Source organism: Oncorhynchus masou, chromosome 28, assembly GCF_036934945.1.
Source record: "Oncorhynchus masou masou isolate Uvic2021 chromosome 28, UVic_Omas_1.1, whole genome shotgun sequence".
In the NCBI taxonomy this organism is placed as follows: domain Eukaryota; kingdom Metazoa; phylum Chordata; class Actinopteri; order Salmoniformes; family Salmonidae; genus Oncorhynchus; species Oncorhynchus masou.
The window spans coordinates 51,027,483-51,099,571 of NC_088239.1; the positions used below are offsets into that span (position 1 = coordinate 51,027,483).

Sequence of the window (72,089 nt, forward strand, 5' to 3'; positions counted from 1 at the left end):
TCTGGCTCAGGTTCAAGGAGCCATGTCATTCCACTGAATCTCCCCGGAAACGGTTCCTTAGCCACTGAAGATCCTCTTCTGTGGGCTATCGGGTCAGAGGGTTGTAGTCTTCGACCGGGTACGGGTCCTCCACTGACTGCACCTGGTCGGGCACAGCTGGCTTCCTCCACTCGCATTACACATCTGTACAGCCAATATCATGAATCACAAATACAGCTGCATAGCTACGCTTATGAGCTGCACGGGGTCATCTGCATGTGGTAGAGACCTACCAAGAGGAAGGATGCCTCAATGCCATGTCTTTCAATACATGAGTTTGAACACCTTGAAATGCACTTGTTGTGAGAAATGTGCATTATCAATCAAGTTTGATTTGATTGATGCCATTACAGATGTAGGATATTTAATAAACTGTCATTTTAACATGAAGACAATTGCATTTTTTTCCATAAACTTTATCACTTGACACATCAATCATACAGTGGAAAGGATCCCATAAATCAAGACTGTGTGAATGCATGTACCACTCAGAATAAATATACTGAACAAAGATACAAACACAACATGCCACAATGTCAAAGATTTGAGGGAGTTACAGTTCATATAAGGAAATCAGTCAATTGATATAAATGAATTGTGCCCTAATCTATGGATTTCACAAAATAGGGACATGGATCATTAAACCAGTGAGTATCTGGTGTGACCACCTTTTGTCTCATGCTGCCTTGACTAATCTTCTTCGCATAGAGTCGATCAGGCTGTTGATTGTGACCTGTGTAATGTTGTCCCACTCCTCTTCAATGCCTGTGCGAAGTTGCTGGATATTGGCGGGAACTGGAACACGCTGTCGTACACGTCGATCGAGAGCATCCCAAACATGGTCAATGAGTAACATATATGGTGAGTATGCAGGCCATGGAAGAACTGGGACATTTTCAGCTTCCAGGAATTGTGTACAGACCCTTGTGACATTGGGCCTGCATGGCGTGATGGCGGCAGATGAATGGCACGACAATGGGCCTCAGGATCTCGTCATGCCATCTATGTGCATTCATATTGCCATTGATAAAATGCAATTGTGCTCGTTGTCTGTAGCTTATGCCTGTACATACCATAACCCCACCACCACTATGGGGTGCTCTTTTCACAACGTTAACATCAGCTAACTGCTCGCCCACACGTGGTCTGCGGTTGTGAAGCCAGTTGGACGTACTGCCAAATTGTCTAAAACGATGTTGGAGTCAGCTTATGGTAAGGAAATGAACATTCAATTCTCTGGCAACAGCTCTGGTGGGCATTTCTGCAGTCAACACACCAATTGCACGCTCCCTCAAAACTTGAGACATCTGTGGGATTGTGTTGTGTGACAAAACAGCACATTTTAGAGTGTCCCTGTATTGACCCCAGCACAAGGTGCAGCTGTTTAATGATCACGCTGTTTAATCAACTTCTTGATATGTCACACCTGTCAGTTGGATGAATTATCTTGGCAAAGGAGAAATGCTCACTAACAGGGATGTTAAAAAATATGTGCGCAAAATTACGAAGCTATATGGAATTGTTTTTTGAAAAATACCAAGGATCATTTTGCTATTTGATTAAACATTTTAAGACCCCTTGAAGTATCAAAAATATGTTTAAAACAATTATTTGATGACATTTTTTATTTGGCCTTAATGCTATTAGCATTAAGAAACAACAGATAGTACCACAAAACAATCTAAAGGAAATTTGTTTTGAGGTGTCTGTCCTATGTCTGAGAGATATAGGAAGTATCAGGTGAACACACTCTTTGTGAGAGTCTCATCTTTCCATAGAGGGGTCATAATAGCTTGGACGCTACAGGTGATTTTGTGAGAAGACCGATTTTCGAGATGTGATCATGGTCTGACAAACACCGCTGTAACGGTTCTCGTCTGGTGAAGGAGAAGCGGACCAAAATGCAGAGTGGTATTTTTGAGACATGTTTAATGACGATGAAAAACACGAACAATACAAAAACAACAAACGGAACGTGAAAACCTATACAGCCTATCTGGTGACAACAAACACAGAGACAGGAACAATCACCCACGAAATACTCAAAGAATATGGCTGCCTAAATATGGTTCCCAATCAGAGACAAAGATAAACACCTGCCTCTGATTGAGAACCACTCCAGACAGCCATAGACTATGCTAGATACCCCCACTAAACCACACACCCAATACCTAACAAAACCCCAAGACAAAACACACCACAATAAACCCATGTCACACCCTGGCCTGACCAAATAAATAAAGACAAACACAATATATTTCGACTAGGGCGTGACAACAGCTCAAGCTCTGTCACCTTTCACCACACATGTGGGAGTGGGACATTGGTGGATGCGGTCGATTGAGAGGCATCCAATGCAAAACAGATATCTCTAGCTTAAACTGACGTTTTTTTATGGGTATCTTTGTATTATGCTAATTTAGTTACATAGTAGTATGGGCAACTTAATGTGAATGTGCAATTACGTATTCCTTGTTCCAATAACTGATAGCACTAGACCCTTATTATTATGTAATTACATAGTAACATCTATGTAACTACTAAAGGAAAGGAAAAGGGGGATACCTAGTCAGTTGTACATCTGAATGCATCAACTGAAATGTGTCTTCTGCATTCAACCCAACCCCTCTGCATCAGAGAGTTGGGGGGGGGGGCTGCCTTAAACGACGTCCAAGCCATAGGCGCCAGGGGAACAGTAGTATCACTGCCTTGCTCAGGGGCAGGACAATTGATTTTTACCTTGTCAGCTCAGGGATTCGCTCCTACCCGCCAGGCTACCTGCCGTACCTGCCGCTACAATCACTACTGTGGAGTTACATAGTAATAAGGGCAACATAATGTAACGCATTAACGAAAATGTAATGCATTGCATTATACAGAAAGTGTATTTTTGACATGATTTCCAATGACAAAATATGTTGGTGCTTCTAGGGTTAAAACAGACATTTTCTTCTATCTAAAGCACTCGGACTAGGCTGTAGATATACAGTACATTACCAGCTCCCACAGACTTCAAAACAACCTCTACACAATGTTCTCAGCTTAGGGAAGCCTGAGGAGGACAATTCACAGTTTTTGTGAAAATTGATCATTTGTCTCAATCAAGACTATGCTCCTGGCACAAAGATATACTGTACAAATCAAGTAAATATTGAATGAGTCATGTCAATGGATTAAACAAGGATCTGTGAAATATCAGATAGAGCATACCACAGAAGACCAGTTAGTCTTAAGACTAAGGGGCTGATGCTAATTACCCACATGTTTCTTTCTCTCTCTCTCTTGTGGCCTTGTTAAGAAGGCCAAGGTGTTTCTTATTCAGTCCCACCTGGGGACCTTCTATGTTCCAGCTGTGCTAGCGGAATGTCACACTGCCCAAAAGAAGAGAGCTAGAGAGAGCAGTATCACACAGTCCTCCTCCACATGAACCTGGCCATGAAAACAACTACAAGGAAGGAAGCATTGAAGATCTGAACACAACGACACAGCCAGCCTTCACGGGAAATAAAATGACACTTATTCTATGAAAGACGTACAGTTGAAGTCAGAAGTTTACATACAGTTAGGTTGGAGTCATTAAACTTGTTTTCAACCACTCCACAAATGTCTTGTTAACAAACTTTAGTTTTGGCAAGTAGTTTAAAACATCTACTTTGTCCATGACACAAGTAATTTTTCCAACAACTGTTTACAGACAGAATATTTGACTTATAATTCACTGTATCACAGTTGCAGTGGGTCAGAAGTTTACATGCACTAAGTTGACTGTGCCTTTAAATAGCTTGAAAAATTCCAGAAAATGATGCCATGGCTTTAGAAGCTTCTGATTGGCTAATTGACATCATTTGAGTCAATTGAAGGAGTACCTGTGGATGTATTTCAAGGCCTACCTTCAAACTCAGTGCCTCGTTGCTTGACATCATGGGAAAGTCAAAAGAAATCAGCCAAAATTGTAGACCTCCACAAGTCTGGTTCATCCTTGGGAGCAATTTTCAAACACCTGATGGTACCGCGTTCATCTGTATAAACAATAGTGTGCAAGTATAAACCCCATGGGACCACTCAGCCGTCATACCACTCAGGAAGGAGACGTGTTCTGTCTCCTAGAGATGAACGTACTTTGGTGCGAAAAGTGCAAATCAATCCCAGAACAACAGCAAAGGACCTTGTGAAGATGCTGGAGGAAACAGGTACAAAAGTATCTATATCCACAGTAAAACGAGTCCTATATCGACATAAACCTGTAAGGCCGTTCATCAAGGAAGAAGCCACTTCTCCAAAATAAAAAAGTCAGACTACGGTTTGCCAATGCACATGGGGACAAAGATCGTACTTTTTATGCAAATGTCCTCCGGTCTGATGAAACAAAAAATTGAACTGTTTGGCCATATTGACCATTGTTATTTTTGGAGGAAAAAGTAGAAGGCTTGCAAGCCGAAGAACACCATCCCAATCATGAATCACGGGGGTGGCAGCATCATGTTGTGGGGGTGCTTTGCTGCATGAGGGACTGGTGGACTTCACAAAGTAGATGGCGTCATGAGGATGGAAAATTATGTTGATATATTGAAGCAACATCTCAAGACATCAGTAAGGAAGTTAAAGCTTGGTCGCAAATGGGTCTTCCAAATGGACAATGACCCCAAGCATACTTCCAAAGTTGTGGCAAAATGGCTTAAGGACAAAGTCAAGGTATTGGAATGGCCTTCACAAAGCCTTGACCTCAATCCTATAGAAAATGTGTGGGCAGAACTGAAAAAGCGTGTGCGAGCAAGGGGACCTACAAACCTGACTCAGTTACACCAGCTCTGTCAGGAGGGATCTGCCAAAATTCACCCAACTTATTGTGGGAAGCTTGTAGAAGGCTACCCAAAACGTTTGACCCGAGTTAAACAATGTAAAGGCAATGCTACCAAATACTAATTGAGTGTATGAAAACTTCTGACCTACTGGGAATGTGATGAAAGAAATAAAAGCTGAAATAAATCATTCTCTCTGCTATTATTCTGACATTTCACATTCTTAAAATAAAGTGGTGATCCTAACTGGCCTAAGACAGGGAATTTATACTCTGATTAAATGTCAGGAATTTGCAAAAAAAAATGTTTAGATGTATTTGGCTAAGGTGTATGTAAACTTCCGATTTGTATGTGTTATGTAACATTAGTAAGACATTACAGGTTTGCATAGGAAAACACGTGTGATTTATTTAAAAGGTGTGGAGGCCCATAGGCAGTTTGCATGATATTTCCTCTTTTCAACTTTGCAAAATTAGTGGAGCAATTTTGGCAGATAGACCCCTTCCCTCCCAACTATGACACATAGCATAAGGCCCACCCAAGGCAGGACCTCCTTACCCCTGCACTAAGCTTTGACCTGAAATAGATCCTATTCACATTGCAAGATTCCAACATGGATTTCACAAGTATTGTATTTTCCTCGAATCTCGCAGATAGTGTTTCAGACAAAACTCGCCTCGAGCCCTGGCAAGTGCAGCAAGATACAATGCCATAAGTAATTCCTTACCTTTGAGTTTGGGCACCAGATAGAGGTCCCCTTCTGTCCCCTTCAGCGAGAATACATTAAAAAGGAATTGCTTCAACGCTTGTGGTCTGGAAGCCTATAACGGCGCTCCTAGCGTGAAAAATGCCACAGCATGACATTTTGAATGCTTTTATTTCTTGAAGAGAAGGCTGCTGGAAGCCCCATGAGTGGAATCCAGTAAGGCTCTTCCTCTCCTGCTCCTACTCCTGCCCTTGAGATGAGTCACAGTGGCTCTGGTACTGAGAGGGTTGGAGAATTCAATGATGATTGAGGATGCTGCAATTAAATGTCCATAAATATAGAATTAAAAGCCCTTTCCTTTCTGAGTGGTAAAACTTCAGGGTATATTTTTGTTAGGATTAAATAAACGTTGTTCTTCCTCTAACAAATGTTGCTGTAATAGCTTACATTCGATAATGGTCTGAAAAATGACTTGGTAACAAGAATGCTTACCAAGACTGGAAGATTCTGTGAGGAGGATTAATCGGAAGTTGTATAAAACGTGTACATGTATTCTCATTCTCTAACAATTGGTTTGTTGGTTTTCATACTATAGTATGTTGGACCATCTAACATGGTTCCTCTCGCACCTGGATTTTGCTGTGAAGTTCCACTGGAAACTACTGTAGTAAGTTTCTGAATGCAATTACCGCTGTTACATAATTGAAGCTGTTCTCTCTCTCTCCCCCCAGCAGAATGGTTCTGAGCGCTGTTTGAACTCTCTGATTAAAATGAATTTCATAATCAAAGGCTTCACTTCTTAAGTGAGTAATGTGTCATTTGTGTTCCTCAGTTTCATTCTCATATTGACCATTAACTTTAACCATTATTTGTTATCTTCAGACCATGTTCGAGAAGCAATGAAGTTAAGAGTAATTTCACAAGGAAACTTTACCTAATACAGTAAAGTTTCAAAGTCTTCCAAATATGTTGACCATATGTCTCTGTTGTCTAATGTTAATGTTTATAATTCTAAAATATGATATGAACTGAACGTTTTGTCAATTTAAGCATATATGAGACACATTTAAGCAACATCTGTTGTGCCAGTAACACAACTATGGCAAAATGCTTGTCAAAGCTAAGTGTGAACTTCACAACTAATTATTCACAGAGATTAATGGACTGGGGCAGAAGTCAGGTTTCAAAATAGATCCTCTACGGAGCAAGACTAACCGCGTTACTTTATTCCATTAAAAGTCAGAAAGTTGGAAAAACAAAGGAGAGAAAAGTCCCTCAGCTTGAAAAGTTGGCATGTTGGTATTAAGGTTACCTGCAAGGTTTCATGTTGTTCTGAATATTGAATGGGTGAGAGATTGTGGCAAGCCGGTCATGTTAAAAATCTGCACGCATTATGTCAACAAAAACCAGTCAGATGCATTATTCAAAGAAGTCTCGCAGCAGGTAATTAGAGGGGGAAAAACACATTATGATATAAGCAATGCATGGTTGTGTAAAAGCTCCTGTGTGAACAGACCACCTGAAGACAAGGCCATCAGGCCCTAACAAAGATCCTTATCCTGTACGTACTCACTGCGGTTTTAGAGCGGTTTTTACCCTGTACATACTCACTACTGGTTTACAAAGGTTCTTATCCTCTACATGGCTGGTGGGTCCAGATATGCATCCTCTCTTATCGTCACTCAATGCCTAGGTTTACCTCCACTGTACCCGCACCCTACCATACCTCTGTCTGTACATTATGCCCCGAATCCATCCTACCACACCCAGAAATCTGCTCCTTTTATACTCTGTCCCCAACACACTAGACGACCAGTTTTGCTGGCCTTTAGCCATACCCTCATCCTACTCCTCCTCTGTGCCTCGGGTGATATGGAGGTTAACCCAGGCCCTGCTTGTCCCCAGGCACTCTCATTTGTTGACTTCTGTAACCGTAAAAGCCTTGGTTTCATGCATGTTAACATCAGAAGCCTCCTCCCTAAGTTTTTTTTCCACTGCTTTAGCACACTCCGCTAATCCTGATGTCCTAGCCGTGTCTGAATCCTGGCTTAGGAAGGCCACCAAAAATTATGAGATTTTCATCCCCAACTACAACATTTTCCATCAAGATAGAACTACCAAAGGCAGAGTTGCAATCTACTGCGGAGATAGCTTGCAAAGTTCTGTCATACTTTCCAGATCTATGCACAAACAGTTTGATTTTCTAAATAAAAAAATGAATCTCTCCAGAAATAAGTCTCTTACTGTTGCCGCCTGTTAAAGACACCCCTCAGCTCCCGAACCATAGTTTGTTCTGTTAGGTGACCTAAACTGGGATGTGCTTAACACCCCAGCAAAACTACAATCTAACCTAGATACCCTCAATCTCACACAAATTATCAAGGAACCTACCAGGTACAACCCTAAATTCATAAACATGGGCACCCTCATAGATATTATCCTGACCAACTTGCCCTCCAAATATACCTCTGCTGTTTTCAATCAGGATCTCAGCAATCACAGCCTCATTGCCCAAATCCACTATGGGTCCGTGGTCAAATGACCACCCCTTATCACTGTCAAACACACTCTAAAGCACTTCAGAGAGCAGGCCTTTCTAATCGACCTTGCCTGTGTATCCTGGAAGGATATTGACCTCATCCCGTCAGTACAGGATGCCTGGTTGTTCTTTTAAAAGTAATTTCCTCACCATCTTAAATAAGCATGCCCCTTTCAAAAAATGTAGAACTAACTAACAGATGTAGCCCTTGGTTCACTCCAGACCTTTCTGCCCTCGACCAGAACAAAAATATCCTGTGGCGGACTGCAATAGCATCGAATAGTCCCCGTGATATGGAACGTTTCAGGAAAGTCAGGAACCAATACATGCAGTCAGTTAGGAAAGCAAAGGCTAGCTTTTTCAAACAGAAATTTGCATCCTGTAGATCTAACTCCCCCAAAAATTGGGACACTGTAAAGTCCATGGAGAATAATAGCACCTCCTCCCAGCTGTGCACTGCACTGAGGCTAGGAAATACCAATAAATCCACGATAATCAAGAATTTCAAAAAGCATTTCTCTACGGCTGGCCAGGCTACCCCAACCCCGGCCAACAGCTCCGCACCCCCCGCAGCTACTTGCCCAAGCCTCCCCCGCTTCTCCTTCACTAAAATCCAGATAGCAGATGTTCTGAAAAAGCTGAAAAACCCGTACCTGTACAAATCAGCTGGGCTAGACAATCTGGACCCTCTCTTTCTAAAATTATCCACCTGGCCAAGGCTTTCGACTCCGTCAATCACCGTATTCTTATCAGCAGACTCAACAGACTTGGTTTCTCAAATGACTGCCTCGCCTGGTTCACCAACTACTTCTCAGATAGAGTTCAGTGTGTCAAATCGGAGGGCCTGTTGTCCGGACCTCTGGCAGTCTCTATGGGGGTGCCACAGGATTCAATTCTTAGACCGACTCTCTTCTCCGTATACATCAATGAGGTCGCTCTTGCTGCTGGTGAGTCTCTGATCCACCTCAACGCAGACAACACCATTCTGTATACTTCTGGTCCTTCTTTGGACACTGTGTTAACTAACCTCCAGATGAGCTTCAATGCCATACATGTCATGTCTTGTTATGTCTGTTCCTGTCCTTTCTCTTCACTCTGTCTCTCTCTGCTGGTCTTTTTAGGTTACCTTCTCTGTCTCTCATTCTTCAGCTGTTCTACCTCTCCCCTAACTAGCTCTTTCACTCTTTCCCACCTGTTCTCTCTTCCCCCTCTGATTAGGTCTCTATTTCTCTCTCTGTTCCTGCTACTTTCAGTGTCTGATTCTTGTTTGTGTTTTTGATGCCAGAAGCAAGCTGTCGTCTCGTTTGCTTCCACCTTGTCCTATCCTGTCGGAGTCTGCCTGGCAGGTGCATCCTGCATTATACTAACGTTCTTTTTGTTCCATTGACTACGTTGGAAGAGGGTTTATGCCATTCCTGTTTTTTCATTAAAGAACTCTGTTTTCTGTTAAAACCGCTTTTGGGTCTTCACTCAAGTACATAACAGAAGAATCAGACCAAGAATGGACCCAGCGGCTCCGGACCCTTTTCACTCCGCCGTCAAGATCCAGGGAGCGATGCTAGGCAGACACGAGGAGGAATTGTCTGCTGCTCGACATGCCGTTGAGACCCTGGCCGTCCAAGTCTCCGACCTCACAAGACAGGTTCACCAACTCCACCTCGATCCACCGCCCACTTCCAGGGTTTCCGAGTCTCCGGAGCCCAGGATCAACAACCCGCCGTGTTACTCTGGGGAGCCCACTGAGTGCCGCTCATTCCTCACTCAGTGTGATGTGGTGTTCTCTCTCCAGCCCAACACTTACTCCAGGAGCGCAGCCCGCATCGCCTACGTCATTTCTCTCCTTACCGGACGGGCGCGTGAGTGGGGCACGGCAATCTGGGAGGCGAGGGCTGAGTGTATTAACCAGTATCAGGACTTTAAGGAGGAGATGATACGGGTTTTTGACCGTTCTGTTTTTGGGGAGGAGGCTTCCAGGGCCCTGTCTTCCCTATGTCAGGGGAATCGGTCCATAACGGATTATTCTATTGAGTTTCGCACTCTCGCTGCCTCTAGTGACTGGAACGAGCCGGCTTTGCTCGCTCGTTTTCTGGAGGGTCTCCTCGTCGAGGTTAAGGATGAGATCCTCTCCCGGGAGGTTCCTTCCAGTCTGGACTCCTTAATAGCTCTCGCTATTCGCATAGAGCGACGGTTTGATCTTCGTCGCCGAGCTCGTGGAAAGGAGCTCGCGTTCTCCGTTGCTCCCCTCTCCACATCACTGCCACCTGCCGCATCACTGCCACCCTCCTCCGCCGGCTCGGATGCTGAGCCTATGCAGCTGGGGGGTATCCGCATCTCGGCCAAGGAGAAGGAACGGAGAATCACCAATCGCCTCTGTCTCTACTGCGGCTCCGCTGGTCATTTTGTCATCTCATGTCCAGTAAAAGCCAGAGCTCATCAGTAAGAGGAGGGCTACTGGTGAGCGCAACTACTCAGGCCTCTCCTTCTGGATCACGCACTACCTTTCCGGTCCATCTCCGCTGGCCCGGTTCATCTGCTTCCTGCAGTGCCTTGATAGACTCTGGGGCGGAGGGCTGTTTTATGGACGAGACCTGGGCTCGGGAACATGACATTCCTCTCAGACAGTTAGGGGAGCCCACGGCCTTGTTCGCTTTAGATGGTAGTTCTCTCCCCAAGATTCAGCGTGTGACGCTGCCTTTAACCCTCACTGTCTCTGGTAATCATAGCGAAACCATTTCTTTTTTAATTTTTCGTTCACCTTTTACACCTGTTGTTTTGGGTCATCCCTGGCTAGTGCGCCATAACCCTTCTATTAATTGGTCTAGTAATACTATCCTATCCTGGAATGTTTCTTGTCATGTGACCTGTTTAATGTCTGCTATCCCTCCTGTTTCCTCTGTCTCTTCTTCACAGGAGGAGCCTGGCGATTTGACAGGGGTGCCGGAGGAGTATCACGATCTGCGCACGGTGTTCAGTCGTTCCAAGGCCACTTCTCTCCTCCACACCGGTCGTATGACTGTAGTATTGATCTCCTTCCGGGAACTACTCCCCCGGGGTAGATTATACTCTCTGTCGGCTCCCGAACGTAAGGCTCTCGAGGATTATTTGTCGGTTTTGCTCGACGCCGGTACCATAGTCTCCTCCTCCTCTCCCGCCGGAGCGGGGTTTTTTTTTGTTCAGAAGAAGGACGGGTCCCTGCGCCCATGCGTGGATTATCGAGGGCTGAATGACATAACAGTTAAGAATCGTTATCCGCTTCCTCTTATGTCTTCAGCCTTCGAGATCCTGCAGGGAGCCAGGTTTTTCACCAAATTGGACCTTCGTAACGCCTACCATCTCGTGCGCATCAGGGAGGGGGACGAGTGGAAGACGGCGTTTAACACTCCGTTAGGGCACTTTGAATACCGGGTTCTTCCTTTCGGCCTCGTTAACGCTCCAGCTGTCTTTCAGGCACTAGTTAACGACGTCCTGAGAGACATGCTGAACATTTTTGTTTTCGTTTACATGGACGATATCCTGATTTTTCTCCGTCTCTCTCGATTCATGTTCAGCACGTGCGACGCGTCCTCCAGCGCCTTTTGGAGAACTGTCTTTATGTGAAGGCTGAGAAGTGCATTTTTCATGCCGCCTCTGTCCCTTTTCTCGGTTCCGTTATTTCCGCTGAGGGCATTAAGATGGATCCCGCTAAGGTCCAGGCTGTCATTGATTGGCCCGTTCCTAAGTCACGCGTCGAGCTGCAGCGCTTTCTGGGCTTCGCTAATTTCTATCGTCGTTTCATCCGTAATTTCGGTCAGGTGGCAGCTCCCCTCACAGCCCTTACTTCTGTTAAGACGTGCTTTAAGTGGTCCGTTTCCGCCCAGGGAGCTTTTGATCTTCTTAAGAATCGTTTTACATCCGCACCTATTCTTGTTACACCTGACATCTCTAGTCAGTTTGTTGTTGAGGTTGACGCGTCAGAGGTGGGCGTGGGAGCCATTCTTTCTCAGCGCTCTCTCTCTGACGGCAAGGTCCATCCTTGCGCGTTTTTCTCTCATCGCTTATCGCCGTCAGAACGTAACTATGATGTTGGTAATCGCGAACTGCTCGCCATCCGCTTAGCCCTAGGCGAATGGCGACAGTGGTTGGAGGGGGCGACCGTTCCTTTTGTCGTTTGGACTGACCATAGGAACCTTGAGTACATCCGTTCAGCCAAACGACTTAATGCGCGTCAGGCTCGTTGGGCTCTGTTTTTCGCTCGTTTCGAGTTTGTTATTTCTTATCGTCCGGGCTCAAAAAACACCAAGCCTGATGCTTTCTCTTCAGTTCTTCTGAGGTCTCCACCGACCCCGAGGGGATTCTCCCTGACGGGCGTGTTGTCGGGTTGACTGTCTGGGGAATTGAGAGGCAGGTAAAGCAAGCACTCGCTCACACTCCGTCGCCGCGAGCTTGTCCTAGGAACCTTCTGTTCGTTCCCGTTCCTACTCGTCCGGCCGTTCTTCAGTGGGCCCACTCTGCCAAGTTAGCCGGCCACCCCGGCGTTCGGGGTACGCTCGCTTCCATTCGCCAGCGTTTCTGGTGGCCCACTCGGGAACGTGACGCGCGTCGATTTGTCGCCGCTTGTTCGGTCTGCGCGCAGACTAAATCTGGGAACTCTCCTCCTGCCGGCCGTCTCAGACCGCTTCCCATTCCCTCTCGACCGTGGTCTCACATCGCTTTAGATTTTATCACCGGACTGCCTTCATCAGCGGGGAAGACAGTTATTCTTACGGTTGTCGATAGATTCTCTAAGGCGGCTCATTTCATTCCTCTCGCTAAGCTCCCTTCTGCTAAGGAGACGGCTCAGATCATTATCGAGAATGTTTTCCGAATTCATGGCCTTCCGTCTGCCGTCGTTTCCGACAGAGGCCCGCAGTTCACGTCTCAATTTTGGAGGGAGTTTTGCCGTTTGATTGGGGCTTCCGTCAGTCTCTCGTCCGGCTTTCATCCCCAGTCTAACGGTCAAGCCGAACGGGCCAATCAGACTGTTGGTCGCATTTTACGCAGTCTTTCTTTTCGTAACCCTGCGTCTTGGTCAGAACAGCTCCCCTGGACAGAGTACGCCCACAACTCGCTTCCCTCGTCTGCTACCGGTCTATCTCCTTTTCAGAGTAGCCTCGGGTACCAGCCTCCGCTGTTCTCATCTCAGCTCGCCGAGTCCTGCGTCCCCTCCGCTCAGGCTTTTGTCCAGCGTTGCGAGCGCACCTGGAAGGGGGTCAGGTCGGCACTTTGCCGTAATAGGGCGCAGACTGTGAGGGCCGCTAATAAGCGTAGGACCAAGAGTCCTAGATATTGTTGCGGTCAGAGAGTATGGCTCTCCACTCAGAACCTTCCCCTTAAGACAGCTTCTCGCAAGTTGGCCCCGCGGTTCATTGGTCCGTTCCGTATTTCTCAGGTCATTAATCCTGTCGCAGTGCGACTTCTTCTCCCGCGCTATCTTCGTCGCGTTCACCCGGTCTTCCATGTCTCCTGTGTTAAGCCCGTTCTTCGCGCCCCCGCTCGTCCCTCCCCCCCCGTCCTTGTCGAGGGCGCACCCATCTACAGGGTTCGTAAGATTTTGGACATGCGCCCTCGGGGCCGTGGTCATCAGTACCTAGTGGATTGGGAGGGGTACGGTCCTGAGGAGAGGAGTTGGGTTCCCTCTCGGGACGTGCTGGACCGTTCGCTGATCGATGATTTCCTCCGTTGCCGCCAGGTTTCCTCCTCGAGTGCGCCAGGAGGCGCTCGGTGAGTGGGGGGGGTACTGTCATGTCTTGTTATGTCTGTTCCTGTCCTTTCTCTTCACTCTGTCTCTCTCTGCTGGTCTTTTTAGGTTACCTTCTCTGTCTCTCATTCTTCAGCTGTTCTACATCTCCCCTAACTAGCTCTTTCACTCTTTCCCACCTGTTCTCTCTTCCCCCTCTGATTAGGTCTCTATTTCTCTCTCTGTTCCTGCTACTTTCAGTGTCTGATTCTTGTTTGTGTTTTTGATGCCAGAAGCAAGCTGTCGTCTCGTTTGCTTCCACCTTGTCCTATCCTGTCGGAGTCTGCCTGGCAGGTGCATCCTGCATTATACTAACGTTCTTTTTGTTCCATTGACTACGTTGGAAGAGGGTTTATGCCATTCCTGTTTTTTCATTAAAGAACTCTGTTTTCTGTTAAAACCGCTTTTGGGTCTTCACTCAAGTACATAACAATACAACTCTCCTTCTGTGGCCTCCAATTGCTCTTAAATACAAGTAAAACTAAATGCATGCTCTTCAACCGATCGCTACCCGCACCTGCCCGCCTGTCCAACATCACTACTCTGGACGGCTCTGACTTAGAATACGTGGACAACTACAAATACTTAGGTGTCTGGTTAGACTGTAAACTCTCCTTCCAGACCCATATCAAACATCTCCAATCCAAAGTTAAATCTAGAATTGGCTTCCTATTTCGCAACAAAGCATCCTTCACTCATGCTGCCAAACATACCCTTGTAAAACTGACCATCCTACCAATCCTCGACTTTGGCGATGTCATTTACAAAATAGCCTCCAATACCCTACTCAACAAATTGGATGCAGTCTATCACAGTGCAATCCGTTTTGTCACCAAAGCCCCATATACTACCCACCATTGCGACCTGTACGCTCTCGTTGGCTGGCCCTCGCTTCATACTCGTCGCCAAACCCACTGGCTCCATGTCATCTACATGACCCTGCTAGGTAAAGTCCCCCCTTATCTCAGCTCGCTGGTCACCATAGCATCTCCCACCTGTAGCACACGCTCCAGCAGGTATATCTCTCTAGTCACCCCCAAAACCAATTATTTCTTTGGCCGCCTCTCCTTCCAGTTCTCTGCTGCCAATGACTGGAACGAACTACAAAAATCTCTGAAACTGGAAACACTTATCTCCCTCACTAGCTTTAAGCACCAACTGTCAGAGCAGCTCACAGATTACTGCACCTGTACATAGCCCACCTATATTTTAGCCCAAACAACTACCTCTTTCCCTACTGTAGTTAATTTAAATTATTTATTTTGCTCCTTTGCACCCCATTATCTTTATTTCTACTTTGCACATTCTTCCATTGCAAATCTACCATTCCAGTGTTTTACTTGCTATATTGTATTTACTTTGCCACCATGGCCTTTTTTTGCCTTTACCTCCCTTAACTCACCTCATTTGCTCACATCATATATAGACTTGTTGATACTGTATTGACTGTATGTTTGTTTTACTCCATGTGTAACTCTGTGTCGTTGTATGTGTCGAACTGCTTTGCTTTATCTTGGCCAGGTCGCAATTGTAAATGAGAACTTGTTCTCAACTTGCATACCTGGTTAAATAAAGGTGAAATAAAATAAAATAAAAATGTGGCCTCCTTTCCTTCCAGTTCTCTGCTGCCAATGACTGGAACGAATTGCAAAAATCGCTGAAGTTGGAGACATATCTCTCTCACTAACTTTAAGCATCAGCTATCTGAGCAGCTTACCGATCGCTGCATCTTGTACACAGCCCATCTGTAAATAGCCCATTCAGTCTACCTACCCCATCCCGATATTGTTTTTATTTACTTTTCTGCTCTTTTGCCCACCTGTATTTCTACTTGCACATAATCATCTACACATATATCACTCCAGTGTTAATTTGTTCAATTGTAATTACTTCACTACCATGGCCTATGTATTGCCTTACCTCCTCACGCCATTTGCACACACTGTATATAGACTTTTTCAATCGTGTTATTGACTGTACATTTGTTTATTCCATGTGTAACTCTGTGTTGATGTTTGTGTCGCAATGCTTTGCTTTATCTTGGCCAGGTCTCAGTAGTAAATGAGAACTTGTTCTCAACTAGCCTTCCTGGTTAAATAAAGGTGACGTTTTTGTAAAGGTTCTTATCCTCTACGTACTCACTGCAGTTTCTTTCGGCGACGTAAATTAGACTCCAGAGGAGAAAAATGCTTTATTTTCATGGATTGACAAATGATAGCCTCTAACTCATTATTGGAATAATTATTTGGTGTACACTAATGTGTTTTTAACAACCCCAATGGACAATATGATCACTAGTTTGTGTGGCCTATCATCATTTCAGGCCAAGTGACCTAACAGTGAATGAATTGATATGGATGAAGAATGTGTTGCCCTTGGTGATACATATCATGCTACTGTTAATTGAAATGTATAACACTATTACTGCAGTGCTAGGCCTCTTTGTTTCAAGAACACTGGGACCTAACATTCGGTTCCCAGCATATTCCTGTCCCCAAACAGGAAGTGAATGATTATACCCATGAACATGAGTATTATCTAATGTTCATGTTTGACTAATGGCAGTGATTGGGAGGCTAGATCATCCAGCTAGATCACCAATGCTCGACAGTGAGGACCTTATCAATGAAGGGGTCAGACGTCTGGTCATAGTCATAGTCTTTTTCAATGTCATTTCACACCTTGAGAACATTGAAAATGTACTGACAGCAATAACAGCAGATGATTGATTGTAAGTGTTCAGATGATTTACAGTGTACCTCATGGGGGTTTAATTATTCTTTGAGCCATTGCAGTACAGTTGGGATAGCTGAAGCGATGGTGAGGAGTAACCCATCTAAAACTCACTTGGGATTCACTTGTACACTATGCTATTCCCATAAGAATGTGCTTGTCTTACTTATACTTGGGGGTGTACTATTCATCCCTGGTGTCCTTAACCTTCCGGAAGGTACACATCTTTGTTGTACCTCAACAACAAGTATCTCAACTTGTACCCACACTTTTGCCCTTAGAACAGCCTCAATTTGTCAGGGCATGAACTCGAGAAGGTGTCGAAAGCATTCCACAGGGAAACTGGCCCATGTTGACTCCATTGCTTCCCACGTTTGAGTCAAGTCAGCTGGACATTCTTTGGGTGGTGGACCATTCTTGATGCACACAGGAAACTGTTGAGTGTGAAAAAGTGAGAAAAAAAACAGAGTAAATGGAACATAAACAACATTATTTTTTCAGATAGAAATAACACCATTCTCCATGCGCTGTAATTTACACATTGATATGAACTATTGATAAGAGCTAAGTAAATGAGTAAGGCATTTCCATAAGGTGATTCTAAATATAGATGTTTTAAAATAAATGAATTGTTTTAGATATATTTTACCTTGAAACCAGTCATATGCAGCAAACTGAAGCATATCAACATATCCCTTTTTCCAAATGTATGATACGCTGGCCTGGAGACCCAGGCTATAGACTTCTGTAGCCATGGGCAAATGACAGTATAGCACCAAACCTACCGAGTTGACTTGTGATTTCTAGAATGTTCTAATTATGCTCTGCTTTTTTGACACTGCACTCCACTGCAGGCTCTAGTTGTAACTTATATTGATTAATATCCAGTCATATGGTCAGGCGCTGAATATAATGACCTAGAAAGGCTGCAGATGGCCCAGAACAGAGCAGGACATTTTGCTCTTCTCTGTAATCTGAGGGCTAATATCAATACTACGCATGTCAGTCTTTCTTGGCTAACAGTTTATGAGAGACTGACCTCATCACTTCTTGTTTTTCTAAAAAACATTCATTTAAAATTGTTTGCATAGTCAACTTACTCACATCACTGACACACACACACTTACCCCACAGACATGACGCCCAGGGTCTTTGCATAGTACCCAGGTCAGGAAGAAATTGGAACAGCAAACCTGGTTTCAAAAAACGAATAAAGCAACACCTCATGGCACATCGCCTCTCCCGCACAATCTCTAATACACACTCTACATACCCACATATTATTGTTCTTTGGTTGTGTTGTTTCTTTTATTAAATGTGTGTAAGTTTGTGTGTCTTTAGTTGTAGTTTTTTATTTAATTTAATCATGTCATGTCTATGATAAGGTTTTTAAATGTATGTAAATTTTAAAGTCTAAGCTGTAGACGTTGGCTTTGGCTAATGGGGATCCTAATAAAATCAATCAACAAATTGTGCTCTGACTTTTGCTGTACTTTTTTACAATTTGTATCATGTTAAATATTAGCCACTATCAGTAGCCACCGTCAATTGTACCCACATACATTTATCACTGTCACATTAGTGTCAGTTTTCTTACATTTTGCACCATTCCATTACATATTAGTTTACCTTTCTTTCCTCTGTCATGTTTGCGTGGTTGTTCCTGAGGATTGCTAGCAATAGTGGATCATATTAAGCTAACTTCTTATATGTTGTGTAATCATTTGGGACATGTAGCCTATTTGAATCATTATGGAACGTAGACCATAGGTATCCGTGTAAACCTAGAGCCTGACGCATGGTTCATGATGACTGGACCATTGTCATCAGAGTTCCATGATTAGTGAGGATTATTTGGGTAGATTTATAGGACTACTGTTGAACCCCTACTGTACACTTTTCCCACCTTCCAATATTTCATGGTTTGAACAATTGAATATGGCATCTTTCAGGATGAAACCACTGTATTGTTTTAATTCACCAATATATTTTGAGCGTGAAGGCTCTCCAAAATATTTGTTTGTATTATTCATGAATGACCCTACATAATATAAAAGATCAGAATATTTTTAAATCAACCAATTGTTGCTGAAAGTCGACGAATATGTGTGTACTTAGGTCAACATGGCTTTCTTTCCTTGACCCCTAACTGTTCTCTCCATATATTCTAGTGTCTCTCGAGAAAAGTCTAATTAAAGGTACACACAATTAAAGGGAAGGCATTAGAAACATGTTCAGAAAACCCTATTGAATGAAAACTCCACGGGAAATCTGTTGGCCAGCAAGTGGGAGGGTTTTCAGTGGTTGAATTGCGGGCCCTATATGAGTATATTATTTATTCATATATTATATATGATTGTTTTTGCTTTTTGCTTTGAACTGATAAGCGGTTTTGAAGTTTGTCTTGTTGAATGAATGAGGGAACGAATGAGTAATTAGAAGCCCGAAAGACTTTCAAATTCGTGTTGTTAGTCCAATTGTTGCTAGATTTCAAACACATTTTATTTAATCCCATCATTCACAGTAGTAATAATAAGGATAAGAATAAAATAATGTGTTTTATTGTCACATACACCAGATAGGTGCAGTGAAATGTGTTATTTTACAGGGTCAGCCAGAGTAGTATGGCGCCCCTGGAGCAAATGAGGACCTGTACAGTCTAAAGGCGTTAGCATGCTTCACACCGAACGAGTGTGCTCGCATACTCCCTTGAAAAAATAGAAAAATCATTAATACTATGCGATATGGATTTGTTTTAAGAAGGTCATATCATTTAGCTATTTGATATTGAATTTTAAGACTCCTTGAAGTAAAAAAATACATTTACGAATATATACGAAAATGATTATGTTGAAATGTTTTATTTGGCCTTACTGCTATTAGCCTATACAAACGCATTGAATAACGGATTCACTTCATGGAACATAAGTCCCAAAAATAAGATAAAAAGGAAGTTTGTTCTGAAGTGTGTGTCCTATATTTGAGGGATATAAGAAAGATCTGGAAACATTTTCATTATTTGTTTTTACACCTATTTAACCCTTTATATTGGCACTAAACAGTCTCCATACTTACATCCATACATTTCTTTCAACTGGTACCGGGGGACCTTCAGACGAGAGCAAAACAACTGACATGTATGTGTTTGTTAGAGTGTCACCTTACGATAGAGGGGTCATAATGTAGGCCAAACCGTTCGGATGCTACAGACAATTTTGTGAGAAGACAGATTTTTGGGATGTCTCATGATCTGACAAACACTGCTCTAGCTCTATCACCTTTCACTGCAGACGTGGAAGTACAACATCGGTGGATGCAGTGGATGGACACGCAATCAATGCAAAGAACAGATATATCTCGCTTAAACTGACAGATTTTTATGGGGATTGTTTTTGTTATGCTAATTGCATTTCCGACAGGATGCTCTCAATGGTGCATAGAAGTTTGTGAGGGTCTTAGGGGCCAATTGAAAATGATGGACTACATTTCACATCTCTGTGTGTGAAACACTCATTTTACTTGACCAAGATAGATGAGCTGCAGTAATCAATCGTTCTTATTTGCCACCATTCATATCTAGCTACTGTCAGTGACTCAAGCACAATCAAAGGTATTTATCGAGAAAAAAAAGTCCAAGTGGAACAGAAGAGAAGTGCTGTAATTTATCAGGAGTTGGCATCCGCAAACTATCGAGCATGTCTCTTTTGAGTAATGCCAATAAAACCCAAGCGCCTATGATGGGGTCCTGTGATGTTGCCTTAGGCCCTTACAGTATCGATCCTGAGCATGTTTGTGTTCCTGAATGATTCATGTCTTATGGAAATTGCCTATGGAATACAAATGGGATCTATGTTTAAATGCTGAGATACAAGTACTGGTGCTCGTTATGCAAGTATTAACAACTCTGTCACTCAAAAAGTTTAGTCCATGAGGTCCAGTGGAAATATTGTTTCTGGGTAAATATTGAATTTATTAAATATTCCTATTAGAAAGTTAACCTTGAATGACTGTATGATTGACTGGAAAAACTATTGTCTTTAAAAATATATATATTTCTCCAAAACAATGATTTGCACTCTTTTAACTCTTTTACCTACTGTACATTATGCCAATGCATGTGTGGAGGAATCTAAAAGACCATATTCCCCTGAAAGTTAAGTCAATGATAGTTTGGATGATACTATTTGGAAAGGAACTCTGTGCAGGAGGCACATTTCCCATTACATTACTGCCTTTTGTTGAAATGGGCTGACAGATGCCTTAAGCATATAATGCAAAGTCCCATTGGTTCAATGCTGCCTAGAAACTGTCAAAAGAGGACTGCAACAAATTCCTTCAGTAAAACAGCAGAATGTAAATGAGAATTTTCACTATTGAAGTGATTCTGTTATACACATCTATTGCTATTATATCATTCATATTTTCTTTACAAAATATTGTGTTATTGCTTTTACGGTACATTTGCAAAGTATTCAGACCCCTTGACTTTTTCCATATTTTGTTACGTTTCAGCCTTATTCTAAAATGTATTTAATAGTTTTCCCCCCTCAACAATCTTCACAAAATACCCCACAATGATGAAGCAAAAACAGGTTTTTAGATTTTTTTGCACAAACAAAATAATAAAAATGAGGAAATAATTAATTTATATACAGTACCAGTCCAAAGTTTTGACACCATTTTCTATATTGTAGAATAATAGTGAATACGTTAAAACTATGAAATAACACATATGGAATCATTACCAAAAAAGTGTTAAACAAATCAAAATACATTTTATATTTGAGATTCTTCAAAGTAGAGAACCAAATGGGATGGCATATCGCTGCAGAACGCTGTGGTAGCCATGCTGGTTAAGTGTGCCTTGAATTCTAAATTAAGACAGTTTCACCAGCAAAGAACCCCCACACCGTCACACCTCCTCCTCCATGCTTTATGGTGGGAACCACAAATGCACAGATCATCCGTTCACCTACTCTGCATCTCACAAAGGCAGTAGTAACCAAAAATCTCAAATTTCGAGTCATCAGACCAAAGGACAGATTTCCACTGGTCTAATGTCCATTGCTCGTGTTCCTTGGCCCAAGAAAGTCTCTTCTTATTATTAGTGTTCTTTAGTAGTGGTTTCTTTGCAGCAATTCAACAATGAAGGAATAATTCACGCAGTCTCCACTGAACAGTTGATGTTGAGATGTGCCTGGTACTTGAACTCTGTGAAGCATTCATTTTCCGGATTGACTGACCTTTACGACTTAAAACTTATTTGAGATGTTCTTGCCATGATATGTATTTGGTCTTTTACCAAATAGGGCAATCTTCTTACTCATGAAGCTGGTTGAGAGAATGTCAAGAGTGTGCAAAGCTGTCATTAAGGCAAAGGGTGGCTACTTTGAAAAATTTCAAATTTCAAATGTATTTAGATTTGTTAAACACTTTTTTGGTTACTACATGATTCCATATGTGTTATTTCATATTTTGTATGTCTTCAGTGTTATTCTATAACGTAGAAAATAGTAAAAATAAAGAAAAACCCTTGAATGAGTAGGTGTGTCCAAACTCTTGACTGGTACTGTAAGTATTCAGATCCTTTACTCAGTACTTTGTTGAAGCACCTTTGGGTATGTCGCTAAAAGCTTGGCACACCTGTATTTGGAGAGTTTCTTCCATTCTCTCATCTCAGGCTCTGTCAGGTTGGATGTGGAGCATCGCTTCACAGCTATTTTCAGGTCTCTCCAGAGATGTTTGATCGGGTTCAAGTCCGGGCTTGGGCTGGGCCACTCCAAATCATGTCCAATCAATTTAATTGGTGACAGGATTTACCTGAGCTCAATTCTGACTGTCATACTTATGTAAATAAGGTATTTCTGTTTTTAATTTTTATAAATTAGCAAAAAATGTTGAAAAACCTGTTTTCGGTGTGTCATTGTGGTGTATTGTGTGTTAAAAAAAAAACATTACTGTCACGTCCTGACCTTATTTCCTTTTTATGTCCCTATTTTAGTTTGGTCTGGGCATTGGGGTGGGCATTCTATGTGTTGTTCTATGTTTTTGTATTTCTGTGTTTGGCCTGGTATGGTTCCCAATCAGAGGCAGTTATTTATCGTTGTCTCTGATTGAGAACCATACTTAGGCAGCCTGTTTTCCCACTATGATTTGTGGGTAGTTGTTTTCTGTTTTGTGTTTCTGCACCTTATAGAACTGTTTCATTTTCGTTCATTCTCTTTGTTATTTTGTTTTGTGTTCAGTTGAAATAAAAATAACATGAACACTTACCACGCTGCGCTTTGGTCCACACCTTCTTCAGACGAACATCGTTACATTTAGAATAAGGCTGTAACGTAAAAAGGGTCTGAATACTTTCCGAATGCACTGAATATTGGCTCGTACTACTGGGAGTGGTGGGATGCAATTCAATTAGTTTGAAATCCCGCAACAATTGGACGAACAATATGAATTTGAAAGTCTTTTCATTTAAATGAAAGGAGTCAGTCACAACCTTATATGACCTATTAGATATTCAGTGGCAGGAAAGCGTTATTACACTTAATATATTTCCAATATGCCTGAGATTGGCCTTGAATTCACAGCGTGGCGGTGCATCGGCAACCCCACATTGATTTATGTCTGTTTCAATGTTGTTTTCAGCAGGTCTCCACTCTTGGGTTTCGCAATAATTACATCTTCATGATACATTCCAGCGTAATCAAGAAAAAAATGTTGGTTTCTCAGGAGGTTAAACATTGTATTTATCCAAATAGAAAATGTTATTACGTTACTAAGCTGCCAGAGACAAGACAATCACTATTGACAATGCTTTCCCTTCTGTGGAGTTGAACAAGGCTATTTGTCCTACTCATACAAAGCAAGCTGGTGATTAACTATACATTATTCATTTGCTTGAATAGATAACATAACAAATGTAAGAAAGAGAATACTTTATTTGTAATATATTTATACTTTTACACAAGTAAAATAAAATGCATATGAATGAAGAGTGAATGAATAGACAGCACTCTTTTGAGAATGCTAACTGTAACCGCAGCGTGACAAGAAAACAAAACACAGAAATATCAAGGTCTCGGTTCAATCTGTAGTGCTGAATGTCAGCATGACAACCTGTTTGGAACTTAAAGGCAATGTCCCTACGTTCGAGGAGACTGCATTCACGGTAAACGCTGCATATGTCAGCTCAATCTGGCTAAGGCTGAACTTCGGCGAGACGGATTGAATCGAGACCAAAGCATTTGTACGTTTACACTTATGAGCATAAAAATTGCATTTAAATCAATGTTTCACTCTAAAAAAAAAGGATTAACAAAAATACATAGAGTAAGATCTGTCACATCTTTGGGGTTGTTATGAAGGAAACCTCGAAAGGTTCTGGATTTTAAACAGTAGCACTGTTTCATTGTCTTTGTAATATCCAGTCACCACCATTGGCAGAGTAAGCTTAGAGACGATAGGACCTCCCAGAAGAAGTCATTTTCATAGCTGAGCAAAACATACAGTATCAACTGGGCACAAATCCATGAAATATATACATTTGGAATTGACATACTGTAGAAAGGCATCCATTTGTTGATGTGTGTTTTTTTAGCGCTTCCATTTCTCTTTTCAGATTCATATCTTTAGATCTATGAAAGATTTCCCCCTTCCCACCCCTGGTACTTAGCAGGGCCTCCTGTACTGGCCTTAAACTGGCCCATATTATCCCTCTGTGATTGTAAATCCTAACTGAAGTCTAAGGATAGCCAAAACAAAAGAAGAATGATAAGCCTCCATGCTCCGATTGTAGATCCGTGAGACTTGAGACACAGAGAGTCTGACATGTTCTCCTTTGTACACATTTTCTTTTTTTCAGGGTCATTGGAGGGATCTAGATCCTCTGATGAATGGTCCAGATTGTTAGATAATGTTCTTCCTGGCCCATCGTTCAGGCTCTCTTTGTTCTGGGGTTCGTTGGGGTCAGCTTCCATAAGCTTAGTTTTGGAGATGTTTTCCTTCTCCTTCAGAGGATTGTTGGTGATTTGTCTGCTGTTGTAGGAGGACTGATCTGGAAGACCCTTACTGGAGATGATGGAGGACTTGTCGTTGTCTGAGAGGCAGCACCTAGGAATACCAGCCCTAAGTGGACTCTCTGTGGTGAGTTTTCCAGAGCGAGTCTTAGAACTGAACACACTAACCCAAGTATGTTGAGAGCTCTCATAACAACCCTCCAGGTCAGGGCTCTTTAACCGTTTCAGGTCTTTCCCAGCCAGTCTAGCTGGAACATGGCACTCAAGCTCTGAGCTAGACCCTTTGAAACCCTTGAACCAGTCCCACAGGGTCCTGGCCCGGCAGTCACAGATCCACTGGTTCCCATTCAGACGCAGGTACTGGAGGGACACCAATGGGTCCATGGTCTCCCCTGTCAACACTGTTAAATTATTGAAGAACAGAAACAAAGTGGTCAGCTTGCGCAGGTCATGAAATGCCTTGCGCTGGACAAAGGTCACTAGATTCTGATGGAGAAGCAAGCGATCCAGGCTTACCAAGCCGCGCAGCATGTGATCCGTCACAGTCTTTATCTTGTTGTTGTGGAGGAACAGGTAGGTCAGGTTAGCCAGGTCCAGAAACGTATCGTCATGCAGAGTTAGTAAACTGTTGTCCTGGAGATAGAGGTGCTGCAGGGAAAAGAGTCCCCTAAACACACCCACAGGCAGCTCAGACAAGCCACACCTGTGCAGATGCAGGGTGTGTAGTCTGGAGAGGCCTCTGAAAGCTGTGGGGCTGATGATCCTTAAATCATTGTCCCCTATGTCCAGCTCCTCCAGCCTCTCCAGGCCGTAAAAGGCCCCGGCCTCAATGTGGCTGATGTTGTTGGAGTAGAGCCAGAGGACGGTGAGGTTCCTGCAGGGGCTGAAGCTGGTGGAGCGCACCACAGTTAGCTTGTTGTTCTGGAGGAAAATTCGTTGGCTGTGGACAGGGATCTCTGTGGGGATGGAGTAGAGGCCCTGCTGCTGGCAGGCCAGGGTGGGCCGTGGCTCGCTGTGGCATATGCATGGCGCTGGGCAGCCCTCCACTCGACCCTCTATCGGAGGCACTAATTGAAGCCAGAGGATCAGAATGTAGAGTTCGCCAACTGTAAATGAGAAAGACACGAGTGGGTAATCAGAGTTTGTTGGGGTTCACAGAAAAAAAAAAAATCTGCTGGAAATCATCCAAAATAAATAAGGTGCTATCATTTAGCATACTGTAGCACATTTAAACAGTCCCTTAAAATTACTCACAGTTGCTATAAAAGCTAGAACCTAAAAATAATGGAAAAGAAAATAATACAAGTAGAATTGTGGAATTAATTTTATGCAAGAATATTTTGATTTTACATATTCAAATGTAGTGTTCTTTAGATTTTATGATTTTATGGAATGAGGCAGCAACACACTACCTTCTATAAAATGGCCATTGCCATATTTGCAAACCTTAAAATAAATCAGTTTTGCAAGTCTTAACAGTGTAGAAGATCCTGGTTTCGTTTTCGCTGGCTGTGCCGTAACATTTAATCTCTGTTCAGACATCTAACTGCATAAGAATGGTGACATTCTCTTTTCTTCATGTATTTTAATGAAAAACGGAATTCAAAGACATCAGGGCAAACGCCAAAGGGATTATATAGCCCCACAGAAACCAATATTTATTAAGTGAAATGGATATAATGCACTTATGACACTCAGTCAATTTACATCAAAAACTCTGCATTTCCCCCTATGAGTAAAGCACACTTTACTAATCTAAAAGTGGAGAGCAGCTGGATTACACACCAGCTGGAGTTTATCTCAAATTGGGTAGCTTTTTACCAGTTCAATTTCAATCCTCTTCTGGAAGCACAAACCAGAGAGAGGAAGAGGAAGGAAAACGATGGAGGGAGGGAGGAAACGAGAGAGTGGGGGTGGGGGTTGGACTATTTCACAAGTTAATAAAACATTGGTGGGTTGAGCAAAAAAATCCTCCACGCTAACAGAACAAATGGAACTAATCACATATGGGGACACCCGGGAATTGCCACTCGGCCTGTGCTAGAGATCTCAGAGTGGATTTGCATGCTTGAAAGGGCAATTGACACAGGTCTCTCATGCCAGTGCTGACATCACATGTAACCTTGTGGAATGCCTACTGCAGATGAGATCAGACAAAACTCGTCTCCAGTGCAGGATGTGCTTTCCTCCTACGGTTACACTGTAAGTCTCTCTTATCGTAAAAGGAAACCCCAATTTGATAGAACCAACATATTTGCTTTCATTGCCTTTAAAACGTGCCATTATCCTCAAAGGTTTTACATTGCACTATTACGTGCTTCACCAACACATTTTATGGACTACAGGTATTTGCCTGTTGATATGTGCAGTTAATTCATGGAAACAAGAGGAATATAATATGGTTGTAATAATGGCTATGAGCAATTTAGAATTTGTGAGGCTTGTGAAGGCTGTCAGACCGGCAACAGTGAGAGTCTAATAGGGCACAGTTTTTTTTTAAACAGAAGGAGTGATAATTTGTAGACAAAGCATCTTCAAACCAGATGGCTTTTAAATAACAGACGAATTATGACTCCAAAGCCAAAGAACCAACAACTGAATGACACATAGACGAATAGAGAGAGAGCGAGAGAATGATGCTTGTGAACAAAACAATAGATAATGCTAATTCACACAATATAATCTATTTGTATTCTAGTCATTTCATCAGAGCAATTCCAACCAGACAGTCATATTATTAGCATTGCCCGATATGTTCTGGGATGTGGGCATTGCCCACCGGACTCAGAAGCAGGCCTTAGTCACCTAAATTAAAAAATCCCCTGGCACAGATGCTAGTTTTGGGACTATTAGACCTCTCCGAAGAAATGTTCACAGCTCCAGCATTATTTTCTCTATCGTAAAAGTCCCCACGGCTAATTATTATGTAAATTAAGCCATCATAATTTCAGGCACTAAGCGGTGGTTCCCAAATGAATACTGTATTTGGACACTCTAAGAACTAAATAGAGTGTGTGCATTTTCTGACCATAAATTGAAAGCTAAAACTGTACAACGCACTCAAAGATGTAGGTAAGTATTGACGTAAGAGTCATTTCGTGTCATTTCAGCAAGCCATGACAACCACCATCTCCGATTGTTCTGAAATCGTTTCTGTAGTTAGAAACAGGTAAGATTGGCATTCCTGATTTTTGAGAAATTAATATATTGATTGCACCCAAATTGCCGATTTTAAATGTAATTTATAGGATTTAGACAATATTCAATAAATATTTTGTAGTACCCAAAATTCGATCTGGACAAAACATTTTCCTACCAATGAGTAAGACATTAGGAATAAAAAAGGTTTAAAGCCACCCACAGACCCCCACTCCACACAACAATCTCATCCCAACAACCAGTATACTGTATAAATTCTTTATGTTTATGTAGTATAAGCAGTTTCCCTGTATTCCCTGTGAATCTGGTGATGTTTTTTTCCACCACTGTTCAGAGAAAGTAGTAATTGAAGTCGTCGCTTGCATTGATTACCATCAAGTAGTGTGGAAGTACCATATTTGGAGCATTAGTTGCTGCTGTTCCTGCTATACCGCCTCACTATTTTCTCCATTTTGCTCGTCTCTTGGGTTTATTAAATAGATCACAACATTTCCTTTGCAACTTTGGGAAGAAAACCAATAGATTGTGCTCATGATGAAAACATGAGGGCGGCAGGTAGCCTAGTGGTTAAAGCGTTGGACTAATAACCAGAAGGTTGCAAGATCAAATCCCTGAGCTGCCAAAGTAAAAATATGTTGTGCTACCCCTGAACAAGGCAGTTAACCCACTGTTCCTAGGCTGTCATTGACAATAAGAATGTATTCTTAACTGACTTGCCTAGTTAAATAAAGATAAAATAGTGTGGTCATCCTCATAGTTCAAGCCAGTGCTCTGTGAAAGCAATTCAGTTTGTCCTTCTCTTAGAAACATAATGCTTCCACCCAACAATCCTTAAATAGTCCACAAGTGACAGCTCTCTGAAAGGCTATCCCTATGGTGCAATTATAATATGAAGACTTTTCCTACAAGCCCATAAACATTGATGGAGAAATGGGATAGGGGACTAAAATGTTGTGACAACACTAATACAATAATATAATGCAATATATTGCATGGCTTTGTAATGCATTCCCTGTGGATCTGGTGACGTTTTTTTCCACCACTGTTCAGAGAAATTAGTAATTGAAGTCTCCATTTTGCTCGTCTCTTGTGTTTATTAAATAGATCACAACATTCCCGTTGCAACTTTGTCAACCACAACAAAAATATCAGGAAACATCTCTATATGTATTGTGATTAGTGGCATTGACCAACCAACCCAACCTAATACCATTACCAAACACTTCTACCAGACTTTTACCATTGAAGACCATAAGACTGAATCTATTAGAACTGCTGTAGCCTAATCATTTGCTTGTTCAACTGGAATGGTCTAACAGTAACTAATCTAGACCTTTTGTGAAGGGAATAAACCATACACAAAGGGGCCGTTTCTTGGACACAGATGAAGCGTAAGAGAAGACCTGAATTGCTTTCACGGAGGACTTGAATTGTGAGGCTGACCACACAATGTATTTTCTTCATAAGCCAAATCGATTGGTTTTCTTCCAAAAGTTGCAAAGGAAATGTTGTGATCTGTTTAATAAACACAAGAGACCAGAGAAGTGGATGAAATAGTGAGGCGGTATAGCAGGAACAGCAGCATCTAATGGTCAAAACACTACTTCATGGTAAACGATGTAAGCAACTTCAATGACTAATTTCTCTGAACAGTGGGGGGGGGGAACATCACCAGATTCACAGAGAATACATTACATAGTATGGAAAATCCATACTCCAAACCACAGCTTCATACTACTTGTCAAACATAGAGACTTGAAATTTATACTGGTTGTTGGGGTGGGATTGGCGTGGGGTGAGGAGGTCCGTAGATATTTTTTTTCTTTCGATTTTCCATGTTTTACTCATTAGTAGGAAGAAGTTCGGTCCAAATCAGATGTTGGGTACTATATTTATTGAATATTATCCTATAAATTTCTATAAATTAAAAATGGCCAATAAAAGTCTGATAAATTAAAATGGCCAATTTGGGTGCAATCAATTAGAAATCAAATTATTTTTCAAAAAAATTAAGTTGCAGGAATGCTTGTTGTATCGGTTACTAACAACATAACCAATTTCAGAACAATCTAAGATGGTGGGTGTTGAAATCCTCTTTCTTGTGCTTTTTGAGGTGGAACAACTCATAATGTGTTTACAGTAAATTCACAGCAACGTATCATCAAATGTCTTAACAGGGTGTAAAGATTTACAGGACCCCCATTATTTGAAAGCCAATGGAATCCAACCTTAGCCATTGTACAGATATCTTGCAATCACTTTGCACCATTGAGAAAGGACCTGTAAAAATACAGCTACAGATGTAGGATTTTAATTTGATCACCCAGGTAGCAGGTGCAAACATGTCTATTAATTATAATCCACATAATAATTAACATTTCCTTTTTGCTGCAAGATTATTTTCCTGCTGTAGCAAACTGGCTCAAATTAAGATCCTAGATCTCTATTAGATTGCCTCCTCCCCAGCACAATTCTCAAGAGACAGTGGACTATGACATACTTTTTCATATAAAACCAATCTTTGCACTGCTTGGAAGTCTATGGCTATTATATGTGGCAGCCATCCCAGTGGTGCTTTTCAGAGGGAGAAAAAAGCATAGCTTTCAGCACCAAGCAATGCGAGAAGAAAAAGCTGATGCTTGCTAGACAGGATGCCACAGTACAGACAGTCACAACAAGCTATTAAAACTGCAGAGCGTTGAGGTCAGCTCGGGAAGAAGTGTTTGCAGTAAATATCCATGAAGTCAACTCGACAGGTTAAATCCACACAACCCAGCAAACTGTATCAGTAAAGATGAAGGATCTTCATTTGAGCCAATTCGCTACAGCAAGAAAATAATCCTCTAGCAACAGGAAATGCAAACATTTATGTGGATTATATGTAATTAATGGATATTTTTCTGAAAACTTTAGAAACCATTATAAACCTAAAATACACCATAAATGTGCATTTTGTTCTGTGCAGGAAAATTCTCAGCAACAAAGGAGTGATCAAATTACGACCCTACATCTGTATTTGAGCAAAATAATTTGTTTCAGATTTGAATCAGATTTTTTAAATCAAATGAATCAGTTAGAATGAATTCCAGTATGAATGAATTCCAGATATAAACTAATACTGTAATTGCAGATCTGGCAGCATATTGCAAAATCAATATATCCCTGGTTAAACCAACTAGCATACACAGACAGAGCATCACATCAGTCACAGACTTTGCAAAAAATATCCCGCAAGATTATTCCCAATGAATGAAAAGGTATTAAGTGCACCGGTGTGCATATGTGCATAGCAATAGGTGTATCCTTGTGCATCATCTACATTCATGACAGACTGGTGCTTTTTAAAAACCTCTTTAATGTGTCATGAAACAGTTTGACAAGTGTTTCTCTGACTGTGACGTGCACGTCATCAGAAAAAAGCAAAGACATATTTTTTTTTGCACCAAGAGGCAAGAGAGATAGGGTGCCTCAACCCATCACAAAAAACTCAACTAAAGTTTGACGGTGTTCTAAAAGGTTTTCTTCATCCAGGCATGTGTTGTGCTGAATATCCTATGGCGGAGGAAAAGGTCCTGCATTATTGACTAGCTGCTCCTGTTCGGGGGTGCCTGGGTACACTAAGCCCTCGTGGTGGAAAATGGTTTCTGCAGTAACGAGGAGCGATAAGGCACAAGGCCACTGAACCCCGGTGCCTCTAGATCATCGCATGGCCAGGCACTGGAGTTTCTCATTGCACAGCTGATAAGAGATTCTCGGCCACAGCCCTTTATTGATCCATCACCTTTTCATTTAGTGAGCTGTCCAGTCTAAGCCCTGCCGTTCCCTATCCTCCACAGCACAGCACCCCTGCTGGCCAGCCTAGCCAGGCATCCCTGTTGGTCTTGTTCCCTTTATTTTCTCATCCTCTTATCTCGCTTTTGCTGAACAACAACCAAAATGTAAGCTGACGTGAAATTAGTTTGTGTACCTCACTCGACTTGGCCCTGAATATAGGGGTAGGAGGTGTTGAGCAAGCTGAAGACAGCGTTCTGATAAGAGGCTGTGTTTGACAGGGGGCAACTGTGATGGTGGAGGATCGCACAGCTGTAAGGACCCCTATCTCCACTGTTAATGCTGTCACAGAGTAGAAGAGAAGGAGAGACTGAGCCCACCGTCCTCTTGCCTGTCACTGACAGAGTCTGAGCTGCATTGTTACTGCTGTACTCATACGGAAAAGAAAACATATAAAATATCGTTTTTTAATAAGAAAATGTAGGATACATGTGAAATAATTGGCCAAATAATGTATATACTGTATATGAAAAATAATACATTTTAAATACATTCCAACATATATTACGAAATGTATTTCAAATGTACTGTATATATACACACGTATGTAAAATGTATATCACACTATTTGTGAAATGGATTGGAAAGTGAATTAAACCTATTTCAAAATATATTCTGAAAAACATGAAATAATGTATTTTAGAATATGGTTTCACATATTTATCAAAAAAAAAGAAAGCATGTAAAACTGTTTTAGAATATAGATATACTTTAAACTGACCCAAATCTTATAGGAAAAAAATGCTGGAGTCAATTTCAATATTTGATAAATATATTTGAAAAAATGTATTTGGAAATGTTTTGTAAAATATTTCCAAATTCAACACCCATTTAAATGTATTTGTAATAATTATAAATATTCACTACTGTCACGCCCTGGTCTTAGGATTTTGTGTTTTCTTCATTTATTTGGTCAGGCCAGGGTGTGACATGGGTTTGGGTATGTGGTGTGTTTTGTCTTGGGGTTTTTCATAGGTATTGGGATTATGGCTTAGTGGGGTTTGCTAGCAAAGTCTATGGCTGTCTGAAGTGGTTCTCAATCAGAGGCAGGTGTTTATCGTTGTCTCTGATTGGGAACCATATTTAGGCAGCCATATTCTTTGAGTGTGTTGTGGGTGATTGTCCTTGTTCCTGTCTCTGTGATACTTTGCACCAGTATAGGCTGGTTTGGTTTCTTGTTTTTGTAGTGTTTGTGTTTAGTTGTTTTCATTAAACATGAATCTCAATAGTCACGCTGCATTTTGGTCCGACTCTCCTTCACCTAAAGAAAGCCGTTACAACTACTGTTCAAAAGTTTGGGATCACTTAGAAATGTTCTTGTTTTTGAAAGAAAATCTACTTTTTTGTCCATTAAAATAACAAACATCAAATTGATCAGAAATACAGTGTAGACATTGTTAATGATGTAAATGACTCGTAGCTGGAAAACGCTGAAACGCAGGCGTACAGAGGCCCATTATCAGCAACCATCACCCTGTGTTCCAATGGCACCTTGTGTTAGCTAATCCAAGTTGATCATTTTAAAAGGCAAATTGATCATTTGAAAACCATTTAGAAATTATGTTAGCACAGCTGAAAACTGTTAAGGATTAAAGAAGCTATAAAACTGGACATCTTTTGACTAGTTGAGTATCTGGAGCATCAGCATTTGTGGGTCCAATTACAGGCGCAAAATGGCAAGAAACAAATCACTTTCTTCTGAAACTTGTCAGTCTATCCTTGTTCTTAGAAATGAAGGCTATTCCATGTGTGAAATTGCCAAGAAACTGAAGATCTCGTACAACGCTGTGTACTACTCTCTACACAGAACAGAGCCAACTGACTCAAGCCAGAATAGAAAGAGGAGTGGGAGGAGTGGGAGGCCCCGGTGCACAACTGAGCAAGAGGACAAGTTCATTAGAGTGTCTAGTTTGAGAAACAGACGCCTCACAATTCCTCAACTGTCAGCTTTATTAAATAGTAGCCGCAAAACCCCAGTCTCAACGTCAACAGTGAAGAAGCAACTCCGGGATGCTGGCCTTCTTGGCAGAGTTGCAAAGGAAAAGCCATATCTCTGTCCAGTGTCTGTGTTCTAAATATCTTATTTTCTATTGGCCAGTCTGAGATATGGCTTATTTTTCACATTAGCTCAACAGTGCCGTGGGGGGATACTGATCTAATAGAGGTTAACACCCGTCCGCTTAACCAATGTGTCAGAGGAAACACTGGTTAACTGCACCCGGGTCACCACAAGGAGTTTCTAGAGCGCAATGAGCCAAGTAAAGCCCCCCCCGGCCAAACCTCCCCTAAACCCAACTGTGCGCCACCCTATGGGACTCCCAGTAATGGCCGTTTGTGATACAGTCCAGGATTGAACCCAGGTCTGTACCTCAAGCACTGTGATGCAGTGCCTTAGACCACTGCGCCACTCAGGAGGCCATAATTGTTATTTATTATAAAAATGTCTAGAAAATATAATACATTTGCCAAATCATATTGTCTTAACAATTAACCTTTAGTAGGTTATTTGGTACCATTACAGTGCCTTCCGAAAGTATTCGGCCCCCTTGAACTTTGCGACCTTTTGCCTCATTTCAGGCTTCAAACATAAAGATATAAAACTGTATTTTTTTGTGAAGAATCAACAACAAGTGGGACACAATCATGAAGTGGAATGACATTTATTGGATATTTCAAACTTTTTTAACAAATCAAAAACTGAAAAATTGGGCGTGCAGAATTATTAACCCATTAAACCTCCAAAATACTCCATGTTTCCATCATCACTGTAAAGCCCTAGTTATTTAGGTGACTTTGAGAAAGTTCTTTCTGAAGATGATTGTTTATTTCTTGTGATTCATGTACGTCTGTCCCTCATTTTAAGGTCAAAACCCTGTTACTGGAATTGAACTCTTGCTTTATTCCTTTTAAAATATTTCTTCCAAAATCAACATTGAACATCTGGAAGGCTCTATGTGTGACTCCTGTGCCAATACTCATACATTTGGAATTAAGCCTATGATTATGTAAGCTCAACCTGGAATTTTGTTTGTTAAAAGGAGGAGCCACCTTGAATTCATCCTATTTTGGACGTTTTCAATGGGTACACTCTCCAGCATGAATGTCATGAAGACTTCAAAACAAGTTTGATTGTATTGGGTCCCATGTCAGTCTGCTTGAAAGCCAAACCAGTTCTCACCTCACCATCCTCCCATTGATAATAGAACAAAGCTCAAAATGTATATTTTTTTCATGGAGGCTGAAAGGTTGAGTTATACAGCACCAGTCTTCTTCACCTGTACTGCAAATAGTCTCACATTGCATCTATTATGCAGCAATGTTTCACAAGAAAAGTGGAGCTTGACTTCCCAATCCATCCACAGTGAAAGGCAGGTTCCTGCTCTGTAATCTTTACCAATAAAAGAGAACATCTCAGAAGTAACAAAGGATGAAAGCCCTGCCAAACCTAAGTCATTTCACAGAAACAGGCCAACATGGCAAATTATGCCAATTGAAGTAGAAACTGCCAACGGTGACAGCAACAGCTCCTTCCCATATACCTATAATCATAAATGGGAGGAAAAAAATCCCTGTTACATCAGCTTTCTATCAAAGTGCTTTAAAGTTCCAATGCAGCAGTTTTTTTTTATCTCAATATCAAATCATTTCTGGGTAACAAAACCTTACTGTGATTGTTTTGAATTAAATTGTTCAAAAAGAAACAAAAATAGCTTTTTAGCATAGAGCAATTTCTCATGCAAGAATTTAGCTAGGACTGTCTGAGAGTGGTCTGACTGGGAAGGGGAAAACTGAAAACTAGCAGTTATTGGCAGAGAGGTTCGGAACTCTCTTTCTTATTGGTCATTGATGTCACCAGGCAGGCCAAAACTCCATCCCACTACAACAGGCTGAAATTTCAGGCAAACAAACAGCTCTTAAAGTAAAAGGGCATTACCATAATTTCATAGTATTATTCCAAACTCATAGTGTGGAAATACATTTATAGCTAATTAGCAGACACTCTTATCCAGAGCAACTTACAGTAGTGAGTTCATACATTTTCTTCATACTGGTCCCCCATGAGAATCAAACCCACAACCATGGCATTGCAAGCCACATGCTCTACCAACTAAGCCACACAGGACCTGGAGTATGGACAACATTTCCATGACATAGATTGACCAGGTGAATCCAGGTGAAAGCTATGATCCCTTATTAATGTCACTTGTTAAGTCCACTTCAATCGGGGTAGATGAAGGTGAGGAGACAGGTGAAAGAAGGATTTTTAAGCCTTGAGACAATTGACACATGGATTGTGTATGTGTGCCATTCAGAGGGTGAATGGGCAAGACAAAGGTGCCTTGCACAGTGCAGTCAACTCAATATTAGGAAGGTGTTCTGAATTTTAGGTATACGCAGGAAATCATGTTTTTGACTGCGCTGGGCCTTCAGCAACATGTTGTCATTACTAATAGAGTTAGATTTGTATGGGAGTCACACTTTGTGTCGCTACTGCTTTGGTTCATGACTGTGTGGTGGTCCTTGAGTGGGCGAATGATGCGAAAAGCATTAGCATGCCCTCTAGTGTTAGCACAAGCCACCCTGCTGGTGTGACTGGCTAGCACAGTGACCAGGCTGTCAAATGACAACGGATATCTAACCTGACGTATTTAAGTGCCACAGCAGGCAGACCATGGAGAGAGCACATGCCAAAGACAGCCAGGGAAAAGAAAAGGGCTGTGTGATGTTGCATCCTAATGGCCCTCATAAAAACCCTGCATATCTGCCATAGATCCTCCATACAGTGTATTATATGGCTTAGCCTATTTGAATATCTCAAATATCTTGTGTGTTTTGTCACATATGCACACACAAATATGAATGCCGGTGTTAGATCGTACAGTTATACTGATCAAACAACATTATTTTCAGATATGGATAAGCTGTCTGTCTGTACACAATCCTTTATGTACTTTGGCAGCTTGAATTTTAAGTGTATCAATGAATCAACTTAATAAGCATCCCACTCTCCATTTCTCCCTGCTTCTCTCCATCCCTCTTTGTCTTTCACACCCTCTGTTTCTTACCTCTGTAAGTCGTCTCTACCTTGCATCACGCTCGCGCTCTCATTCCCACCCACATTGACCTAGCATCGATCATCTGCCCTACCCCCTCCTGATATATATCATTTTGGAATGAAACTCTTCAAATACAGTTGATCTGTCTCTCACAAAGACTGAAATACAGAGGCTGAAGTTCTAAACCATAGTATGGGAAACCATCAAAGTAAGCAGGTAATACTTTTGGAAAATAAAATCCCCAGAGAAGCTTCTGACTGTGGATATGGGCAAATTGGATTAATAACACTATCTGCTTTAATAAGCTACACTATCATAATGTTTGATTCTGTTCATTTGTGGGTGACCTGGTGTCTTTGTTCCTCAAGTGATTTGTGAGCGGGACCTGAAACAACACTGGCAGACCTGCCTGGCGGTTCAAACTCACTTAGTAATGCCATTGTGCTCCACTCAGCAGAGCAAATGGGTCATCCCACTAAAATGGAGAGCGAAATAAGAGTGTTTGTGAAGAGATACAGAGTTCGTAGGAAAAAAAGCCACTTGAAACTACCAGGCTTAAAAAGCTAGCAGACTACTGATGACAGAATTGTTGTCCAACAAAGAATGGCCTACATAACACAGTTATAACCATGACATAAACAGTCATTAATGACAGCTGATGTCAGATGAAGATCAGTCAGTCAGCAAAACACAAAAAGTCCATAACTATCTAAAAGGAAAGCCAGAAAATAAATCCTCACGACACAGATGAATCCTACAAACTATCATCTGACATTTACAGGTGATAATGCCTGTCCAAACTCTTATCAACCCTTTGTCGCTTTTGCACCTTTCTAAAAGACACTGAAGGGCAACTGCAAAAAAAAGAAGAATTTAGGAGATTAATGCCTATTTTTAAACTGAACCCAAAAGGAGGAAGGAGTAAACAAACAATGACTTGAAATTCTTTAGAAACGTATTCCTTTGTGTGGCATTAATCCACATGAAAAGCAGATTGGTTGTGTTTGGGTGACTTGATCCCTCCATGAGAAAGGATTTGCTGAAGATGGGGTTTGAGTCCTATAGTCAGTATGGATAAATAGAGGAGCAGAATGCTGCCAGACAGACGAGTGGAAAAACAGACCGCAGTTCCACTGTAAAGTGAAATTGATCTTGTTGCCAGTCAGTCATATCTTGACCATATCCATGTGCTCCATACTGGGCTCCTCCCAATCAACACAGTCTATTGGATTACCAGGTAATTAATGAACTTTAAAAGTTATTGAAACTCCATTGGAAACTCAAATTCTTCCCCATCCAGTCAGTGTTCCTGACTGAGAAGTGAGCAGCGATATCACTATCATGATATCACGTTTACCATAGGGCCTGCTAACATACAGTAGAGTGCTTTGTAGGAAATCTCATAATGTCTGACCTAATCACAATTCCACAAAAATTTGCTTACAGAGCAGAGTGATATCGGAGAGGCCAGTAACAGTGAATCACTGCAGCTTGCTGTATTTCATCTATGGAAAATGTTTTACTGAGGAAGATGAAGGTTAGAAAATCCAATGCTGGTCAGTTTACACATGTATACACTTTAGCAGGACTCTTGAGCATCCAGGCTTTCATGCTCAGTGGAAAAATGATGTACAGTGGCAAGGAAAAGTATGTGAACCCTTTGGAATTACCTGGATTTCTGGTTGGACTTAGATGAAGATCCGATCAAATTTTATGACCAATTTATGCAGAAATCCAGGTAATTCCAATGGGTTCACATGCTTTTTCTTGCCACTGTACACTGCTGCTACTGTTTATGATCTATCCTGTTGCCCAGTCACTTTATTCCTAGATATATGTATATACAGTATCTACCTCGATTACCTCGTATACCTGCACATAGACTCGGTACTGGTACCCCGTGCATATAACCAAGTTATCGTTACTCATTGTGTATTTATTCCTTGCGTTATTTTTCTACATTTTTCTTTCTGCATAGTTGGGAAGGGCCCTTAAGTAAGCATTTCACTATTAGTCCACACCTGTTGTTTACGAAGCATGTGACAAATACAATTTGATTTGATTCAAACCCTCAATCAGACCACAGAGAGGACATCACAAAGACCTAATACGCTGTCGTCCCTGCTAGGCCTGCTGAGCCTAACCTAGACAGCTATGATAGACAGGGACACATCCCTGGCCTGTATCGCGGCCAGCTTTTAAGGGAAAGATATCACTGAAACTATGCTATTATAAAGGCCAGCTGAAATCTCGAGATGTTTCCATTCTGTCCTTTAAACCGTCATGGTAAGTTGCAGCTTTTGTTAAGGCCAGGCTAAAAGTGTGGGCTGCATGAAGAGAGGGGCATCAATATTCTATTACCTTTCTTCTTCTTCCGAATTTCCCTTTGAGAGAGCGCTTTTGAGAATCCTCTGTTCTCTAGTCGTCCAAATTTCCCTGTCTTCCCGAGAGGCCTGAGATGTCCCACCACTCTCTCATTCGATGTGCGTTTGTGCAGTATCTTTAAGGGGAAATTCATTTTAAATTCAAAAACAAAAGCTCTGGCATTATTTATAACATGCACTGTCAGAACTCTCTGGTAGGGCTCCTTCTGCATGGGGTTGGGAAATGAATAGGGTTGGAAACGGGAGCCCCGATTCAGTTCCAGGGGAGAAGTCCAGTAGAAGTTATTACATTAATGGAGATAAAAGCAAAAGATTACTAACCTTTTCTTTTCCCACTAGACATTCTGTAGTTTCTTCATACTAGCATTAACATAGAGTGCTCTGCATGAAAAGCCTGAGTAACTTATTGGTGTGCTAACGAATCATCACGGCGTAGGAATTAACCATATTTGTGGCCTTACTGCTCTATTGTGTTTAGCCAGTTAGGCCACCAATGTATTATCAGGAGCAGTAGCATAGCCAGCAGTAGCGTAGCCAGAGATTCATTGGCATGTGGGCCAGCAGAAATTTGGTTAGGCCAAAAAATATAAAAACAAACACTCATTTTGCCATGGGGCAGAGAGGAAAATGTGCCGTTTTATAGCTAACATCATGCTATTCTACACATTTTGCCATGAGGCTGAGAGAACATCCCCAGTGGGTGGGTGGGTAGGTGGGCCTGGCTCCCCAGTGGGTGGGTGGCTCCCCAGTGGGTAGGTGGGTAGGTGGGTAGGTGGGCCTGGCTCCCCAGTGGGTGGGTGGCTCCCCAGTGGGTAGGTGGGTAGGTGGGTAGGTGGGCCTGGCTCCCCATTGGGTAGGTGGGTAGGTGGGCCTGGCTCCCCAGTGGGTAGGTGGGTAGGTGGGTAGGTGGGCCTGGCTCCCCAGTGGGTGGGTGGGTAGGTGGGCCTGGCTCCCCAGTGGGTGGGTGGGTAGGTGGGTCTGGCTCCCCAGTGGGTGGGTGGGTAGGTGGGTAGGTGGGCCTGGCTCCCCATTGGGTAGGTGGGTAGGTGGGCCTGGCTCCCCAGTGGGTAGGTGGGTAGGTGGGCCTGGCTCCCCATTGGGTAGGTGGGTAGGTGGGCCTGGCTCCCCAGTGGGTAGGTGGGTAGGTGGGTAGGTGGGCCTGGCTCCCCAGTGGGTAGGTGGGTAGGTGGGCCTGGCTCCCCAGTGGGTAGGTGGGCCTGGCTCCCCAGTAGGTAGGTGGGTAGGTGGGCCTGGCTCCCCAGTGGGTAGGTGGGTAGGTGGGCCTGGCTCCCCAGTAGGTAGGTGGGCCTGGCTCCCCAGTGGGTAGGTGGGTAGGTGGGCCTGGCTCCCCAGTAGGTAGGTGGGTAGGTGGGCCTGGCTCCCCAGTGGGTAGGTGGGTAGGTGGGTAGGTGGGCCTGGCTCCCCAGTGGGTAGGTGGGTAGGTGGGTAGGTGGGTAGGTGGGCCTGCCTCCACAGTGGGTAGGTGGGTAGGTGGGTAGGTGGGTAGGTGGGCCTGGCTCCCCAGTGGGTAGGTGGGTAGGTGGGCCTGGCTCCCCAGTAGGTAGGTGGGTAGGTGGGCCTGGCTCCCCAGTGGGTAGGTGGGTAGGTGGGCCTGGCTCCCCAGTGGGTAGGTGGGTAGGTGGGCCTGGCTCCCCAGTGGGTAGGTGGGTAGGTGGGCCTGGCTCCCCAGTGGGTAGGTAGGTAGGTGGGTAGGTGGGCCTGGCTCCCCAGTGGGTAGGTGGGTAGGTGGGCCTGGCTCCCCAGTAGGTAGGTGGGTAGGTGGGCCTGGCTCCCCAGTGGGTAGGTGGGTAGGTGGGCCTGGCTGCCCAGTAGGTAGGTGGGTAGGTGGGCCTGGCTCCCCAGTGGGTTGGTGGGTAGGTGGGCCTGGCTCCCCAGTGGGTAGGTGGGTAGGTGGGCCTGGCTCCCCAGTAGGTAGGTGGGTAGGTGGGCCTGGCTCCCCAGTAGGTAGGTGGGTAGGTGGGCCTGGCTCCCCAGTGGGTAGGTGGGTAGGTGGGCCTACCCGTGCCTATGCGGCTGTTCAGGAAAGGCTAAGTCAGGAAAGGCTACGCCATCTTTTTTCATGCCTCAATACAGCACAATCTCACCACCTGACGGTCCGTGTGCAGGCTTTTCACAGACTCACTTCTCTCGCTGAATTCATGTATTCACTTGTTATTATTCAAAGAAACTCAACACTTTATTGCACTTGTTTAAAAGTGCAAGTTTAATGTTGTGAAGCTGATCACTATAAACCTTTGTTTTTATTCTCTTTTTAAGTTAATCAAATCAAGGATACTTTTCTACCATAGTAAGTGGGTATGCAATGCTTGGTGCAATCTGACTGGATCCATGACAGTAAAACGGTTAACTGTTCTTAGCTCTGTTTGTTAACTCATCTGCTTCTCACTCCCTTCTCCCTTCTCTCCATATGTTGTAAAGGACTGCAGCATATAATGATGAGACCAGTGGGATGGTCATCATTTTTTTTTTACCTTTGAAAGATTTATGAGCACTTTTTTTTTGGACATTATATCTCCACACAAGAGCTCTGGCTCCAGTCTCCTTGCTTGTACTCATATTGTCCACCAACAGCATGGGCGCCATCTGTTCATATGGAAGTAGGAGGCAAACTATGCCAATGCGCCCATAATGTGTGATGGATTAGTGCAATCTGTTAATACAGCAATAAGGCACTCGAGGGGGTGTGTGTTTTGATTATGATGATTGTCGGTTGTGCTCCAATCCCTGAATACCGTCAACATGCATAGCCAGGACAATAATCACGATAACGTACAAGCTCCAGTTGCTTATTGTTTTTATAATAACTTTTCTATTGTATCTTTTTTTTTTTTTTTACACCTAGTCAATAGTTATTGGCTTTATTTTAAAAAAAGCTCATGATTGCTTTAAAGTGGCAATCTGCAGTTCAATCAGTAACACCCCGCCACTGTTTTGGTTAAAAGCCGAGGGGTGGGGCCGGAGGAATGTAACCAATTTCATAGACGGAGCCATGGATTCAAGTACTGACCACCAACATTCTAGTTTTAATCATGTTTTGAGGCTATACACTGTCTGTTCACATTTACATTGTTTACCAACATTGGAGTAAAACAAGCCTATATTTTGGATTCTGACAGCTGAACTAAGCTCTTGCAGTATTTGTAAGTTACATTATTCAATAATTAATGGCTATATACAATTTATTTAAAAGTTTAAAAAAATGATGTATCAATCACAGATTTCCCCTTTAACTACGGTTTGACTTGCTGAGGGTGTTATGAACTAGACTGAGGAAAAAAAACACTGAAATATTGCTGAAATCTCTGCATTGTCTCTATATCGATCAATTCTATGGAATGTCTACAGTCACGCCGGCAGGATCCTAATTTTCTTAATGTGTGTAGTCTACAGTACTGCTTGCAATTATTGAACAAGAATTGCACTTTGTTTGCACCAAACACACCATCATTGTAATGTTCATTGTTAAGCGAAAATTCTGAGAGTAGTTGTCATTCATGTTAAATACATTGGAAATATGTGGGAGATATTTTGGGGCGAGAATGTAATGTATGGATGCTGGTTGATGCAACCAAGTGTTCTTACTGGCATGAGTAAGAACACATGGCATGTATGATACATATAGTTCTCTGCAGTGGGATGTTTCAGGCGATGCATTTCTGATGCCCAAGGAGAGGTATGAACCATCACCTTCAAGCTGTTCTCAAAATCCCATCACTGTCAGAAAAACAATGTAGATAGTAGTGTTGCAACCTGGGAGTCTGTGCCTTTCCTCAGACAATAAAATATTCTCAGCTGACATAACAATGTATCTTATGTGGGAAAGTATTGCATTCTTTTATTCTGCTATCAGTAAGGATACAGTGCCTTGCAAAAGTATTCATCCCCTTTGGCGTTTTTCCTATTTTCTTGTATTACAACCTGTATGTAATTTAAATAGATTTTTTTATTTGGATTTCATGTAATGGACATAAACAAAATAGTCCAAATTGGTGAAGTGAAATTAAAAAATATATATAATAATTTACATAAAAGTGGTGCGTGCATACTGCATATATTCACCCTCTTTGCTATGAAACCCCTAAATAAGATCTGGTGCAACCAATTACCTTCAGAAGTCACATAATTAGTTAAATAAATTCCACCTGTGTGCAATCTAAGTGTCACATGATCTTTCACATGATCTCAGTATATATACACCTGTTCTGAAAGGCCCCAGAGGCTGTAACACCACTAAGCAAGCGGCACCACCAAGCAAGCGGCACCATGAAGACCAAGGAGTTCTCCAAACAGGTCAGGGACAAAGTCGTGGAGAAGTTGGGTTGGGTTATAAAAAAATATCAGAAACTTTGAACATCCCACGGAGCACCATTATTAAAAAATGTAAAAATATGGCACCACAACAAACCTGCCAAGAGAAGGCCGCCCACCAAAACTCACACACCAGGCAAGGAGGGCAGTAATCAGAGAGGCAACAAAAAGACCAAAGATAACACTGAGGGAGCTGCAAAGCTCCACAGCTGAGAATGGAGTACCTGTCCATAGGACCACTTTAAGCCGTACACTCCACAAAGCTGGGCTTTACGGAAGAATGGCCAGAAAAAAAGACATTGCTTAACCTCTTGAAACTCTAGGGGCGCAATTTCATTTTTGGATGAAAAACGTTCCCGTTTTAAACAAGATATTTTGTCACAAAAAGATGCTCGACTATGCATATAATTGATAGCTTTGGAAAGAAAACACTCTAACACTCAATTTTCCAGAACTGCAAAGATAATGTCTGTGGGTGCCCTAGAACGGGATCTACAGGCAAAACCAAGATGAAACGGCAACCAGGAAACCAGCAGGATTTGAGGCTCCGTTTTCCATTGTCTCCTTATATGGCTGTGAATGCGAGAGGAATGAGCCTGCCCTTTCTGTCGTTTCCCCAAGGTGTCTGCAGCATTGTGACGTATTTGTAGGCATATCATTGGAAGATTGACCATAAGAGACTACATTTTCCAGGTGTCCGCCCGGTGTCCTCCGTCGAAATTGGTGCGTCTTTTTCAGCTGCTGGTATTTTTCCATGTGATTCTGAGGGGAAAGCAGGCTTCCACGAACTGCATATCAATGATGAGATATGTGAAAAAACACCTTGAGGATTGATTCTAAACAACGTTTGCCATGTTTCGGTCGATATTATGGAGTTAATTCGGAAACAGTTTGACGTTTTGGTGACTGAATTTTCGGTTCGTTCCGGTAGCCAAATGTGATGTACAAAACGGAGCGATTTCTCCTACACAAAGATTCTTTCAGGAAACACTGAACATTTGCTATGTAACTGAGAGTCTCCTCATTGAAAACATCCGAAGCTCTTCAAAGGTAAATGATTTTATTTATTTGGTTCTGGTTTTTGTGAAAATGTTGCGTGCTAAATGCTACTCAAAATGCTAAGCTAGCTTAGCATACTCTTACACAAATTAGTGATTTGCTATGGTTCAAAAGCATATTTTGAAAATCTGAGATGACAGTGTTGTTAAGAAAAGGCTAAGCTTGAGAGCAGGTGCATTATTTTCATTTTATTTGCGATTTTCAGAAATCGTTAACGTTGCGTTATGCTAATGAGCCTGAGGCTTTATTCACGATCCCGGATCCGGGATGGAGAGTATCAAGAGGTTAAAGAAAACAATAAGGAAACACATTTTGTATTCATCAAAAGGCATGTGAGAGACTCCCCAAACATATGGAAGAAGGTACTCTGGTTAGATGAGACAAAAATTTAGTTTTTTGGCCACCAAGGAAAATGCTATGTCTGGCGCAAACCCAACACCTCTCATCACACCGAGAACCCTATCCCCACAGTGAAGCATGGTGGTGGCAGCATCATTCTGTGGGTATGTTTTTCATCGGCAGGGACTGGGGAACTGGTCAGAATTGAAGGAATGATGGATGGTGCTAAATACAGGGAAATTCTTGAGGGAAATCTGTTTGTCATCAAGAGATTTGAGACTGGGACAGAGGTTCAACTTCCAGCAGGACAATGGCCCTAAGCATACTGTTACAACAACACTTGAGTGGTTTAAAGGGAAACATTTAAATGTTGAAGAATGGGCAAAAATCGCAGTGGCTAGATGTGCCAAGCGTATAGAGACATACCCCATGAGACTTGCAGCTGTAATTGCTGCAAAGGGTGGCTCTACAAAGTATTGACTTTGGGGGGGTGAATAGTTATGCAAGCTCAAGTTTGTTTCATAAGAAAAAATATTTTGCATCTCATGGTAGGCATGTTATGTAAATCAAACTATACAAACCCTCAAAAATCTATTTTAATTCCAGGTTGTAAGGCAACAAAATAGGAAAAATGCCAAGGGGGTGAATATTTTCGCAAGCCACTGTAGATAGCACTTACAAATTTGAAAGCTAGTCTCAATGCTGCATTACTTATTTATTGAAACACTGATTATTGGATTACTGGCACATGCGTCTATGTCTTCATCATCATCATCATCACGTCATAATCATCATAACACTCTCATAAACCAGTTTACTCTCCCAAAACACCTCATTGCATCACAGAGCTCTGCCTGTATTAACAGTACCATGAACCAAAATGAGTTCTAACCACAGTAAATCCCATCGGTGTCATTCAATATCCATTGATCCACACTGTTCAGTATATGAGGAAACCATTTACAGCACAGACAATGATCTGTGGCTTTACGCTACAATATCCAAGCAAAGGAAAATGCAGGTCTGTGTGATCGAGTTGAAGATGCACATCTGCCACACACTTTTCCTCTCTAAAATGGCTGCCTCCATCTGGCTCAATTATCAATCAACCAAGCCATTGTTCCCATCCTCTACAACACGCAGAATAATGAGCAGCACATGCCTTCCACCAATAAACCGCCAGCTAACCATCCACCTTCCCACCCCCTTTAATGGTAGATCCCGCCCCCTCCATGTCCACAACTAATTGAACCATAAAGTCTCCAGCGAGCTAATGAAAGGGGCCCACCCACACCATGCTCGCACACAGGAATGGATCTAACCCTTCTTCAATTACGTCTTAGCTAAGGCCAAAGGCGTAGCTAATGGATTTCAATAAATGAGGCTGGCTGCCCCAGACAATTTGGATGCTGATTTATGTGTGCTGAGCTGTAGAGGGAGAGTGGTTGACGTACAGGAGCACTATAGCAGGAGGATCTGTGAACGTGTCCGTAGGTGTTTCTCCTATAGGAATATCATGCTCTGCAGAGTGTTATGACCACCGGCTCAACCTTTTAGAGGTGATAGGTTTAGGGAAGGATTGAGCTTTAAGCTGCTGGCTACATTCCTGGTGTTAAAACACTGATGTTTCCACTCAACATAACAAATCGTAAGAGCATCTGACTGATCTTTAAAGCTGAACAAACACAGCAGAGCCGTAACAAAGGAATTCGGATTATTTTCTTGGATAGGAAAGGATTCGTGCTTTGTTCTCACTAGCAAAAAAATGCTATATTTACAGTGCAGACTGTTCTCAAGGTCTTCCCTCCAATAGATAAGCATGAACAAGACTACTTATATGATTTATAACAATTTTCAGTGGAGACCAGATAATTACTCTCTCTCTTCCGACAGACCAAAGTGTAACTGTGCACACTATAGGGAACTAAGACTAGCTATACCTGTCATGCTTGTCATGTTGCAAAATGCCTCAGACACTTTTTATACACAACAAACTCTAGATAACTCCAGATATCCATTCTTCCTCAATCCTCTGTCTCTTGTCTCATCTTTGCTCTTACTTCATAACATGGTTTTCAATATCTGCTCTCAAGTATTCTACATGCCTCTAATCCCAACACCCTGTAAGCAATCTCTCACATTCTCTCTCACATTCTCTCTCTCTCACACATTCTCTCTCTCTCTCTCTTACATTCTCTCTCTCTCCCTCTCTCCCTCTCTCTCTCCCTCTCTCGCTCTCGCTCTCGCTCTCTCTCTCTCTCTCTGAAGATGGAGACGTACTGTATGGTTGCCCTCTTGCAAGCTCTGACCCAATTTAAATATGTTGTTATCCTTTTGGTGTTTATCTTTACTGTTTTTGCACAAAATGTGTCCACTATCATTTTTTATGATCAACAATAACCTCAATTCCGGCTTCAACTTCGACTCATCTGCCCTGGGCTCTATGTGTACCTTCGACCCAATCTTTGGACAAACCAAAGGGAAATAAAGAGGCAGAAGAGTGGGCATCCTGATGAGAATAAGGTTAAGGTATAACCGGCTACCACTTCTCTCTATTCTATTGTATTGGCCAGTCACTTGATAAATAGATGGATGACCTCCAATTGTGGATTTGCTACCAACGAGACTCATAACTACAATATTCTCTGTTTTTCTGAAGGATGGCTTTCGTACAAGATAACCCCCATGGCTATCCAACCCGAAAGATCCTCCATTTACCAAACGGACAAGACATTGGATTCAGGGAAATCCAGTGAGGAATGGGGATGTCTCTTCACGAGACACAGGTGGTGTGGTCAGCATGTAAGACACATAATGCCCAACTTCTATCAACACGTCTCCTTTGCCACTAGGGGCGAAAGAGTCCTAGACCACTGTTACTCAACCCACAAGCAAGCATACAATAATTATAATAATAATAATAATAATAACACACTACATTACTAGAAGTATGTGGACAACTGCTTGTCGAACATCTCATTCCAAAATCATGGGCCGTAATATGGAGTTGGCCCCCCCTTCGTTGTCATAACAGCCTCCACTCTTCTGGGAAGGCGTTCCACTAGATGTTGGAACATTGCTTCAGGGACTCACTTCCATTGAGCCATGTGCAGGCCAGTCAAGTTCTTCCACACCGATCTCGACAAAGCATTTCTGTATGGACCTCTCTTTGTGCAAGGGGGCATTGTCATGCTGAAACAGGAAAAGGCCTTCCCCAAACTGTTGCCACAAAGTTGGAAACAAAGAATCATCTAGAATGTAATTTGATGCTGTAGCATTAGGATTTCCCTTTACTGGAACTAAGGGACCTAGCACAAACCATGAAAAACAGCCACAGACCATTATTTCTCCTCTACCAAACTTTACAATTGGTACTATGCATTGGGGCAGGTAACATTCTCCTGGCATCTGCCAATCCCAGCTTTGTTCATTGGACTGCCAAACTGTGAAGCGTGATTCATCACTCCAGATAACGCATTTCCACTGCTCCAGAGTCCAATGGCGGTGAGCTTTACACCATTCCAGACGAAGCTTGGCATTGCGCATGGTGATCTTTGGGTTGAGTGCGGATGCTCGGCCATGGAAACCCATTTCATGAACCTCCCAAAGAACAGCTCTTGTGCTGACATTGCTTCCAGAGGCAGTGTGAAACTCGGTAGTGATTGTTGCAACCGAGGACAGACGATCTTTACACGCTTCAGCACTCGGCGGTCCCGTTCTGTGAGCTTGTGTGGCCTACCACTTCTTGTCTGAGCCGTTGTTGCTCCTAGATATTTCCACTTCACAATAACAGCACTTACCGTTGACGGCGGCTGCTCTAGCGAGGCAGAAATTTGACAAACTGACTTTTTGGAAAGGTGGCATCCTATGCTCTTCTGTATGGCCATTCTAGTGCCAATGTTTGGCTATGGAGATTGCGTGAGTGTGTACTTGATTTTATACACCTGTCAGCAACAGGTGTGGCTAAAATAGCAGAGTCCACTAATTTGAAGGGCTATCCACATACTTTTGTATATTGTGTACATGGGACTGAGAGTGCAGTATTCCCCATATTCACTGTTGTAGTTTACTTTTTGAATACTCACATTTGTGTATACATGTATGATGCCTTCAGAAAGTATTCAGACCCCTTGACTTTTTCCACATTTTGTTACTTTACAGCCTTATTCTAAAATTGATTAAATTGTTTTTATTCCTCATTAATCTACACACAATACCCATAATGAAAAAGTAAAAACAGACTTCTAGATTTTTTTGCAAATGTACCAACAAAAAAAGGTGGAAATATCATATTTACATAAGTATTCAGATCCTTTACTCAGTACCTTGTTGAAGCACCTTTGGCAGTGATTACAGCCTCGATTATTCTTGGGTATGATGCTAAAAGCTTGGCACACCTGTCTTTGGGTAGTTTTTCCCATTCTTCTCTGCAGATCATCTCAAGCTCTGTCAGGTTGAATGGGGAGGGTTGCTGCACAGCTATTTTTAGGTTCAAGTCCGGGACCTGGCTGGGCCACTCAAGGACATTGAGACTTGTCCCCAAGCAACTCCTGCATTGTCTTGGCTGTGTGCTTAGGATCGTTGTCCTGTTGGAAGGTGAACCTTCGCCCCAGTCTGAAGTCCTGAGTGCTCTGGAGTAGATTTTCATCAAGGATCTTTCTGTACTTTGCTCCGTTCATCTTTCCCTCGATCCTAGTCTCCCCAGTCCCTGCCGCTGAAAAACATCCCTACAGCATGATGCTGCCACCACTATACTTCACCATAGGGATGGTGTCAGGTTTCCTCCAGATGTGACACATGGCATTCAGGCAAAATATTTCAATCTTGGTTTCAACAGACCAGAGAATCTTGTTTCTTATGGTCTGAGAGTCTTTAGGTGTCTTTTGGCAAACTCCAAGCGGGATTATCATGTGCCTTTTACTGAAGAGTAGCTGGCCAATCTACCATGAAAGCCTGAATGGTGGAGTGCTGCAGAGATGGAGAGTCTCATAGCAAAGGGTCTGAATATTTATGTAAATAAGGTATTTCTGTTTTTATTTTTCTAATAACCTTTTTTGGCTTTGTCATTATGGGGTATTGTGTATAGCTTGATGAGGAAAAAATGTTTTTCAATCCATTTTACAATCCATTTTAGATTAAGGCTGTAACCTAACAAAATGTGGAAAAGGGGAAGGGGTCTGAATACTTTCCGAATATACAGCGCTTTCCAAGGGCCTTAAGTCGCTTTACAATTGTAGAAATTAAAAAGAAAAACAGCAAAACAGTAGTCATCAGACAAAACATCAGACTAAACAAAACATAAACAAAAGAGAGAGGTAGTCTCAAAGAAGGGAAAGAGTATGACGTATCAGTGTATGGGGAGGGTTGGGATCTGGATACGAACACGGTTTAGGGTAAGGGCCGGGTTAGGGATCTGGATACGAACACGGTTTAGGGTAAGGGCTGGGATTGGGATTTGGATACAAACCAGGTTTAGGGTAAGGGGCGTGATTGGGGTTAGGAAAACGAACCCGGTTCAGGGTAATGGTAGGGTAAGGGTTTGATTTAGGTGCAGTTCAGTATGGTGAAGAGAGGAGTGTCTTTAGGGAGGGGGAGCTTAAGGGCAGGCCTTGTCAAAGAGGTGGGGCTTTAGGAGGCACTGAAAGATAGTGATGGAGTCAGAGTAATGCCTGACTGGAGGGAAGGAGTTCCAGAGCCTAGGAGGTAGTCTGGAAAAGACCATGTCACCGAAACTATGGAGCTTCAACCTGGGTATGACCTGCTGTGGTGGATCGGAGTGTGCATGTGTGTGGGTGGGGGGAAAAAAGGTCAGAGAGGTACATCGGGGCAAGATGGTGAAGGGCTTTGTAGGTCAGAAAGAGGATCTTGTAGTCAACGCGTTGGGAGACAGGGAGCCAGTGCAGTTCACTGTCAGGACCAAGTGTGGGTGAGGAGTCGGGCTGCAGCGTTTTGAACCATCTCACGCTTATGGAGGGAGCTTGAGTTAATGCTGGAGAGTAGTGAGTTGCAGTAGTCAAGACGGGAGGAGATGAATGCATGTATGAGGATTTCAGCGGCAGGACGTGAGAGTGAGGACCTGACTTTGGCAATGTTGCGGTGGTGGAAAAATTGATTTGTCCAAGATGATGGCAAGATTGCATGCATGAAGGGAGGGAGAAACAGTGGTGTCGTCAAAGGGAGGGTGAGGTTGCCAGCTTTGGTGAGGGTGGATTTGGGAAGAGTTCCGTTGTATCACTGTTGAGCTTAAGATAGTTTTGTTGCATCCATGTTATTATTGCAGAGAGGCAGGATTCAATGTGGGTCATAGGCGGGTTGAGGAGGGATTTGGTGCTGAGGTAGATCTGGGTGTCATCGGCATAGCAGTGGAAGTCAAGGATAAAGTGATGGAGGATCTGACCAAGAGGGAGGATGTAGATAATGAAGAGTAAGGGACTCAGGACTCAAGGAAGGGGAGGTTGGAAATGGGGCAGAAGTTATTGAGGATGGTGGTGTCCAGTTTTTTTATGATGGGGGTGACTGCAGCTGTTTTGTTGTTGGAGGGGACAGTTCCGTGGTCGAGGGAGAGGTTGACAATGTTTGTGATGGACAGAGAGCAGGCAGGAAGGCAGGCAGGCTTTGATGAGAATACTGGGGAAATGACCCAGGGAGCAAGTTGTAGTCTTGGATAACATGATGAGTTTTGAGATATACTGTAGGGAGAGTCAATGTAGACAAATTCGGAGAGCCGGGTTTCAGGTGTGACGGTTGGGAGGTTGACAGGGGGAGGGGCAGCTGAGGGAGATTGATCAGTCAGTAATGAGTTTATTTTGGTGAGCATGTCCTTGAAAAACTGAATAAATTAGTTGCACAGCTCAGTGCTTGTCACCAAACTCGGGACCCTGGGACAGAACACCTCCCTCTGCAACTGGATCCTGGACTTCCTGACAGGCCGATCCCAGGTGGTGAGAGTAGGCAACAATACCTTTGCCATGCTGACCCTCAACACAGGGCCCCCAGGGGTGAGTGCTTAGCCCCCTCCTGTACTCTATGTTTACCCATGACTGTGTGGCCATGCACAACTTCAACTCCATCTTAAGGTTTGCTGACGACACGACGGTGCTAGGACTGACCACCAACGGTGATGAGACATCCTAAAGGGAGGAGGTCAGAGACATGGCAATGTCAGGACAATGCCAGGAAAACAACCTCTCCCTCAACGTTATCAAGACCAAGGAGCTGATCGTGGACTACAGGAAACAGGGGTGCGGGCTTCAAGTTCCTCAGTGTCCACATTATTGAGGTCTTAACATGGTCCTCTCACACCAGAACAGTCGTAAAGAAGGCATGACAGCATCTTTTCTCCATCAGGAGGCTGAAATTATTTGGTATGGTCCCTCAGATCCTCAGGAACATTTACAGCTGCACCATCGAACGCATCCTGACTGGTTGTATCACCATCTGGTATGGCAACTGCAACTCCCTCGACAGGAAAGCCCTACAATGGGTGGTGCAAACAGCCCAACCCATTACTGGGGGCAAGCTCCCAGCCATCCAGGATGTACATGCCAGGCAGTGTCCGAGAAAGCCTTGAAAAATTGCCAAGACTCCAGCCACCCGAGACATGGACAGTTCTCCATGCTCCTGTCTGACATGTGGTACCGTTTCATCAAGGCTCAGACTCCCTGGCCATGTCACTGTTAAAAATGACTATTCTCCCTCTCCCATAGACTATCCACGCTAACTATGCCAATCCACAGGACTCTACCAACTCAGACACACACACCTTCACTGTCACTCTTACTCATACACACACACACACGTACTCACATACACACACACCCTCACTCACACACTCATTACTGAAGCCACACACTTAAACCCACACGCACACAGCTCGTCAAACCTACGCTGCTGTTCATTGATTGTTGATTGCAATTACCATGAGTATCTACTGTATTTGGGTCATGGGAAGGGTTAGCTAAAATATATTACATCTATATATTACCACTAGTATGCCATTGCCATGCTATGTGGTTGTTGCCATGCTATGTGGTTGTTGCCATGCTATGTGGTTGTCTTATGTCTCACTTTATGTCGTGTTGGGGTGTCTCTCTTGTTGTGATGTGTGTTTTGTCCTATATTGTATTTATTTATATATTTTTAATCCCCCGTCACTGCAGGAGGCCTTTTGCATTTTGGTAGGCCGTCATTGTAAATAAGAATTTCTTCTTAACTGACTTGCCTAGTTAAATAAAGGTTAAATAAAAACAAAAGTATATTACCATAAATATTGATATATTCCTGCTACCCGTCACTTTTCAGCCCTGTTTACATGTATAATGTATTCTACTACCAGTCACTTTGTATGTATATACCGACCTCAACCACTCTAGTACCCCTGCATATTGAATAAGGTACTGGTACTGACCTGTATTTACTAGCATTTATTGTTTCTTCAACTTATTATAGTGTACTTCTTGTGCATTTTTTATAATTCTATGCTATTTTCTGTATTATTATATAGATGTTTTATTCTGTGCATGTGGCAAATAAACTTTAAATGTATCTCTCTCACACTCACGCACACTTTGCACCCTGGTTTCTCTCTGCCTAGATTTCTAGCACACACTTAGATACTTCCAACCTCTGCTCTCTCCCACTCTCTGCTGTCCTCTCTCTCTCTCTCTCTCTCTCTCTCTCTCTCTCTCTTCTCTGCTCTCTCTGCTCTCTCTCTGCTCTCTCTCTGCACTCTCTCTGCACTCTCTCTCTCTGCACTCTCTCTCTCTCTGCACTCTCTCTCTCTCTGCACTCCCTCTCTCTCTGCTCTCCCTCTCTCTCTGCTTCCTTTGAGCTATGGATCGTTTGATGTATTTTCAGCACACTGGGCATTTGGTTAGGATTATTATTAATTATTCAGGGCTGTTCTTCTCTACTCTTCTACCTGGTGTGATAGACAGGGGTCCAGCCTCACTCCCTGGGCATGGTGGTGAATCATACTTTATGTATAATCATACTTCATGTATATTAAATTAATATTTTAGAGGCGTACAGTGGCATCACAGATTCACAGACAAGGTAAAAGTAGGCATGTAATCACTCATACAAAACAAGCAACACAACCTGGTCTCATAAAGTAAATGTAACATAGTAAACATAAATCCAAGACACACAAATTGGTTTATGATTCATTTGGCATGGTTACATAAAACAGATGGTTAATTAAGGCAAAAATGAAAGTTAGGAGGATGGGTAGACATATAACGGGGCGGCAGGGTAGCCTAGTAGTTAGAGCATTGGACTAGCAACCAGAAGGTTGCAAGTTCAAACCCCCAAGCTGACAAGGTACAAATCTGTCCTTCTGCTCCTGAACAGGCAGTTAACCCACTGTTCCTAGGCCATCATTGAAAATAATCATTTGTTCTTAACTGACTTGCCTCATTAAATAAAGGTAAAATAAAAAAATATCTGGCAACCCAAAGGTTGAGAGTTCAAATTTCATCACAGACAACTTTAGCAGTATAACTACTTAGCATGTTAGCTAACCCTTCCCATACCCAAAGGTTGTGAGTTTGAATCTCACCATTGACAACTTTAGCTAATTAGCAACTTGACAACTAACTTTTTAGCTCCATTGCAACTACTTAAAATGTTAGTTCACCTAACCCTCATCTTAATAATTTTAGCTAAACCTTCACCTAACCCTCACCTTAACCCTTTTAGCTAACCCTTCACCTAACCCTCATCTTAATAATTTTAGCTAAACCTTCGACTAACCCTCATCTTAATAATTTTAGCTAAACCTTCACCTAACCCTCACCGTAACCCTTTTAGCTAACCCTTCACCTAACCCTCACCTTAACCCTTTTAGCTAACCCTTCACCTAACCCTCACCTTAACCCTTTTAGGTAACCCTTCACCTAACCCTCACCGTAACCCTTTTAGCTAACCCTTCACCTGACCCTCACCTTAACCCTTTTAGCTAACCCTTCACCTAACCCTCACCTTAACCCTTTTAGCTAACCCTTCACCTAACCCTCACCTGAACCCTTTTAGCTAGCCCTTCCCTTAACATTAACCCTTTTAGCTAACCCTTCAACTCACCCTCACCTTAACCCTTTTAGCTAACCCTTCCCTTAACATGAACCATTTTAGCTATCCCTTCACCTAACCCTCACCATAACCCTTTTAGCTAACCCTTCACCTAGCCTTAAGCCTTTTAGCTAACCCTTCCCCTAACCGTAACCGTTTTAGCTAACCCTTCCCTAACCTTTTTAGCTAAACCTTCTCCTACCCTAACCTTAACTCTTTAACCTAACTCCTAAACTTAACTCTAACCTTAACCCTAACCCCTAGCCTAGCTAACGTTAGCCACCTCAGCACCAAGATAGAATTTGTAACATATCATACGTTTAGCAAAATCGTAACATATTGAACATTTCTCAAATTCGTAACATTGTACGTTTTGCAAATTCATAACATATTGAACATTTTGCAAATTCTTAAAATATAATAAGAATTGTCATTTGTAGCATATCATACGAAATGGGTGATGGACATCTACAAATTAATACATAAAATACCATATGAAACATAACATATCATACAAAAAGGAGTGTCTTGGATTAACATACATAATAATACAAAATGCTCTGAGACCAGGTTGTGTTATCAGGTAATACACATGCCCTGCCCAATCCCCAACTCCCCATTGCGTGACGAGATCCAATATGACTTACAACATGAGCAGTGAACAGTGCAGTGGATAAATACATTTCATGAGCTCTGGTGGTCTCCATCAAAACCGCTTAGCATGACAAGGGTGATTGCTCATGGTGGACAATATTCTTAAAGTTTCTGGCAAAGAGAGGGAAAACAAACGTTGCGCAGAACCCCTTTTTTGAGAAATCGGAGAAATTGAACCCTTGGAATGTCACATGAGTAAACTGGAATAACTTAGGCCTTACCTATAAAACAACATGACATGTTAACCATGCATGTTTTATGTGTTCCAAGTAACTATTATGTAACATTACAAGATAATATAAGCCTATTTAAAAGATCAATGTAAAAAAACACATTGACGTTAAAGTATGACACCTAATTGAAAACACATTGAACAAGAAAACTGTAAATCAAGTAGATGTATATACGTCAGTAAATTGGCTTAGTTGGTAGAGGATGGCACCGCCAGGGTCGTGGGTTCGATTCCCAGGGCCACCCATACGTAAAATGTATGCATGCATGACCTTAAAATGCGTTGGATTAAAGCATCTGCTAAATGGTACATGTTATATTATTACAGTAGTAAACACTGACAGGTCTAAAATTGTTTTCTCCAAATTACCATAAAATACTGTGCAAATGGATCACATTATGTAAAATCATTATGTAAAAGACAAACAAGCAAGCAAACACACAAACAACACATTTGGATCTGATGTAAACGTAGCCCATACATACATACCTCGGATAAAAACGGACTTCATTTTGGAAATAGAATCCAAAAGGCACCCCTTGTGTGCGTGGTAAAATACTCGTTCTCTGATTGAAAAACAAAGACCCCGGTCAAAGAGATGGCAGTGGAAAATCCAGGGCACCGTCCATGAAAACTTTAGCCCAAGGTTTTAACATAGAAAGGAGGTGGAGAACGCGGTCTCCTCTTCACGCCGCGCTCAGTCATTTGAGAGATGCGCGGGAAACAAAACCTTTTTATTTTTTACATTCGAATACAGGCAACCCAAAGGAACGTCTCCAAATGGACCACATAAACGCACGGGTGGCAGCAATCCAAACGGCAATAGGCTACAAAATTAAAACCATCAGCAGTCACAACGCAATCCACGGTTAGGAAAAGGCATATATCCAACCGCCCTTCGTTTAGCTTCCAACGTAGAGTTATCCTAGATGTGTGCACTGCCGGTTGGCTTGTGAGGGTGGGGATCCAAAGATATGCGCCTCTCTATCAGCATACAACAAGGCAGGGCAGAGGGAGCTGCATGCGCGCGCGGTCGTGTTCTTAGTGAACGTGAGAAGGTAACTGAGGTCATAGTGCTCCTGAACTTCTCTGCACTCTTTGGTCAGAACCCATATCATGGGACAACAACCACATAGAACGAATGATCCCAACAAAGTATAATGCGCAGTTCAGGCACGTTATGCGATGAACAGCAGAACATATTGTTTCTGATTATTTAGTGATAGGCGTTGGCAGCGTGCTCTTGATTTATATCGACCCATATAATTTTAATATGACAAAGAAAATGACATAGAAAACTAACGTCTTATATGATATTCGTAATAGGTGGTTCGTGGTTGAGATCTCGCTGTCAGACTATTTTAAATTAAGATAGAGACGCCTCCCAGCGGTAGTGTGTGAACACCTCCCCGATTTTATAAGCCTATATTAAATTCCGAACAGCAAATTGCTGTAAAAGGAAAATAGAAACCAATGTCGCTGCTTCATGCAATGTTTGCCACAGAGACGACGAACATATACCTTTCTCTGAATGTTGGAGACACACTTCAACAGAGATTGATGTTTGAGCTTTTCCACCAAGGCTCGTGTTTATGCGAATCAGCACCATGGACAGCGCACGTAGCCACCGCACTCTTTCCTCAGACGGGTAAACTTGAGTCGGCTCGGCTGTAGTAGCCTGGAGTTCAGATGACTGTCAGTTGTAATTACTGGTCATGTTTCCATGATCGATGGTTGTTTTGGCTCCATGTGTTTAATGACCATTGTGTGCGAATAATAGCAGGCCTAACTCATGCAATGCAAATTAACACATTGTCTGCTAGATTGAAAACGATTTTGTTTCGTAGAGAACATATACAGGGGAGTAAACAAAATATGAAAGGAGAGGCACAAGCCCTTTGTATTTTATATCTACACTTAATTAATCAAATGTGTGTATTCCAGAAAGACAGTGCTGATTTTATAGTAGAATGTTTCAGTGATGGCCCTAGACAACGTACAGCCCAAAGAAAACAAGAGCAGAAATCTGTTAGGATGAGTAATTTGTGAACATCTCTGTATGTATTGTTTGTATTTATTTAACCAGGCAAGTCAGTAAAGAACACATTCTTGTTGACAATGACGGCCTGGGAACAGTTGGTTAACTGCTTTTTTCAGCGGCAGAACGAGGGGATTCGATCGAGCAAACGTTCAGTTACTGGCCTAACGCTCTAACCACTAGGCTATCAGTCTCTATGTCACGTTTGGCATCTATTCACATGACACAGACATTCTTTATTCCATATTGGCTGGGACCTCTCGCCCCTTCTTATGAGATGTGGCTAATTTGCCTCTCCAAGCTGACAATATGCTGCACCCCACTGCATTGTCTTTCAGCGAGAAAGCCAAACCTCATTAACATCTTGGAATCAGGACAATGTCAAATAGCTTATGTTAAGCTCTTTTTACCCATACTCACATTTCATCATTTAATTGGATTGTCTAACACTTCCTGCTGTCTGCAAGCTGCAAGATGGGGGGGGGGGGGGGGTGTTAGTATGTAAATCTGGTGACTTCTGTAAAATGCATGTCTAAACCTGCCTACCCTAACAATGTGTGTACAGTGCATAATAACATCTGGCAGACACCAAGCATCTCAATATAATGTGGAAGTAACTCTACATGGTCATATGAAGGACCTCTCTCTTTCCCTCACAGTAGGTCAGTTCAAGGTTGACAATCTGCATATCAACCAATACATTTTAACTGGAGTAATCAGTGTATCAAATTGACTCTCTTGCCATACAGTACAGCTATAACTAGGCTGTAAAGCATTCATTCACACTGCAACTAGACAGCAAGCACAATGAATGTAACATGCTCTGCTGCCTCTTGCAAACAGAAGTTTATATGAAGTAATTATTAGCTTATTATTTGTTTATTATTAACTGCTCACTCTAGTTTTTGTCTGTACTGTATTTGTCCCATCCCTGTGACACATGTTCCACACTTGTGTTGTGCATTAGTGAACAGCTTTTGCCAGGTCAATGTTTCTGAGGCAGGAATTAATGATGCGGTCATAAATTAGGTATTTTCCCTCATCTGCTTATGGAATTGTCACAACGAAGCCAGCCTTTCTGATATATGATTGTCAGCTATTGTAACATGCACTTATTTACTTACAGACATATAATAAAGAATCATGTCTGTCTGCAGGTATTTATCAAAAGACAAACACTTTATTCACACCTCTTTTAAAAATGCATACACTTATGCTGTTGATATTGCTATGTTCAGAAACATGCAAAAAAATATATTCCACACTTACTCTATCTTATATCAATGTTCTATACACTGTCCTTTGATATTAGGCTTACTGTGAGCTTGGAGGCACAGACAGTTCTATATTTTTCTAAATTGGTTGGTTTGTAGTAGAAAAGCTCTGTTTACCGTGTTTGTCTCAGAAAAGTCATATTTTTCAGCAAACTGCATTAAATTACACATTGACACAATGAAGGTAATATAATTGTTACAAGTTTTGCCCTCAGGCATGCAGACTTCATGGATTTTGACTCAGCTTGTATGTCTAGCTGAGTATTCTCTGCGTCACAAAAACCAGTTTTCTTTATGTACGATCTATCCACGGCATCTCAAGAACTCGACCCGTCTCCCACTCACTCCCAATTATATATGGAGCCTGTGATTGAGCAATGCAAACTACTGTGGGTGTTTCAACCGTTAGGGGAGCGGGTGAAACAGAAAGGGCTTTGTGATTCAGATTTTCTGAAGTGCCTATGACACACTGTTTGTGGTGTTATTCATTCTACTTTCAGAAAGCTTTCCTGGTCTATTTGAAGATATCTCCAAAAACACTTTACATTTCCCCAAGATGCATTGGGGTGCAGCTTCAGCAATACTACCAGGAAATAGGCACAGGCATGTACTGTAAGAGAAGGTTCCAAAAACCACATTTTATTTCGAACCACAAATCATCCTAAGCTCTTGGGGAAAAAATGCTTCTGAAAGGTTTCTTTGGCTGTCCCCATTGGAGAAGTCTTTTTGTTGTTCCAGGTATAACCATGTCGGGTTCTATGTAGAACCCTTTGTGGAAAGGGTTTAACATGGAACCCAAAAACGGTTCGACTAGGAACTAAAAAGGGTTCTACCTGGAAGCAACAAGGATTTTAGATTCTAGATATCACTTTTTTTCTAAGATTGTAGTACCATATTGCTACTGTTATAAAGAGCTGTGAGCAGCTGCAGCAAAGGTCTCTAAGGACAGGCAATTTTCTGTACAGTAAACTTGAGTAAGAGCCATATGATGGACCCTCCAGCACCACATTTTAATATTCTTAAGACAGTGTTCGGGAGCAGAAACCCAAAGCTTCTTATCTGGGGATGAAAAAGTCAATAGGAACATGAATTAATAATTCCTAAGCTCATCAGCAGCGCATAGCTCACCAAAGCAGACATTTTGTGTACAGTCATGAATTACTTCTGTGCAAACATCAGGCAGGAAAGAACACATTCGTGTTTGACATTGTGGGACTTCCAATATGGGTGGAAGACACTGATGGGCCCATGTCCAAACAGGAGAAAGCTTGCCATCTGCCAATGACAGAGAGTCAAAGATGGTCACATCTGCTCTTTTCACCAGTTTGGCATTAGCATCAGACATCCATGCAGGACACTCATAGACACAAAACATTCAGCAAAATGACTGATAACTAGTAGTTAAGTCACAGACTTTTATTATGCTATCCTTCCAGTACCTTATTAGTCATCTATGAGCAATTATACTTTTTAAATACGCTGAAAATTCCTTGTGCAGATGCCTGGATTGATCCCCCTCATTGTGGTCCTCTGGAGCTCAGTTTGTAGAGCATGGCATTTACAATGCCATGGTAGTGGGTTTGATTCCTGGGACCACCAATACATAAAATGTATGACTGTAAGTTACTTTGGATAAAGCATCTGCTAAATGACTCTTATTATGTTATGAACAAAACCTACAGTAGCTCAAGATCCCGAATCAAACAAAACCCATTGATTTCAAAGTTTAACAAACCAACTCTGTCCACAAGGAACTTCCTTTAACAATTGACACTGACATTTTTACCAAAACACATTTACTGAAAGAACTGTGCAGATGCAAAGTTTGGTAACAGAGTTTTTGTAAAATCTCCCTCCATTTTTTTATGTGACTACGTTGTCCAAAATCTGTTAAAAATGTTGGAGCGTTGTCCCGAGTTTTTAGTCTTGCTTTGATCACCAGACAACGGAAAGAGAAAGAAAACCATTATCAGCTGAACATACAGTATGCAAGTGGAAGAGAGGACATTAGCAGGTGACCTAACTGGTTTGTGCTTACTGTGACGCCTTCATTTCTCAAAAATTGAGACTCTGAGCTTTCATTTGACACCCAATTTGAGATGTTTCTATGAACGTCACATGTTGGTGCTCATGCATCCTTTTACATGGAAATGACCTATTATACAGGAGTGCATTTCTAATTAAACTTCAAATGTAATGAAAAAGGAAGCTCAGAGAGATGTGTCAACCTCAAATTGCCACGTTTATACAGCAGTGGTTCAACATAATTACCCTTGGGAATTATCCTTAGCCACAAAGCAAAATAAAACATTTTGTGCTGATTGCTACTCAAAATGTGTACATGACAATGACAATATGTCAGTGCTGTGTTTCCAGTGAGTTCTTTCTACAAGGGCAAGAACAGCCAAGGTTATGTCAAGTTCAGCTACTTCTCAACCCTAATATAGAAGAGACATAGTTATGGCTTAGTGGAGGGTTGCAACGGGAGTGTATATTACCGGAAACTTTCGATGTTTACCAATAAACTACCAGAATGTTGGCATATTTTAAGGATTTTATATAATCAATCACAAGACATCTAGTGGCCCTTTTGGATACTACAGATGATTACAGGTGTCTGTAACTATCTCTGACCCTCTGTGTGGCCTTATCACATGTAAAATATGTGGCATAATTCAATAAGATAAAGATTTTAAATTTAAAAAAACTGAATGAGAAAGCTGTAAAACATTACCCTAAATATAAACAATCGACTTAGTGAAAATCTATTTGTGTTTAATAAAAGGACTTTCATCATATTATGCCAAAATGTATTTTGTTTTCAATGTTTTGGTGTCAAACTTGTGGCAGTTGTGAAGAAAAGTTAATAGTTGGAAGAGTTGCAGAGTAAATAGAAAATAATGCTTAGATTCTTTTTTCATTAATTAGGATATTTTCTCTTGAACCATGTGGTCTATCTGCTAGACACTCATGGACAATATGGACACAGATATAATACATTTATACTATATGTGAATACATTTCTAAAAAGATACTCAAGTATACATTTCCAAAGTTACGAGAGATTGTCATAAATTTTCTGTTAATTACCAAAAGAGATTCCAGGGAACTTTGGTAAATTACCGGTAGCTTTGCAACTGTACCTGGTGGGCACCTTTCTCACAGTACATTATCTTTGTCAAGGTGCATTGTCTATATGTGTTGACTGACCTTTCCTACATTCAGATAAATTGCAGGGGGATGGTGACAAGGTACTGCATCACCATATATAATACTCTACTATATAATGATACTTATACTTGCTACAGTAGTGTGTTTTACACATGTCTTCATATCATTATACAGTAGAGGTATATGGTGATGCAATATGCTGGTACCTTGTCAGAGAACACCATTCCTTTGCAATTTATCTGAATGTTAGACAGTGTGAACTGAAATCATATAGGGTCGCTAGGGCGCGATGAGACAAGGATATCCCTACCGGCCAAACCCTCCCTAAACCGGACGACACTAGACCAATTATGCATCGGCCTATGGACCTCACGGTCGCGGCCGGCTGCGACAGAGGCTTGAGTGGCACAGCTGGCATTGCTGTGCCACTCAAGCTGGCATCTCTGGTGGCACAGCTGGCATTGCGATGCAGTGCCCTAGACCACTGCGCCATCCGGGCGGCCCTGATGAACAATTACATCCTCAGGTTTCTTCTCTGCTGGTGATGCAGATAAAAGACAAATGGGGAGGAAGAGAGGGAAATGCTTGCTTCTGGATCATTATGTTCATATATCAACAGCAGCTTGGATTTCACATGTTCAGTCAAGTCTCATCTACTTATTCAAATAGCTGGCTCTTTGGGGTGGTCAAGACCCGAGTTTCTGCAGTTGTAATATATGATGATAGAGATGCATAACTTTGCCTAATTCAAATCTGGGCCACTTAGCTTTGCATTCATGGAATTTGCTCTGTGTGTTATAAATGAATGGGCCTACATTCAATCCACATGACATTTGGCGATAAAATGCATTTCAGCCTTATGATTATAAAAAGCTTCAAGTTCTTCGGCGTACACATCACTGACAAACTGAAATGGTCCACCCACACAGACAGTGTGGTGAAGAAGGCCCCAACAGCGCCTCCTCAACCTCAGGAGGATGAAAAAAATGTATTGGCACCTACAACCCTCACAAACTTTTACAGATGCACAATTGAGAGCATCCTGTCGGGCTGTATCACCGCCTGGTACGGCAACCGCGTCGCCCGCAACCAAAGGGCTCCCCAGAGGGTGGTGTGGTTTGCCAAAAGCATCATCGGGGGCAAACTACCTGCTCTCCAGGACATCTACAGCACCCGATGTCACAGGAAGGCCAAAAAGATCATCAAGGACAACAACCACTCGAGCCACTGCCTGTTCACCCCGCTATCATCCAGAATGCGAGGTCAGTACAGGTGCATAAAATCTGGGACCGAGAGACTGAAAAAAGCTTCTATCTCATGGCCATCAGTCTGTGAAATAGCCATCACTAGCACATTAGAGGCTGCTGCCCTATATACATTCACTTGAGATCATTGGCCACTTTAATAATGGAACACTAGTCACTTTAATAATGTGTACATATTTTGCATTACTCATCTCATATGTATATACTGTATTCTATCCAATTCTACTGTATCTTAGTCTATGCCACTCTGACATTGCTCGCCCAAATATGTATATATTCTCAATTCCATTCCTTTACTTTAGATTTGTGTGTATTGTTGAGAAATTGTTAGATATTACTGTTAGATAATACTGCACTGTTAGAGCTAGAAACAAAAGCATTTCACTACACCCGCAATAACATCTGCTAAGCACGTATATGTGACAAACACAATTTGATTTTGATAGTCACGACTCACCACCAATCTGACATTCCTCAGAATTCACACCATCCAAAGCAAGCAGACCTGCAACGACATGTGAAGAAGGGAGAAGGCCACAGACAATAGAGCCACCTTGTGCCTCCACCAATCTGTGCCTGAGGCATCCTACACCCCAACACCCCCATGTTATTTATGTCATCCTATATCTTGTGTTATATAGGGATGACTGCAACTTTGCAAACTGGAACGCCACTGCCGTTGTTGTGCGAACATAGCGGTCTCAAAGGTCTGACAGCTATTGTGAGATCTGGAAATGATGCCGTTCACCCCTCGGTTCTAAGTGTTACATAGAAACACAGTCTCGGTGTTGCTCTCTGTGAAATGGAGCCCAGTGATGTGTAAACAAGCCCCTGTCGTATTAATATTCCACAGGGCAAAAGTCAAGGCTAAGCTCCTGGTGCTAATATACACAACCGGGGGGAAATAGTGCTTGTGGAAGCCAATGTCTGCAGAACACAGAGAATTTTAAACCATATAGGAAGAAAAAATATTCAGTAAACCACTCACTGCCTGGTAAAGAGCTTATGTGAAACTAACCCCACTGCCTTTATCCAAGACAAATTAGCCAGGCCATTTTAATAACGGCACACATATACATCTCCAAATAATGTGTCAGTGTTCTGTCAGCAGAGTCTGACTGTCTCAGCAGCAGCAGCTTGTCTGGTGAGAGAGTCTTCATACAGCAGGAACATTTGATCCCATCTGTAATTGATATTCATGTAATCCCTCCTCCAATTCCAGGTGGTTAGACATGCTAAAATCAGTGCAATCCCTTCTGCTCATGCTGTAAAGCCTTCTCCTGCTTTGGCAAATTGATGTGTGTCCCGGAGGGCCTCGATGCACATTAATCTGCTTAATCCAAATGTAATTGCTGCCTGCTTCATCTCCCCAGAATGCCTCTGACAGGTATACTGAGTGGTGTTTTATCATCACACAGGGCAGTATTTCCTTGTCTGTTCTGTTGTAGAAAAGAAGAGACTCATTGTCATCTTCACACCCTTACTACTGGTCTGGTAAACATTCAAGGGCATTGCATAAGGCTTACATACATTTATACTACAGTGTACTAGGGATGTTGACTGCTCTGCCTGAAAAATATCAATATAAAAAGGGCAAACACAATGTTCTGTCATTGTGTGCTGAGTATATTTAAAGGCCAAACATTTCTCTCCCTGTTTTTGGAATCTCTCAGAATTATTAATGGCCCAAATTCGGACTTGAGAAGGAGAGCACACCCATTCATCCCTCTTTGCTGACTCCAGCAGAAATGATAAAACTCCTAAAGTGCAAAGTTTACTTTTGATAAAGTGGTACTGAAGAAAGCCTTTGTTTTTGTGTTTAATCCTGCTTAAGACCGAGGTTGTCCCATGATCGATTACAGGTCAGCCGATGATGGATGGCATAATGTTTTCAAATGTTTACTTCAAGACAATTTATTCTTCTGAGCTGACCTAGTTGTAGGTCCACATACCATACATGGTGGTGCTGCCAACTTGGCCCTTTTTGTTCCCAATCAAGTTCTCTACTCAACTTTTCATTCATCTCAAGTATAATGTACTACATCAAAAAACAACACAAACAATACCCCCTGACAAACCATGTTTTTCTCTCATTGTTTTATCTACTCTGAGTGTACAAAACTCTTTCCATGACATAGACTGACCAGATGAATCCAGGTGAAAGCTATGATCCCTTATTGATGTCATGTGTTAAATCCACTTCAATCAGTGTAGGTGAAGGGGAGGAGACAGGTTAATAAAGAAGGATTTTTAAGCCTTGAGACAATTGAGACATGGATTGTGTATGTGTGCCATTCAGAGGTTGAATGGGCAAGACAAAATATTTAAGTGCCTTTGAACAGGTATGGTAGTAGGTGCCAGGTGCTCCAGTTTGGTTCAACTGCAATGCTGCTGGGTTTTTCATGCTCAACATTTTCCCATGTGTATCAAGAATGGCCCACCACTCAAAGGACATCCAGACAAATTGACACAACTGTGGGAAGCATTGGAGTCAACATGGGCCAGTATCATGGTAACTCAATATTAGGAAGATGTTCTTAAAATGTTGTACACTTATTAGTCAAGTTATTCAAAATCTGAGAATAAAATGTATTAGGAAAACAAGATGAAAACAAGATGAGACTTGTGAACAACAGCAATAAGGAAAGGCCTTGCCAGGCTTAGAGATACACTACAGAATCTGATTGATATGACTTGATAGTGTGTCTTGGGTTGGAGATGTGAGATACATGTCACCATTGGCCAGTGCAGCTGGGCTAAGAGTAGAGGACGTATCCTGGCTCCCCGGGCCTCCACACACACAGGAGCTCATTAGAAGTTAATTAATCAAGACTATTGATCCGTTGTAACTTCCCTGTGCTGGTGCCTGGGTGGAGCTCAGGGTTCAAGTTTATCACGGCAGCCTCCACAGGGATGAAAGTCTGTAGGCTCCTTGAGCTGACCTGTGGAGGCTGGGGGGAGTCCTGGTGGCACCATTTCAACTCTTTACCCCCAGTAACTCCAGCCACCCCATTCTCTCTGTCTCTCACTCACTTGTTTTCTCTTTTTCTCAAGGGAACTACAATAATAACTATGCCAATCCCAACATACATTTTTATTTGTTTACATATAGGGGGAATAAAGAATCGTTTTTGTGACTAGAAAGCAAAAGTAAATTAACAAATGGAGAATAACTGGACTCTATTTAAGATAAAGAAATGTGTTTACTTTGTTATTATTGTTTGTGATTATGTTCACTACTGGTCAAAAGTTTTAGAACACCTACTCATTCAAGGGTTTATCTTTATTTGTACTATTTTATACATTGTAGAATAATAGTGAAGACACAATAACGATGAAATAACACATATGGAATCATGCAGTAACCAAAAAGGTGTTAAACAAAACCAAATATAGGTTATATTTGAGATTGGAGGTGTGTTGGGTCATTGTCCTGTTAAAAAACAAAATCATAGTCCCACTAAGTGCCAACCAGATGGGATGGCGTATCGCTACAGAATGTTGTGGTAGCCATGCTGGTTAATCACAGACAGTTTCACCAGCAAAGCACCCCACACCATAATACCTTCTCCTCCATGCTTTACGGTGGGGAAATAAACATGTGGATATCATGCATTCACCCAAATCACATCTCACAAAGACACGGTGATATGAACCAAAAATCGCAAATTTGGACTCCAGACCAAACAACAAATTTCCACCGGTCTAATGTCCATTGCTTGTATTTCTTGGCCTAAGCAAGTCTCTTCTTAATATTGGTGTCCTTTGGTAGTGGTTTCTTTGCAGCAATTCGATCATGAAGCCCTGATATACACAGTCTCCTGTGAACAGTTGATGTTGAGATGTGTCTGTTACTTGAACTCTGTGAAGCATTTATTTGGGATTTCATTTCTGAGGCTGGAAACTCTAATGAACTTATCCTCTTCAGCAGAGGTAACTCTGGGTCTTCAATTCCTGTGTCAGTCCTCACGAGAGCCAGTTTCATCATATGGTTTTTGCGACTGCACTAAGGCTAATGTTCTAAAGTGTTATTTTATTTTCTCTTATAATATGCCTAGCCTCAACTGTCAACCTTTATGTAAAAAAATTATAATTATATATTCAGTACCAGTCAAATGTTCGGGCACAACTACTCATTCAAGGATTTTCTTTATTTTTACTATTTTCTACATAGTAGTATAATAGTGAAGGCATCAAAACTATGAAATAACACATATGCAATCAGAAAGTATTCACACCCCTTGACTTTCTCGACATTTTGTTGTGTTACAGCCTGAATTTAAAATAGATTACATCCATTGTCGTTCTAACCACCCCATCACCATCTACATCACCCAGTCCGATCAGCAAAGTCCCCCTGCCCCTCCCGGAACGGTTTGACGGCACCCCAGCTCACTGTAGGGGGTTTCCCCTGCAGTGTGAACTCCACCTTGCCCGTCATGCCAGGACGGCCTCCGAGAGGGACAAGGTGGCCTTGGTGATCTCGGTGCTGCCAGGCCAGGCTCTGGAAAGGAGGCTCTCTTCTCTCACATCATCTGGCCCTGCGGGATCCCGGATGACATTGTGTCTGACCGTGGTCCTCAGTTCACCTCCCGTGTCTGGAAGGCCTTCATGGAACGACTGGAGGTCACGGTCAGCCTCACCTCTGGGTACCGTCCCCAATCAAATGGGCAGGTACAGTGGGGAGAACAAGTATTTGAAACACTGCCGATTTTGCAGGTTTCCCTACTTACAAAGCATGTAGAGGTCTGTAATTTTTATCATAGGTACACTTCAACTGTGAGAGACGGAATCAAAAACAAATCACATTATGATTTTTAAGTAATTAATTTGCATTTTATTGCATGACATAAGTATTTGATACAGCAGAAAAGCAGAACTTAATATTTGGTACAGAAACGTTTGTTTGCAATTACAGAGATCATACGTTTCCTGTAGTTCTTGACCAGGTTTGCACACACTGCAGCAGGGATTTTGGCCTACTCCTCCATACAGACCTTCTCCAGATCCTTCAGGTTTCGGGGCTGTCGCTGGGCAATACGGACTTTCAGCTTCCTCCAAAGATTTTCTATTGAGTTCAGGTCTGGAAACTGGCTAGGCCCCTCCAGGACCTTGAGATGCTTCTTACGGAGCCACTCCTTAGTTGCCCTGGCTGTGTGTTTTGGGTCGTTGTCATGCAGGAAGACCCAGTCACGACCCATCTTCAATGCTCTTACTGAGGGAAGGAGGTTGTTGACCAAGATCTTGTGATACACCTCAATACGGTGCAGTCGTCCTGTCCCCTTTGCAGAAAAGCATCCCCAAAGAATGATGCTTCATGGTTGGGATGGTGTTCTTGGGGTTGTACTCATCCTTCTTCTTCCTCCAAACATGGCGAGTGGAGTTTAGACCAAAAAGCTCTATTTTTGTCTCATCAGACCACATGGCCTTCTCCCATTCCTCCTCTGGGTCATCCAGATGGTTATTGGCAAACTTCAGACGGGCCTGGACATGCGCTGGCTTGAGCAGGGGGACCTTGGGTGCGCTGCAGGATTTTAATCCATGACGGCGTAGTGTGCTACTAATGGTTTTCTTTGAGACTGTGGTCCCAGCTCTCTTCAGGTCATTGACCAGGTCCTGCCATGTAGTTCTGGGCTGATCCCTCACCATCCTCATGATTATTGATGCCCCACGAGTTGAGATATTGCATAGAGCCCCAGACCGAGGGTGATTGACCGTCATCTTGAACTTCTTCCATTTTCTAATAATTGCGCCAACAGTTGTTGCCTTCTCACCAAGCTGCTTGCCTATTGTCCTGTAGCCCATTCCAGCCTTGTGCAGGTCTACAATTGTATCCCTTATGTCCTTACACAGCTCTCTGGTCTTGGCCATTGTGGAGAGGTTGGAGTCTGTTTGATTGAGTGTGTGGACAGGTGTCTTTTATACAGGTAAAGAGTTCAAACAGGTGCAGTTAATACAGGTAATGAGTGGAGAATAGGAGGGCTTCTTAAAGAAAAACTAACAGGTCTGTGAGAGCCGGAATTCTTACTGGTTGGTAGGTGATCAAATACTTATGTCATGCAATAAATTGCAAATCCGTTTTTTTAAATCATACAATGTGATTTTCTGGATTTTTGTTTTAGATTCCGTCTCTCACAGTTGAAGTGTACGTATGATAAAAATTACAGACCTCTACATGCTTTGTAAGTAGGAAAACCTGCAAAATCGTCAGTGTATCAAATACTTGTTGTCCCCACTGTATAAAGGGTAAATCAGGAACACGGTAGGTACCTTCTTAGTTACTGTCAGGAACGGCTGGGGGAGTGGGCTACGTTTCTTCCTTGGGCAAAATACACACAACTCCCTCCGTCACTCCTCCACTAACCTCACACCCTTTGTGTTTCTAGGCTATCAGCCGACCCTGGCACCGGAGTCAGATCGAGGCTCCTGCGGTGAATGATTGGTTCCGACACTCCGAGGAGGTATGGAACACACAGCGCACACCTGTCTCCAGCGCGTCGTCCTCCGGTAGAAGGAGCTGGCCGATCGTCACTGCAGTGTGGCCTCGGTCTTTCACCCCAGTGTCCGGGTATGGCTTTCTACAAAGGACCTCCACCTGCCCTGCCGGAAGCTGAGCCCGCGGTTTGTGGGGCCATTCAAAGTCCTGAGGAGAGTCAATGAGGTGACGTACAGATTACAGCTCCCCATCAATTTCTTGGACGTCGAGGGGGCCCCAGCGTACTCTGTCCGGCGGCCTGTTGGACTCCCGGCATCGTGGGGGTCTCTTCAGTACCTGGTCAACTTGGAGGGGTACGGTCCCGAAGAGGAGTGCTGGGTTCTGGCGCATGACGTCCTGGACCGTTCTCGGCAGAGGAGGTTTGTACAGTCACACCAGCCTTCGCTTTGGCTCCCCTTTAGTCAAGCTCAGGTATTCGGCGTCGCCGGCCTTCTCGCTGCTGCCAAACCTGCTGCTGGCCCGGCTCTTCACTCATCAACTCGGACTTGTCTTGTCATCATTACATACACTTGGCTCCAATTCTCGCTCTCACTCTCCCTCTCTCCTTGTTTTCCTGAGTACTTTATTTTGCACCTTGGGTTTCGTCCAGTTTTATTAAATTCAGTATTTCTAAATCTGCGACTGCCTACCCCTTTCTAAACTTGTGACCCTTAATTTAAGTGTTTCTAAAACCCCCTATGGGGGAAAAAACTTTTGGAACCATTTCCCTGTTTGACTGCTAGGTTTTATGAGTATTATGACAGCACCACTGTGGGGCTTTATAATAACCTAATTGACTTAGTTAAAAGACGGAACCCTGTAAAGAATACAAATATTTCACAACATGCATCCGGCTTGTAATAAGGAACTAAAGTAAAACTGCAAAGAAATACAAAGCCTTATGTTTGGGGCAAATCCAACACATCACTGAGGATCACTCTTCATATTTTCAAGCATAGTGGTGGCTGCATGATGTTATGGGTATGCTTGTCATTTGCAAGGGAGTTTTTTTGTACGATACAAAAAAAATGGAATAGAGCTAAGCACAGGCAACATCTGGTTCAGTCTGCGATTCAACATACAATGTGAGATGAATTCACTTTTCAACAGGACAATAACTTAAAACATAGGGCCAAATATACACTGGAGTTGCTTACCAAGATGGCATTGAATGTTCTTGAGTGGCCAAGTAAAAGTAGGGTAAGGATTAAATCGCTGTCGAAACGATGATCAAAAACCAACCTGGCAGAGCTTGAATAATTTTTTAAAGAATAATGTTGAAATATTGTACAATCCAGGTGTGCAAAGTTCTTATCACTGCCAAAGGTGATTCTAACAATTGACTTAGGGGGTTGAATACTTATGTAAATGAGATATTTCTGTATTTCACTTCAATAAAAAAATAAACTTATGGTGTATTGTGTGTGTAAATGGGTGAGAAAATGAAATAAATGTAATCCATTTAGAATTCAGGCTCTAACACAAAATGTGTAATAAGTCAAGGGGTATGAATACTTTGATGGCACTAACAGCTCTGGGGTTCTATTTTAATAAACCTAATGTAATGGTACATCTTAGCATTGGCGGGAACATAGTGTTACGAATCCCTTTTGGCCCGACAGTCTAGGGGGGATGGTAATGAGACCCGTAACATAACTCATGTAAATTATAATTGTGACAAAGTAAAAGGGAGAACGAAATAACCAGGACAACTGAAATCTACCGTCAAACTCAAGGTTTATTTGAAAATACACGGTAATGGGGGGGGGGGGGGGAGCAGGAAAAGGGGCTGAGCTGGACCCAAGGAAAGAAACAATAAGTATTCAAAAAAAACCTAAGCTAGACTAGCCTACTTTAACAACAGCTAACTAACTAACCAAAAATACAGTGGGTGGTCCGCCCAGTTCTAACTAGTGTATTTAACAAAGACTACCTACGGGTAGTGTATGCCCATGGGCGACTTGTCTTGGTTTCCCCTTTTCCCACCAGCAATCAAACACAAACACCATAACCAAAACAATACTCACAGGTGATGAAATTGCTATGGAGGTGCTCAAACAAAAGAGAGAGGTTAATACACAACGAGAGAGTGAAACACAGAGACCTACAGACATGGCATTTATAGAGAGATTGAGCTCTAGAGCAAACAACTGACAGGGTTTTTAAAC

The 72,089-nt window shown here is 42.4% G+C and overlaps 1 protein-coding gene across 1 annotated transcript; it reads right to left on the reverse strand.

The window, feature by feature from the left end:
* Positions 1-23,491: 23,491 nt before the first annotated feature.
* Positions 23,492-56,735, reverse strand: LOC135518616 (reticulon-4 receptor-like). The gene is made up of 2 exons (XM_064943773.1): positions 56,188-56,735; positions 23,492-25,692 (listed from the first exon to the last, which is right to left on the reverse strand). Exons 1-2 carry the CDS (start codon positions 56,207-56,209, stop codon positions 24,302-24,304), a joined length of 1,413 nt encoding a protein of 470 aa, XP_064799845.1. The 5' UTR covers positions 56,210-56,735; the 3' UTR covers positions 23,492-24,301.
* Positions 56,736-72,089: the final 15,354 nt, after the last annotated feature.

What these genes read in the sequence shown, in the direction of transcription:
- LOC135518616 (XM_064943773.1), bottom strand. Translation starts at nt 56,209, where the DNA reads ATGAAGTCCGTTTTTATCCGAG. An exon ending in GAAGTCCGTTTTTATCCGAG is followed by an intron (nt 25,693 to 56,187) that starts GTATGTATGTAT and finishes TCTCATTTACAG; the next exon opens with TTGGCGAACTCTACATTCTG.